At 41.7% G+C, this 72089-nt stretch overlaps 3 protein-coding genes across 3 annotated transcripts; 2 read left to right on the top strand and 1 right to left on the bottom strand.

Moving 5' to 3' along the window:
- Window positions 1-35793: 35793 nt before the first annotated feature.
- On the bottom strand, window positions 35794-40765 carry LOC131311254 (uncharacterized). Its single transcript, XM_058338615.1, has 3 exons — window positions 39781-40765; window positions 37433-37536; window positions 35794-36708 (listed from the first exon to the last, which is right to left on the bottom strand). The coding sequence occupies exons 1-3, from the start codon at window positions 40705-40707 to the stop codon at window positions 36129-36131; spliced, it is 1611 nt and encodes a 536-aa protein (XP_058194598.1). The 5' UTR covers window positions 40708-40765; the 3' UTR covers window positions 35794-36128.
- A 5517-nt stretch (window positions 40766-46282) lies between these two features.
- On the top strand, window positions 46283-50946 carry LOC131309464 (uncharacterized). Its single transcript, XM_058336094.1, has 6 exons — window positions 46283-46559; window positions 46679-46939; window positions 47095-47704; window positions 49416-49476; window positions 49989-50104; window positions 50709-50946. Exons 1-6 carry the CDS (start codon window positions 46283-46285, stop codon window positions 50944-50946), a joined length of 1563 nt encoding a protein of 520 aa, XP_058192077.1.
- An 18488-nt stretch (window positions 50947-69434) lies between these two features.
- On the top strand, window positions 69435-70139 carry LOC131309463 (uncharacterized). Its single transcript, XM_058336093.1, has one exon. It carries the CDS (start codon window positions 69435-69437, stop codon window positions 70137-70139), a length of 705 nt encoding a protein of 234 aa, XP_058192076.1.
- The last annotated feature ends 1950 nt before the right edge of the window (window positions 70140-72089 follow it).

The raw sequence follows: 72089 nt of genomic DNA, 5'->3' as shown, positions 1-72089 counted from the left end.
AAACGGTTATTGACGGTTAAACAGCATTCTGCACATGTTGCTGGGAGCATGGGACAGGTGTCCACGGCAGAAACAGGCTGCATGTGTTGCTGGCAGCATGGGACAGGTGTCCAAGGCAGAAATGGGCAGTTATCGGCAGTTATCTCCAGGCAGTTTCATGTTTCAGTGTGCTGGTAGATTCTGGCAGTGCCAGCATAGCCCTAAGGCAGTTGGGGGTGTCAACTGCAAGATCATGGGTTGGCCCCATGATCTCATGTACTTAGTGGCCACGTTTTTATGATTGTAAGCCTATTTAGGCAAGCATTTTCGTAGCCTAAGGTAGAGGGATGCTCTGTCTAGGTTCTTGAGTGTATTCCTTTGTAAGTTGGTGCTTAATAAAGGTTGGGACGGTTCCCGTAACTCTTGAGTGTGTTTCTAGACGTTCAAACATATTGGGTGTGTGAGTAAACACTAGTTGGTTGAGAACAAGTTGTTGGCAAACTTGGTGCCATCACGGGCAGATTTCTAGGCAAAAAATAGCCCCGTGACAGTTGGTATCAGAGCCAGGTTGTGAGCAAAAGTTGTAGAACTTCGGGTTGAAGGTATGGCTGCAAATGCTGCACTCAAGGCGGTACGGGTCAGAGTTACACAGTTGGAAAAGCTTTTTGGTGATGATGATTCTGATGAGGGCGTTACCTTGGTTGAACGCTTGGACATCGTGTTGGCTTCGGTCGAGTCACAGAAAAAGGCTCACGAAACACACGTCGGTCAGACCGAAACCAAGTTTACAGAGATGCTGGCGGACTTGAACAAACTCTCAAATGTCATGAAGGAGCGGGTTTCTAACTTGTAGTCAGAATTGCTTGTTGTGAAGAGGGCCTTCTTGGGTCGCTCAGATGGATTCGAGACTCGTGTAAAGGTCCCTAAACCGAAGGCTTTCGGTGGTGCCCGAAATGCCAAGGAGTTGGAAAACTTTCTTGGGATATGGAGCAGTACTTCTCTGTTGCTTGTGTTCCAGAGGCAGATCGTGTTACAATCACCACGATGTTTCTCATGGGCGATGCGAAACTCTGGTGGAGAACTCGATGTGAGGACAGCGGGCGTCCAAAGATCGAGCAGTGGGAAACGCTGAAGAAGGAATTGAAGGATCAATTCCTTGCCTTGCAATTCTTCGTGGCTTACAAGGGAGTCTCTGAAACAATTGAAGCACACGGGTTCAGTGCGAGATTATGTGAAGGAATTAAGTTCTTTGATGCTGGATATCAAGAACATGTCAGAGGAGGACAAGGTTTTCAATTTTATGTCGGGTTGGAACTACGAAGGCTGGGAATCAAGACTTGCCATCGACTATTGCTGCTGCTGACGGGTTGGCAGATTTCAAATTGACGGGTGAATCTAATTCTTTTGAATCCAGCACGTCAAAATCTGGTTCAAAGAAATGGGATAAGAGTCAGAAAGACAAGGGTCAGAAATCAGAATCTGTTGCGGAGGACAAACGGCAAGGCAAAGGGAATTTCAGCAAGGGTTGTTTCATTTGCGATGGGCCTCATCGGGCAAAAGATTGCCCAAAGTGTGAAAAGTTGAATGCTATTTGCGTGGATGAAGGGAAAGATGGTGATTTAGACTCGGAAGTGCATGTCCGGGTCAACCCTATGCAATTGCTCAATGTGATTCATGCAGACAAGGCAGTAACCTCGCAGAGATCAGGTTTGATGTATGTCAAAGTGTTGCTTTGTGGAATGGAAGTGTTGGCCATGGTGGACACAGGAGCCACACACAACTTTGTTTCAGAACGGGTGGTGCAGTCACTTGGATTGAAAGTCGTTGAAAGTTTCAGTCGGATCAAGACCGTAAATTCCAATGCACAGGTGGGGCATTGACGGGCAATGTCACTTTGGGAATCGGGGACTGGAACGGGCAAGTGGATTTGATGGTGTATCCGCTTGATGACTTCGAACTTATACTGGGTAATGAGTTCTTTATGGCTGCAAAAGTGGCTGTGATGCCACATCTCTGTGGGATTTTGATTGCTGATGAGAAACGGCCCTACTTTGTACCGCGTTGTTCCAAGGCAGAGAAGGGAAAGAGGGGAAGGGAAGGAACGGGTGGCTGGCTATCGGCAATTCAAGTGCAGAATTTTCCAGACTTGGTAGTTGCTGGAAGAAAACAAGCTCAACGGGCTTCTCTCGCAGTTTACATGCACGGGATTCTGGATGATAAGGCGAAAGGACAGAGCGTGGCAAATGGGAGAACCTCTTGTTTGGTGAAGTGTGAAAATAGGCAAGACTCGGAGGCTACATGGGAAACGGATGGGACTTTGTGGCAGTCTGAGAAACAAGGGCTGGAGTACTTACGGGCCTTGCCGATGAGGACGTCGGCTTCCTCTGGTGGGGGTGGTTTGTTAGCACCTTGATTTCCAAGGCTTGCTAAGCTTGGCTAGCGGTGGCACCTTGCACCCTAGCCAACCGGTGGAAACGAAGGCATGAGGCAGACATGTCTTTACAAGGTGACCCGATAGTGTCGGTTGGGGTCGGCACTGGTCCCAAAGGCAAGTGGCAGTCGTGATGCACGTGATGGTCTGATGATATTGAGGCAGGGATGTTAAACGAGAAGCAGGCTTGTGGGACAAGGCAATCGAGAAAAACGGTTAAGTATTGGGAGCTGGGGTTGGATCACAAAATTGGCTAGGCAGCCTTGAGTTGGCTCGGGCAAAACGGAGGCAGACTTGAGTTGGCTCAGGAAAAATGGTTATTGACGGTTAAACAGCATTCTGCACATGTTGCTGGGAGCATGGGACAGGTGTCCGAGGCAGAAACGGGCTGCATGTGTTACTGGCAGCATGGGACAGGTGTCCAAGGCAGAAATGGGCAGTTATCGGCAGTTATCTCCAAGCAGTTTCATGTTTCAGTGTGCTGGCAGATTCTGGCAGTGCCAGCACAGCCCTAAGGCAGTTGGGGGTGTCAACTGCAAGATCATGGGTTGGCCCCATGATCTCATGTACTTAGTGGCCACGTTTTTATGATTGTAAGCCTATTTAGGCAAGCATTTTCGTAGCCTAAGGCAGAGGGATGCTCTGTCTAGGTTCTTGAGTGTATTCCTTTGTAAGTTGGTGCTTAATAAAGGTTGGGACAGTTCCCGTAACTCTTAAGTGTGTTTCTAGACGTTCAAACATATCGGGTGTGTGAGTAAACATTAGTTGGCTGAGACCAAGTTGTTGGCAAACTTGGTGCCATCACGGGCAGATTTCTAGGCGAAAAACAGCCCCGTGACACTTGCCTTGGTAGAGGCTGAATTCTAGCCTCCTTAAGAGTTCTTTCCAAGAGAGGTTGTTTCCTGGGCACAACAGCTTACTTTGGAAATGGTTAGGTAACAGCCTCCTTGTATGTCTTCCCCGAAGGGACTTGCTTCTTAGGTAAAGTCCTTGGAGGAGGCTCAACGATAGCCTCCTCCACAGTCCTTTCCAAGGGCTTGTATACTCTTTGAGCCATGGATTTTTTGACCATAGGCTCTTCAATTGGGACTTCCATCTTCATCTTCCCCTTGGGATCATCTTTAATCATTGGGTCGTCCAGTAGATCTGCCTCTTCCTCAGCCCTTCTAGCTGCCTGCCTGATTCGTTGGCGGCGCCTCTTCTGAGATTTGGATAAAGGTGGAGGTCCAGAAGGAAAGTTGGGATGCTCAACCCTGTGCACTCGTCAGGAGGAGAGACTGGAGGTCTCACAGCCCTTGGCTTGCCCTTAGAAGTAGCAGAAATCCTCAAATTGTCCAGCTCTTCTTCAATTTCAACCAACCCTGGTTGAATTCGGTTGAACACAGATTCACGCACAACCCTTCTTTTTTTAGACCTGTGTGACTCATCAGACCTTGGTTCAGTCCTTCCCACGATAATGCTCTTCAAGGCTGGCTTGCTAGGCCTGCTAGGACTGGCATGATGGCCACACTCTGAGCATATCATGGAACAAGTTGGCCTTTCTGGTTTTCTTCATCCTTGTAGGTCTGGACCAGCATGAATTTTGTTTTTAAACCTCTTGACCCATTCAATCCTGAAATCCCCTTCATCATAATAAGAATCCCAATACCTGCCTGGGTTGGACTTGTAAGCTACTCTGGAAGGGGCTTCCAAACTTATCTTCTACCTAGAAACATTCCTAGGCATGCCTTTTATGTCAACAGAGACCATATTTGTACTGAACCTTGAGGGAAAAGGATTGCCATCGACCCCCATGGGCTGCTTGTCCTTCTCGGGAAATTTGAACTCCCCCTGGTCAATTTTGTCCTGGATATCATTTCTAAATACTATGCAGTTATTAGTTGTATGACTCCAAGAGTTGTGGTACTTACAATACTCTTTGCCCTTCAGTTCTTCCAGAGCTGGAATCTTGTGGCCAAAGGGCAGTTTGAGCAGCTTGTCGGCCAGGAGTTGATCAAAGATAGCTTCAGCCCTACCAACGTCAAAAGTATAGGCCCTGGTTGGCCTATTAAAAGTGTTCTGGACTGGCTGCTTTGTGGGCTCCAACTTAACAAAGGCCTTGCAAACGTATGGCTTTTTGTTGATGATTTCAGCCACTGCCACGTCTAGGTTTACCTCTAATTCCACTGCAGCAATCTCGTAATTAGGGTCACGGTAATACGTTCCTTTGGATGCTGTCTTCCTGTCCTGTTCCTCTGCCAAGAACTTTTCATAATGAGAAGCCTTAGAGGATAATTCAAACAAGTCTCTGAATTCTGTCCCAAAGAACTTCTTCTTCATTTCAAAGCCTAAGCCGTTTAATGCTATACGCATGTATTCAGCCTTTGGGAGGACTATCTTGCGCTTGAATCAAGCAGTCTTGAAACGTAAGAGTTAGGACTCCATAGATTCTAGATGGGTTTGACGATAGCATGACATGTCTACCAACGTTACTTCTGGTTCTACCCTGTAGAACTGCTAGTGGAACATCTCTTCCAACTGTGCCCAGGTCTGCACTGAGTTACGTGGCAAGTTGATGTACCAAGTGAAGGCTATCCCAATAAGAGAATTGGGAAAGAGCCTCAACTTTAGAGCATCAATGGTTCTAGCCTCTCCACATTGAACTTGAAACCTGGAAATGTGCTCCACTCTTGACTGTGCGTTTTCACCATTGAAGGTCTGGAACTCTGGAACTCTATAGCCCTTTGGAAAAGGTGTATTGTCTACTTCTTCGGTTTGAGGCTTCCTATATATTGGTCTTCCCAAAGGTCTGAAACCAGGTCCTAACTGCTCCTAGAGCAAGTTCAGGACTTAATCCATTCCCATAACTAGGTTTGGCACAGGAGGCAGCTGTGGGTGTTCTTCTTGTGCTTGTTGGTTCCGGGATGGACTTGCCCCCCGAGTATTAGAGCTTTGAGGAGTATGAGCAACTCCTTTATCCTTTCCAAAGCCCTGGCCTCCTTGCAAAGGCCTTTTGTCCATCTTGTCGGATTTGTCAGGTTTGCTTAGGTTTTCAACCAAAACAAACCTTTGATCGTTATTTGCGGGAGGCGTCTGGGCTCCTCCAATCACAGCTCCCTTCTCTACTTGCCCCTCGAGTACAAGGCTGCTAAATGAAATAGCGTGGTAAAATGTTTAAGGAGGGGGAGGAACCCCCAATAGGCCAGCTTGGTCTTGACCGTTGCCATAAACACCAAACTGTGGAAAGCCCTGCTGCTGAGGAGCAAGCAGTAGCCTCTCTGTGAGCGTAGCAACCATTTGTTGACTGCTATGGTCAGAGGTTCCAAGGACTGAGAGAACAATTGTGAAATTGAAAGTGTCATGTCGCGGGAGATCTCACGTCCTGCCAAAAATATATAATTTTTGACGCTGTCGATAGTGTCGCTAAGATCTCGAGCGCTGATCTGAGGACCAACTTTCTCGAGTAATGGCACGTCGACTGCCACTCCCTCAGGACTCTGTGGTGGATCGAGGATGGGTGAATTCGATTGCTGCTGCCACTATTGCTTCCTTGCCATAATAAAACCCTTAGACAATCAGGGTCCCACCGGGCGTGCCAAAAATTGTTTCGACTCCGAAATGGCTCAAGGACTGAGTAGGCGTGCCAGAACTTGTCGCGTCCAACGTAAAGGATTGAATGCCCCTTTTCTGACTTCTTAACCGTGAGGGCGAAAGTGCTGCAAACCTAAGGGCCGGATTGCAATGTTGGTTCGTGGTTTTGCCTCTATGAGCGAGGACTTAATAATTTCCTAACCATGTAGGAAAAGAAGTAACAACGTAGAATAACTTTATTATGTTATAGACACCCCATTCTGGACTATCCAGAGAACGCTATTTTCTGATGTTTTATTTCCCCAATGATGATTGTGGTCGAGAACAGTCTGAGGACGATGGTGTGTTTGAGCTTTGAGCGTCCCGAACCTCTTTCAAACCCCCTTCAAACCTTTCAAACCAGAGCCAAACAGCCCCAGCAAAACCTAAACTGGCATACGCCAGTACCTTGATGACGTACGCCAGTTAACTGCCACGTGTCGGTCATCGACCGTTGACTCAGTTATCACTGGCGCACGCTTGTCCGTATGTGGCGCCAGTCAAGCCCAGTCAAATCAACTTTATTCAGCCACATGGACGAGACTTTTGTGCCACCCTGACGTCGGCCACAGTCTCCCTGATGATTACATTCGGCAGGGACGTCCCCCTTTTCTCCTACACCCCCCATCAAGGCAAGTCCCATGCATTTAATGCATGGGAGGCTCCCTCTCAAGGCCAAACAGCCCTTAGCCTGAATTGATCTCAATCCCTCTCTCCTCTATAAATACCCCCCCTTGCATTCATTTGGAAGGGGTTAGCCACATTAAAGGGTGCTATCTTTCTTCTTCTCTTCTCTCACTCTCTATCTCTCCTCTCCCACTGAAAGAGAAAGGAGGGCAGCTCACTTCCATACACCCCACTGATGTCCAGTCACCATCCAACTTCCATCTTCAACCTTTAAGCTCAATACCACCTTCAAATCTCTATACAAAAAGGTATACCACCTTTGTGTTCCTTTCTGTTTTCATCTCCTGAGGGGAACCTGTAGGGCCCAGGCTAGTAGTCAATACTAGTCCTGTCCTTAAACTGGCAAAAATACAGCAATCGTATGAGATGATACATGGCGCACGCCAGTACAATAGAGTCGTACGCCAGTCATGGTGATACGTGCACTACTGGCATGGGGATCATCGATCATCATTCCTGCTAATTTACATTTCTGTCAATCACCTTAGCATGCTAATAACCAGTTCACTGCTTTCTGTACATTTAGAGCTGCTTAGTTGTAGTAGTTACTGGCTATTCCTTATCTGTTTTGAGGGCCTCTGGGATCCTTCTGGTCATATTCCAGAGCCCAGATGATGCAAAAGCCAAGCACTGGACCAAGGTTAAACTGGCGTACGGCCTTTGATGACTGGCGTACGGCAGTTTGTCCCAAGATCCAGTGGCTGGCCCTTGCATCTTAGCTTAGCTTTGACCTCTTTTCTGTCTCCACACTATTTTTGGGGCATTCTGTTATCTTTCATGGCCCTAAGCCGTCTCATCTGTCTGTAACTATATATATCCTGCTTTGATTAAACTGCGTGGTTTGTCCTGGGTGTGCGCTGGTCCTTTTCCAGAGCCCAGAGCGTTGCAAACAAGGACTGTGAGACTAGACAAGTGGAGTACGCCAGTTTGGTTGTGGCGTGCGCAGGTTGTATCAGCATGCAGTGGTTCGGCCAGTGCATGCTGGTGTGGAGCCTGCTCATGTCTCTTCAGGGCAGCGTACTTCAATTCATTCGGGTTGTTCAGTGCTTGTTCTCAATCTATATTTATCATTGCAAGCAAGTTATCCATAAACATTTTATCACATAACTGCAACTTCTTACAGTTTTAAACCCCCATTAATTGTTCCCCCGCCCTAACTGGCCAAAAAAATGATCAAAAGAGAGAAAAATGCAAATGTTTTTACCAAATGCCTGAGTAGAGACCGATCTTCGGATTGGGCGAGAGCGATGCCATAAAACCCTTCCCCTCTCGTAACCTGGCTCCCGAACCTCAGATATCGAAGGTGACGACGGATCGGTCTACGCCTTTTCAAAAATCAAACAAACGTGGCAAACGTTTTCGAGTTCGGTTCCTTGGGTGCTTTCACCTCTAAAACCCGAGTGGCGACTCTGAATCGAGGCGTTTCGCCGCGCTTTTCCGAAAAAGAGCCGCACCCAATTTCATAAATAAAATTTTCCGAGGGCGCGTGCCCACATATGTCGTAATAATAAAATTGGGGATACAAGAGAGACGGAATAACTTTACTATATCGTAATAATAAAGTTGGGGGTACAAGAGAGATAGAGATGAGAGAGAAGTGAGATAATTGCTTCGCTAGGAAGGCTTTGGTTTTTAAGAGTTGAACTTGATTGGTGTGTGGACCCTTTTTCCTTCTTGTGAACTAGTATTTATAGGCCAAGGGACTTCGATTTTTCTGCATGCAAGGGGTTTGCTGTCCTCTTCTCATGGCGCCATGTATCACTTGTAACTTCCACTTCATGGGATCATGGGTAGCGACCCGAAATTCCATTTATTACCCATGTGTTTTATTCTTGATCATGGGCAGTTAGAAAGATAATGGACCTCCTCCATTTCCTATTTCCATGGGCAGTTGACGAGTAATGGGCCACCTCATTCCCTTTTTTCGTGGGTTAAAAAACTACCAGCCATTTGACCTAGTCAAATGGCTCTTTGCACAACAACAGACACTTGCCCACCTTCCACTTTTCATGGGATTTACGGGCAATGGGCCATTTAATTAAATTAAATGGCCTACTTATATGTTTAACCCACAAAAATGCTTCCAAAGACATTATCAACTTCCATGGGCTATGGGCCTTTCTATTTCCATCAAAATACTTGGGCCCATAAAGCTTTTATCCCATGACCCAATTGAACTAAAATTAATCAGGCCCATATGATATTATGTTGGCCCATTAATTTTAGACCCACACATCTTTATTCATGGCCCAATTTAATTAAAAAATAATTAAATGGCCCTCCAATGCTTGCCCAGGACTGGGTGCCAAAAATGGGTGTAAACACAAACCAGATGTGGGAGTTGACAGAATTGCAAACTGGTAGGAAAGCTCTTCATAATAAGTGGGTTTACAGATTGAAGGAGGAACATGAAAGTAGCAAGCGCTACAAGGCTCGATTGGTGGTCAAAGGCTTTCAGCAAAAGGAAGGAATTGACTATACTGATATTTTCTCTTTGGTTGTGAAGTTGACGACAATACGGTTGGTATTGGGGATTGTGGCTGCTGAGGACTTGCATTTGGAGTAGTTGGATGTGAAGATTGCATTTCTTCATGGGGATTTGGAGGAGGACATCTACATGCATCAGCCATAATGCTTCGTAGTTAAAGGGAAAGAGAAGATGGTTTGCAAATTGAGCAAGAGCTTGTATGGGTTGAAGCAAGCTCCGAGGCAATGGTATAAGAAATTTGACAACTTCATGTGCAGCAATGGGTTCAAACGGTTGGAGGCTGATCATTGCTATTATATTAAGAGCTTTGACAAATCCTATATCATCTTGTTGCTGTATGTGGATGACATGCAAGTTGCAGGGTCTTGCATCAAAGAGATAAACAATTTGAAGAGGATGTTGTCAAAATAGTTTGCAATGAAGGATTTGGGAGTGGCTAAGCAAATCCATGGGATGAGGATAGTTAGAGATAGAGCAAATGGGACTTTAAAGCTATCGCAATCCGAGTATATCAAAAAGGTGCTCAAAAGGTTTAGCATGGGTGATGCGAAACCTGCTGGAACACCTTTGGCTAGTCATTTTAGACTAAACAAGGACTAGTCACCGAAGACAAACGAGGAGCGGGACTGCATGGGTAAAGTTCCGTATGCATCAGCGATTGGGAGTCTTATGTACGCTTTGGTTTACACACATCCTGAATTGCGCATGCAATGGGAGTAGTGAGTAAGTACATGAGTAATCCAGGGAAGCAGCATTGGGAAGCAATGAAATGGGTTATGAGGTATTTGTGGGGTTCTACCAATGTCTCATTGTGTTTCAAGAGGGCTGACCTGAAGTTGCAAGGTTATGTTAATGCAAACTTGGCGGGTGACATGGACAGTCAGAAGAGTACTACCAAGTTTGTGTATACTTTGGGAGGTGCAACTGTGTGTTGGGGCTCTAAGTTGTAGAAAATTATTGCTCTCTCAACTACAGAAGCCGAGTATGTGGTAGTCACGGAAGCTGGAAAGGAGATGGTGTGGTTGCAAGGACTTCTGGATGAGTTGGGGAAGACGGTTAAGAAAGGAGTGTTGCACAGTAACAGTCAGAGTGCCATCTTTCTCGCCAAGAATCTGGCCTTTCATTCTAGAACGAAGCACATACAATTGAGGTACCATTTTATCCGTTCATTAATTGATAGTGGACAATTGATACTTGAGAAGATCCTTGGTGCGGAGAATCCAGCGGATATGTTGACAAAGGCTGTGACTGTTGATAAGCTGAAGCTTTGCGAAGCTTCAGTCAGTCTCTAAGCTTGAGGTACTTGTGGAGATGGGTGTTATGGGTGTTGATGATAGATGGTGTCTGCTGATGACCATTGAAGTTTGGGAAGCGCCGTTGATCAATCTTCAAGTGGGAGAATTATTAGAATGTGAAGACGGTCAGTTTTTGTGACCTTGGTCTAGACCACCGTGGGACTGGTCTGGACCACCGCAAACAGGATTCAGTTTTGAAGCTGCTGGAATTTTGGTCCGGACCAAAGGTAAAGCTAGTTCGGACCAGCGGGACGCGAGAAACGCCTTTTTTAGGGTTTTTTTTTGGTGTGCTGCTTGGACTATAAAAGCAAAGTTAGGGTTGCCTCCCATTGTAACGTTGTTCATCTTCTCATCATAGTTAAACCCCCCAACACCCCGTGGAGTACGATTAGGCAAATTGCTTAAGTCAGAACCACGCGATATACCACGCATATCGTGTGTCTTGTTCTTTTGATTGCTTATTTATTTTTCACTTGCGTGTGTTCTCTTCCCTTAACAAGGAGAATATGGTTCAATCGAAAGAGACACAACCAACCCTCAACTCTTTCTACGATAGCTTGACTGGCACATTCTACGAAGTCAGGCAATGTCCAAGGTGACAAGTATATAAAGTGTTTAAGATGCAACAAGTAAGTCGACATCTATTTCGATTCAATCCATTGTATGTCACAATCTCAAGTAAGCATATAGTTCAAGAAACAACATGTACTACCGATGTCAACCACACCACACTCTATCTCACGTCACATTCGACTGTATTACTACCCCTTGCGTTATAGCATAAACACTCCTACTGTTACTGTATTTCCACCCCTTGCGTTACAGTGAACTCCATCCACTTGGGTCACCGTATTACCACCCCTTGCGTTACGGGACACCCCTATTCCAATTCCCCAACTCACACACACTATCAATTAATAAGCAAACAACATTCCTACATTCACATTCTTACAGTTATCATCATACAATACGATACCAACGTTGTAAACATGCCACATTTATCCACCATATACGATCAAGCACACAAGAGACATTTCACTATGGTTTAATCAAGTAACCTTCTATTTTTTCTTTAATAACGAGAGTCCAACGGAACGAGAATGACTTAGGTTAACCAACGGAAATCAAATAACCATGCTTGAAATAGGTTAGGAGGTGTCCAAAAGGGGTTAGAAGCAATCGGGGCTCAAAATAGTCAAGATATCACAAAAAGGCTCAAAACTATCCAAAGAGTGTGGGGATTGATCCCCCACCACATGGGGATCGATCCCCAAACAACAATAGAAAAAGTCCAGATAGCAAGGGGATCGATCCCCCTGCGCAAAGGGATTGATCCCCAAGCACTTCCAGCCGCGATTTTTGCAGATTTTGACAAATTTTTGAGATACAAAAGGTGATGATCCAAGCTCGAATACTACACCAAATCAACATATTCACACATAGAGAAGGAGAAGAAGTCCCTACCTCAAAGCAAGGACCAAAACCCACCCGATTCAAGCAAGCCCTAGCTCCATGAACTCCGAAATCGACCAAGATCTTTCCTCCGAGCTCAAACCAACGAAACCCAAGCTCAAGAACATGATTGCAATGTGGAATGGAGGTTGATCTTGTGAGTTTTTGAGTGATTGAGTGGGGTTTTTGGGTGAGAGATATAGAGAGACGTTAGAGAGAGAGAGAGGGAGAGGGAGAGAGAACCATGTGTGGAGAGAGGGAGAGATAAGATATTATAATCTCCTACACATACACACACACTTATATACTAGTACAACTTTAAACCACACAAACACCCTTCTACTTTCAATCCCATCATAACCCCAAATCATATAACCTCAACACTTTTCACAGTTTTTCCCAATTTTCGGCATTAATATAACCTTTCAATAATTAAAAATTTTACGAGTCTCTACAAGCCAACTTGCATTAAGGTCGAGTCAAGCATCGAACTCTTAGGTTCGGATAGACAGGCTCGGCGGCAGCAACATTCAGATATGAAGTGTCCAACCGCCAACTCATATTAAGGTCGATGCTCCTAAGGTTTGGCCAACTCATATTGAGGTCGACGCTTTTCGCTATGGTTCAGACATTGTGGTTCGGCCAATGCTCCTTTCAATGGTTCGAACATTAAGGTTCCTCTCTATGGTTTGGACATTATGGTTCGGCAATGATAATGCTCGGGTAGGCAACTGAGTATTGTTAGTCCTTCAGCAATAGACATAGAGCCGCTACGATCGGTCTAGTGCTCGGACATTAGGCACAGTGATGAACATTACTACGATCAATCTAGTGTTCGGACACTAGGTACGGCGGTGAACATTATGCCAGCTCATTCACGTACATATAACCATCTTATCTGGTATAGGGATGGCAACTGGGCAGATCGGGGCGGATATTGAGATATCCATACCCGATACCCGAAAATCCCCACTTACCCGGATCCGCCCTGACAACCGAACGGGTAGAGACCGGTTACCCCATAACCGAACCAAATGGGTTTTGGGTATTCCCCGAATCGAATGGATAACCGCATTAGAGATTGCAAAACCAAAAATCAATCAAAAAAATCAACCAAAAAATACTGATTCTTTCACCATCAAAATGAACAACAAAAAACACCAAATCGCATTTTTTCTTCACTTTAATGGTTTTTGAAACAAGATGTGAATCAAAATCAACCATACAGCTGAATCTCAAAGGAACAATCCATACATCTCAAATCCAAATCATTTGAAATCAATTTAATGAAACAAGATTTCATAAATCGAAACCATGGAAACCAGACGATGAGATAGAAGAGGAGAGAAAGAGAGGGTAGGTTACCACGTTTTCTGGTAGCAGCCCAAAGCTTCACGTCTTCCACCACAGATCTGATTACCCAAGGGCAACTGAATGGTGTTCCTTACACTAGCTGAAAGAATTTGGTTCCCAACCTCAATTCGTCGATGAAAGAGCAAAAAAATCGCCGATGATGATGATAATGATGATGTTCTCGCCGATGACGATGATGATGAGTTCCCGTCCGAAGGAGTTGGCTAAGAGAGAGAGAGAGAGAGAGAGAGGGGTGCGGCTGTGAAGGGGAGTGAATGACTCAAATGAAATTTGAAACCCTAAACATTGATGCTGCTACACGTGTGTGTCTATATATATATAAAGGGTATTTATGTAATTTTAGTATTTCGGTTCGGTTCAGGTATAGATTCGGTTTGGGTATTGGTTCGGGTAACAGTTAAACCATAACCGAACCGATACCCGTTCGGTTATCAAAGGGCTCAACCATACTCATATCCACGGGGAAAATATCGGTTATGGTTCGGGAAAAAACTTCAATTACAGTTCGGGTACCCATCGGTTTGGTTCACATTGCCATCCCTAATTTGGAATGATGAAGGTGACGTCATCCGATCGGTTGCCAGCTCATTTGTAAGGTTGTTGGCAACCTTATCTGTTACGTCAGGAGACGTGAGCCAAAGTGTGCGCGGCACATGCTAGTACTTGGGGAGCAAGTAAAGATGCTCTATATAAAGGAAGCTAAGCAACCCTAAAGAGGTACATCGTCTCCTACCCTTAAAACCCTAGTGCTTTACCTTCTTGCTCTACACTATGTCACTCTCACGCCGGAGGACCATTCTGGGGTCCCTCCCGTGTGGTTTGTTAGTCGTGCTTGCTTGTGCAGGTCAGGCTAAGGGCTAGGCGAACGTAGTCGGTGACCAGGAGGCTCAGACGAAGGGCTAGGCTAACCCATTCGCTGAACTAGGAGGCTTAGGCGAGGTCAACCAATCTTGATCGATCACCCCACACTTTTCATATAATTATCGGTGTCAAAACAAGCTTTTTTTTGTTTTTTTTTTTTTTTCTGAGGGAGGATTTCAATCAAAGTTGGGGGCCCAACTGGAAGGGATGAATACTCCTCGTTTAACGACCAAATCAAGGATGTATACTCTTTGATAATAGTTGATCAATTGAATAGAAACGAAGTAAAAGATTGCAATCTGTAGATACCAGACATGACGAATTCGGTATGGGCATTCTCGTCTTGGAGGAAAGAGAGCATCTGAGCATTAGAACGAGAATCGTCACGGAGCCAGTAGTAGTTGTCGACCCTCAAGTCTCCGAACATCTCCATTTCATACTTTTCCTTCTTCGCAATAGGCGGATCCTTGTTCAATGAAGAAAAAGAAGAAAAAGTCATTGTTGTCATTACTGCCGCTGATGATGATGAGGAAGATAACAGCACGAGTGGAAACCTTCTCGACGACGTGAGTGAGAGTGAAGGCGGCGGCGTCGTCGAGGAGAGTGATAGCCCTAGGAAATGGCTGTGGTAGTGTCTCCGAGTTCGAATGTGAATTGCGCCAGCCCCAACTCTGCCGCAGCGTCCAATATGTACAATCATTTTTCTTTCATTTTTTCAATTTTTCATAGAGGAAGTTAAATAGAGGTCCGGCCTTATATAGATACTTAAGTCTCTATCTTAGTGGGTTTGAAAACTTATCTTTTCATCCTCAAATCCAAATAAATCACAGATTACCCTTTCTCTTTCCTAATCTTTTAAATCTTTCTCTCTCCGGGTGAGTGATTCTAAACTTTAAAAAAAATTAAGTTGTTTAGTCCTTATTTAACTTTTTTTTGCATTTGTTAGTTTCGGCGCCAAATTTTTGTGGATTATTGATTCGTCTCGACGAGAGGAATCGAAAAATTAAATTTTTTTTTACTTTTATCCAAGTATTTTGAAAAATAACCAATTTATAGCAAAATAAGTGAAATAAGTTGACTTATTTTGCTAAAAAATGATTATTTTTCAAAATACTTGGGTAAAAATAAAATTTGGGATGGACACTCCACTCCCTTGTGGTATGATAATTGGCACCCATTGTGCCTCCTTCATGAGAAGTTTGGTTCCCGAATCATCTCTGATTCTGGTCTCCCCAATGATTCCATTGTGTCTGCCATAATTCATAATAACTTCTAGTGGTTGTTTCGAGTCTCTCAAACTCTCGAATTGAATGAAGTCAGGAACGTACTTCCTCCTCTTTTAAACCAAAACTCTTAACATTCAGATATGTGTGGACCCTCACTACTAATGGACAATTCACCATCTCTTCAGTCTGGGACAATTTGAGAGTTCACCTACCCACGGTTGGTTCGAGTCGCATTGTGTGGTTCCCTTCCCATATGTTGAGATGTAGCTTGATTGCTTGGTTTGCTATGCGAAGCAGGCTATCCACAGAGGACAGGCTACTACTTTTTGAAATCAAACCTACTTCATGTTGTAGCTTTTGCAATGGCTGTGAAAACCATGATCTATATTACATGGAGTGCAAGTTCAAGCGTCGGACCTTCCAAAACTTAAATCTTAAGATACTGGGATATGTGTTCCCAAATTGGATATGGGTTTGGGGACACGTCTTGAACACTTGTTTGTAGTATAGATTGCATAATTTTTCAGATTACGTACTATAAATTATATTTAGAAATGTATTTAAACAAGAAGGGGTTAAGAAAAATATGTTTTCTCTATTTTCTGTCCATGCGAAGTACTAGAAATATTGCATTTCTAGCTAAGTGGAGGAAGTTGTGCAGCCTAAGTCTATTGCATTTAAAGGAAAGTAAGGAGGTGTGAGTCTTTTGAGGGTGTTATAGTTAAGCATATACCTGCAATAGGCTTTCTCATTTTCCTTCTTTCATCATTTACCTTCTAGTCAAATGGCATCTTCTTTTGTGAATACTGGTGTCATGGCTTCTTTTATTGTTATGCTTATTTGCTACTGATGAGGCAAAAGGGGACTACTTCGGTCGTGTTTTGATCACTGCTTTGTGAGCTTTGGAAATCCTAACCATATGGGGAAATCCTAATGGGGTTTGAAAAGTACGCAATTCAAATTTTGTTGACTGCTGTGGAATCTTATCTGTGGCATTATTTTAATGTATGCCTATCCAAAGGGAATGTCCGTGGAATGTTACTCTTTTGGCTATAGTTTTCATTTACATTTTCAGCGTCTGCTGTGGAATCTTAACCGTAGTGTGTTTGCTGGTGTCCTATTGTTGGGGGTTGTCCCATGGAACTAATTTTGTACCTAGCCAAGCGGGGTTGTCCTTGGCAATTAATTTAGCTGTTCTTTTGCATCTCATAGCACCATGACTGAATATCTTCAATCTAGTCTTCATGGGTTCGCGGCTCTGACGGGGCTGATTCGTTTTTGGAACAATCAACCTGGCACCACATGGGCTAATCTGTTACGTTAGGGCTGCTGAACCTCAAGGATTGGGCTCTGACTTCCACTACTCCAACTTCTTGGCATCGTCGTAGTTAGAGCAAGTCCAATGGGGGATAGATAGTCATTTTCCATCCCCAAATGCAAAAATCAGGGCTCCAATGGGGGATGGAAAATAGCTTTGATGAATATGGAGATAGATACCAAATGACTATAGCTATACTTGCCACATCATCACACATCATCAAAACCAACTGCAACTACCAAGGCCGGAGTTACCTTAATTCACCAGAAAGTTGGCCGAAATCTGCAATCTGTTGCCGAAATCTGCAAAGGTTGTCGTTTTCTGCAAATATGTCACCGGAGAGAGAGATAGAGCTGAGAGAGGGAGAGAGATCTCGCTGGTGAGAGCGAGACATCTCGCCGTTTTCAACCGTGGGTCTTGGCTTGATAGGGTTTTAGTTAAAGTTGATCGGTGACAGGGAGGGGTAATCTAGTGAGAGTGAGAGAGAGAGAGATCACTGGTGAAGAACAGGAGGGGAGAGAGATAAGGGGTTAGGGTTTCGTCCTCCCACAGACGTTTCTCTTCCCAAACTTCGAAGAGAGAGAGAGAGAGAGAGAGAGAGAGAGAGAGAGAGAGAGAGAGAGAGAGAGAGAGAGAGAGAGAGAGAGAGAGAGAGAGAGAGATGAGATGAGATGAAAGAGGCCTGCTTTATATCAAAAAAAAAAGAAAAGAAAGAGGCCGGCCTTTTTCTACCCGTTGGGGTGTTTTTTTTTTTAATCTTAAATTTTAAAAAATTATCATTTTTTAATTAATTATTTTTTAATTCAGTTGAATTAATTTGGGAAAAAATAAAATGGAGAAGAAGTTAGTTAATTAATTTTTCATCTTAAAATAATTATCCATCCCATCATCTTCCATCCCCCATTGGAGAAGAGGGAGTCCTATTATCCATCTAACTAACTCTTAACCACTTTTTAACACTAAAATAACTATTCATCCCCTTATTTTTCATCCCCCATTGGACTTGCTCTTGCATAGCTAGTTATCTCCTACCAGTGGAAAATTTTGTCCATCTGTTTCCCTCTCCTTTGTCTAGATAGGTTGGAAACATTTGGTAGTTGTTTAAAATTTGAGCATTGTAGCCTCTGGACCTAGTTTAATTATCCTGTTTTATTTTATTTTCTTTTTTCGTTTTCCTCCTAGGGTATGCTAGGCTATATATTCGGTTAGTATCTTTTTATTTCAAGCTAATTTATCCAAAAAAAGAAAAAAGCTCGGGGTACGAGAGTGCTTTGCTTATGAAGAAACAAAGAGAGGGGTCTTGGGTCAGGAGAGGCGAGTCCCTTCCTACTCCCAATAAGATATAACACTTTATTTGGAATGGTATTCATGGTATAGTGCAGATTAAGGAAAATTTGTTTCACTGGAAAATCACTGAAGAGTTGTTGTGTCCTTTGTGTCGGGAGGATTGTGAGACGTTTCCACATCTTTTCTTTGACTGTCGGTTTGCACAAATGATGTGGAGACTATCTCTGATCGGGTATGTTCCTGGTATCAACAGGAACTCTTTGATTTTAGCGTGGTTCGATTGTATATTTGATAGGTGGAAAGGCTCTGATGTTTGGGATCAAATGGAATCATTAGTGACACAAATTTTAGGGCGGATTTGGAAGTCACTATGGAATGGTTTTCAATGGGTTATCAACGGATCCACAGCGAGCTGTATACCAAGCTGTTACGGATGCGCTGGAATTTGATGAGGCCACCTCGAAGAGGAATTTGGATGGGGCGTTGATTGCTGGGCAAAGGGGGGGGGGGGGGGGGGGGGGGGGGGTTTGTGTTGCAGGGGCGGGTATGGTGATTAGAAGGGCTAACTGTACTTTTGTGGCCGTTAGAGCAGTTCATCTGGGAGTGGCAAGTTCAGCTTTATGCGCGGAAGCTTTGGCTTGGAGAGCTGCCTTGGAGTTTATTCATTTATGGGGTTAACTAGAATTTTGGTGGAAGGGGATTCAAATCAAGTTGGTAAAAATTCTGAGCGGCAAGGCGATGTGCCCAGTGGAAGTGGATGTGATCATCAAGGATATACCAGAAGGGCAGTGAACATATTTGTGAGTTGCAAGTATACATGTGAGCTACCAGAGCTCGAGGCCTTTTGGAGGACTCCCATGCTCGTTTTTGGATTTATTGAAAATCAAAAAGTCGCCACTTGGGTTTTTGTAAAATGATTTGTCATCCAAGAAATCTGGAACTTGAAAATGATATTAGAGTTTGAAAATGAACCAGAGATTTTGGATTCGGAAGCCAAGTTACGGGAAGGAAAGGCTTTTGTTCGACACCCTTCTCGCCCGATACGAGGACCGGTCTCTACTAAATACTTGTGCGGTTTTGAAAAATTCTTATATCTTAACTTTTTAAACACAGCAATTTTGAATGCGTGGTGTAGGCATGAGCTGGAGTGTACAGTATATACAAGAGTGAAACAGAACAGAAAGTTACACGTTATAAGTGACATGAATGCAAACTGTCGAAAATCTGCAGAAGATGGGGAAAACTCCTTTGCACTGGGGAGTTAGTGCCCGACGCAAAACACCTTTAGGGACAACTCCTTTGTGCTGGGGTCTCAATGCCAAGCGCAGAGCAGTTGTCCAGATCAGTTTCTGAAAATGTTTTACTTTTTTATCCAAACAATGGATTAATTGGTAGAATGCATGAATAAAAGCCTTTTGAGAGTGTTTTGTGGTATTTCCATATGAAACAGTAAAAGACAATATTGAAAATGAATAATAAAGTCCAAAAATAGACGTAAAAGTCTCTGGACTCTACTGATATTGCAAAAATCAGCAAGCCCTGGGAGGAGATGTCCAGCGCTAGAGAGTGACTCCTCAACACAAAGCACACACAATCACATTTTTTTCATAAGAAAAACCCACGATCGCGTTAGCCTGCTCGTAGCCCTGCTTTGGGTTCCTGATTTCCTTAGATGAACAAAAACCGAAAATGCAGGTAGTTTACTACCTTTTGAATGCTTGGACGAGACTTTGAGCTTCGGCTTGGATGATTTGAGGATCGTTTGGAATTGATGAATGACAAAGAAGATTTATTATAGTGGAGTATTGAAGAAATAGAGATTTTTAGGATGGAAATGGGATTTTTCTCTTCAAATATTATAAGATATTTCAGATTTTTCTTCAAAGAAAATCCAAAATGTGTATATATTCTAGAGAGGGAAAGGAGTTTCAAGGACGAGAAGAGGTGTATTGTATATTGTATTATGGAGTGCAGTGGAGTCCATGAATATGGCTTTAGATTAATAGGAAAAAACGGAGGGGAACATCTGTGTAGGCTTAAAGTCGGCTAGATGCTTTTGCTTTGTAGGGTCATGATGAGATTCCTACAGCAGTCAGAGCTGTCAATAACAGAAATTGATTCCCAGCACTGGGGAGTGAGTATCTAGCGCTGGAAAGTTTATTGGACTCTTTTGCGCTGGATAGTTGGTGCTTTATGCTAAGCACTTGATACCTTGTGCTGGGCAGTTGATGGGTTCAGGTTCGGGGATGCTCAAAAGTCATTGACGAAGCCTTCAAATTTATGATTTTGTCCTGTATCATCATTGGAAATCTAAGGTAGTTCAAAGAGTCTCAATTTGAGTTGTCTACAGTTGCCCCTCTTCGGCGACTACTCGGGTGCCACGGCGGGATACGAGTATGCATCAAAGATCAGGACACCCCAATAGAGCATCCTAGAAACCCTTATACCAAATAACAAATAAATAAACATGAGGTCACGCTCGAGGAGCTGCCTACGTACCCCGTTGTAGGGATTAGACCTGCGTAGTTCATTGTGGCAAATGCAAATAAACAAAACTACATTCATGATAGTGTTGCAATGCAAGAAAATAGATGGGACGGACCCTCGTAGTAGAGATTGAGTTTGAATAATTCACAGTAAATGTTGAAAGTGGGACGAACCCTCATAGTAAAAATTGAGTTTGAACAATTCGCAGTAAATGTTAAAAGTGGGACGAACCCTCACAGTGAAAATTGAGTTTGAACAATTCGCAATTAAGATTGAAAGTGGGGCAAACCCTCACAGCAGAATACTCTATGCTAAGGAATTCTTGGAATAAAAGACGGGACGAGCCCTTTGAAATTTTGATTAGAAATGGGACGGACCCTTGAAGTTAGTTGAGAATGGGATGGACCCTTGTAGCAATATTGAGTTTGAAGTTGATTGAAATTTTCTCTGTTGAAAAAGGGGCAAACTGTTGAATTTTTTTTTTTTTTTTTCGAAATGGGATGGATCCTCTCAATAAAAGAATCGAGCTTGCATTTTGAAATTGGTCCAAAAATTGATTGAAAACATGGCGCCCCTTTAGAGCCGGCCTCTAGACCATGGCAGCCCAAAAGGCATAAAGTAGGCCGAGGCCCAAATAAAGGCCCATTGTCTTCTGGAAAATGTTCCTAGCACTGAAGACTTGGTCTTTTGCGCTGGGGAGTCGTTCCAGTTTTCAGATTTTAAAGTCCCAACTGCCCACTTTTCAGGCCTGCCTTTTCGTTTCCTGTGCATAGTTATGACATTTTAGACGTCTGAAAATGCCTTTGAAGGCTAAGGAGAGCCTTCCCTTTTTTCAATATTCACCAACAATTTTCCAAAGAAAGGATTGTAGACACCCCAATCTGGGTCTCCTAATTGATTTACTTCGTTTTTTGGTTTCTTGTTTCACCGATGATGAATCGGATCAAAAAGCAGTTTTGAGAATGGAAATGATTGAACTTGGAGTGCTTGGAACCCCTTTAAAACCCCAAAACCCTGAGTCAAAACCTAAACCCATGGTTTGACAAGCGTGCATGGATCTGGTACACACGCGCGTCAGTCAGCTTGCCAGGTGTTGGTCAAAGGTCAAACTTTGACTATTGACCAGCGCAGTGGTAGGTGGCACGCGCGCGTGCTTGTTTGGGTCATGCACGCGCCGGTCTAACCCTGTCCCTTTCACTTTTTTGCCAGTCGGATTTTGTGATGATCAATGGTCTATTACACCCATAGTGCTCGAATTTCGTCATCTGAACAGTGTATTGGTAGGTTTGGGGTGCAACCCCCTCACAACCACTCCCATCAACTTTTCTTGCCACCTTCTCCACCAAGCAACCACAACCAACCAACGAGGCTGGTTGTATGACCTTGTACACCACCTTCCCGCCTTCTCTATATATACCCCCATTGGTCTTCCATGTTAAAGGTGACAAAAAAAATCTCAATGGTTAACAATTTTCAAGCAAAAACTCTTCAAGCACAAGCTCTAATTCTCTTAAGCACACACCTCCCATTACTATACTTCCCACTTCCATACACACATTTTACAACATCTATCTCCTTGTTCAAACCATTTTCAAACACTCATGCAAAGGTATAACCCTTTTTCTGCTTACTGTTTTAATCCCTAAGGGGGGCTGGCAGGGCCAAGGCTGGTAATCAATTTCAATCCTAGTCCAAAAGCTAGCAGGGTTACAAGAACCATGTGACCATCTCACTTGCGCGCGTTGGTCAGCCTCTAGCATGCGCCTATCATGGGTAGCGCGCGTTGATCCTCATGGGGACAAGGGTTTTGGTCATTTTATGTTTTTATTATGTTATAAATCACCTTGATGCATGATAAAATCTATTTACTATTTTATGTGTAAAATTTATTAAAACTAGCTCAATATGCTTTTCTATTGCCTTGGAATACCCCTGGGTGGCTTTTGAACATGTCTTAGAGCCCAGGCATGCAACACCAAATGTTGGAAGTTGATGTAGAGTGGGTCGCATCCACGTTCCTCGAGCGACTGGACCGAGCACAGCCCAAACCAAACTGGAGGCGGGGTGACAATGGTAGAATGATCCGTGGGCCATAGGGTTGAAGCAAAACGGCCCACTAATCAATACTCATCTTTCGAAGGAAGATGACCAATGATGCTTTTCGGCCGTTTGATGCTGTCTAGCCTTCCGAAAGGCCTATTTTGCCATTTATAGTAATATTTAGATTGCTAATAACTTTTGATAGAAAATTCTGTTTTAGTTGCGTCTTGTTTTGGCAACCTTGGATTTCTTCCTAGTATTTGATTTTCCAGTCAACATAGGATTTTCCGTTTTTGATAAATTTCGTATTTTCTACGATTAGGGACTGATTCTCAGCCTTAATTGGTTCCTAAGTTGTTAGGGTTTCTATCGCCCTATTTATATTCATTGCAAGCATTGAAGTACCTCTGGCTCAAACATTGTTCGTGTATTTTTTTGCAAACAGTTTCGTAAAAGGAGGCTGCGTTGCATCAGTTGGTATCAGAGCCCAAGTTTCAATCCTGACTATGGCCGGAAGACGTACCGGAGGTCAAGGAGGACGAGGGGGTCGAACAACTAATGTTGAAGAAGTCTATGAACGAGATGAGGTTGCTCGAGATGCTCGAATGGAGGAAGGATTTGCTGACATCAAAGCCATGCTTGGAGGTGTTGTCCAATGCCTAGAGGCTTTAGAAGTTACAAACCAACCTCGCCATCGTCAAGTGAGATCTAACCCTCCTATAGAGGAAGGTTTTACAGATGATGAAAATTCCAACCCTTTTAATGGCTACCGCCATCTGCGGGGGTAGGATAGGGAGGTCGTGGCTCACACCCGCGACTCGCGTCACTGGGAAAACAGTTTAAAGATTGAACTGCCAGAGTTCCAAGGAAATCTGTCACCAGAGGAGTTTCTGGACTGGCTCAATGCTATCGACGAAATCTTGGATTTCAAAGAGGTTCCTGAGGAAAGGAAGGTCCCTCTTGTAGCGACCAGGTTCAGAGGGAGGGCTTCTGCATGGTGGCAACAACTCAAACTCAGTAGGCATCGGCAGGGAAAAACCAAGATTTCTGCTTGGGAAAAATTGAAGTAGAAGATGCGCGTTGAGTTTCTACCCCATAACTATACCCGTATGATGTACTAGTGCTTACAAAGTCTTCAACAGAACACACGATCAGTCGACGATTATACCCACGAGTATTACCAACTCGTGGCCAGGAATGATCTCGCAGAGTCTCAGGAGCAACAGATTTCAAGGTATGTTGGTGATTTACGTCAAAAGTTTCAAGATGAGTTAAATATGTATGATTTGAGCTCTGTATCAGATGCCCATCAGTGGGCATTAGTATTAGAAAGATAGTTCAACAGGAGACCAACAGGTGCCAACTAGGGCAATGTTGGTCGAGCGCCTGCGGGGGCTGCGCCACCTGTTCGCGTAGTAGTCCCTTAACTCGCAGTGCAGGCAGCGAACAAAGTTACGACTTCTGGCTTTAAATGCTATAAGTGTGGAGAGCCAGGACATCGTGCTTCTGAATGCAGAAAATCGGACCGTCAAGGTAAGGCCTTGTTCATAGAGACCGATGAGTTTCAGGAGGAGACATTTGGCAAGTATGAGCAGGAGGTTGCATATGATGACAATGATGAGCCATTAGGGGAGGAAGAGGTAATGGGAGACGTAGGCCCTTTGTTAGCGCTTCGACGGGTGTGCTATGCTCCACAAGAGGCTGAGGGCGAGTCATGGTTGCGCAATAACATCTTTCAGTCCACTTGCACGGTTGGAGGAAAGCTTTGTCGCTTTGTGATCGATTCGAGCAGTTGTGAGAACGTGGTGTCTGAAGAAGTCATGCAGAAACTGAATTTACAGACAGAGGCGCATCCAAATCCTTACAGATTGAGTTGGCTGAAGAAGGGTAATGAGGTAAAAGTTTCAAAGCGTTGTTTAGTATCATTTTCAGTTGGTACTAAATATAAAGATCAAGTATGGTGTGATGTTATGGCCATGGATGCCTGCCACCTCTTATTGGGCTGACCTTGGAAGTATGATCGAAAAGTATCACACGACGGTGGAGCAAACACGTACAGCCTGAAGTTTGGAGGTACAAAGATTGTTCTGTTACAGTCAAAGGAATCGGCTCCTAAACCACCAGCTGGGGAGAGTACCAATTTGTTAGCGAGGGCGCAGTTGGAGGAGGAGTTTGCTGATTCAGGGTTTATGTTTGTGCTAATTGGGAAGGATGTCGGGCAGGACTAGTCTGAGGAAAAAGTGCCTGCGGTTATGAAACCTTTGTTAACAGAGTTTGGGAAGTTGTTTCCTGAAGAGCTACCTGAAGGGCTGCCACCACTACGGGATATCCAGCACCAGATTGATTTGGTGCCCAGTTCGAGTTTGCCCAACCGAGCTCACTACCGTATGAGCCCGAAGGAACATGAGGAGTTGCGCAGACAAGTCGAGGAGTTGTTGTCCAAGGGGTTCATCCGAGAAAGTCTTAGCCCTTGCGCAGTTCTTTGCTTGCTAATTCCAAAGAAGGATGGGTCATGGAGAATGTGTGTGGATAGCAAGGCCATCAACAAGATCACCATGAAATACCGCTTTCCAATCCCACGACTGGATGATTTGTTGGATCAATTATCGGGGGCCAAGATTTTCACCAAGCTGGATTTGAAGAGTGGATACCATCAGATTCGGATTAGGCCAAGGGATGAGTGGAAGACTGCTTTCAAAACTCGAGAGGGCTTCTTCGAGTGGCTTGTTATGCCCTTTGGTTTATCAGACGCACCCAGCACCTTCATGCGTGTGATGAACCAAGCGCTACGACCATTTATTGGTAAGTCTGTTGTGGTTTATTTTGATGATATACATATTTATAGTGCCACCCCAGACTTGCATGTGCAGCACCTACGAGAGGTTCTCAAAGTCCTTCGAAAAGAGCAGCTGTTTGGAGCTTTAAAAAAATGTGTGTTCATGTCTGATTTGGTCTTATTTCTGGGGTATGTGGTTTCGAAGGATGGTATTGCTGTTGACGAGTCTAAGGTCGAGGCAGTTAGACAATGGCCTCAACCAAAGACTTTGTTTGACATACGGAGTTTTCAATTGGCATCATTCTACCGCCGTTTCATCCCACACTTTAGCATAATCATGGCACCAATCACCGAGTGTATAAAAGGTGGACACTTTAGTTGGTCAGAGGAGGCGATAGAAGCATTTCGGGTGATCAAGCAGAAGTTAACCAATGCTCCTGTGTTAGTCCTTCCAGATTTTACGCAGCCTTTCAAGCTGCATTGTGATGCTTCAAAAGTTGGGATTGGGGCTGTTCTTAGCCAGAGTTCAAAGTCTATTGCGTACTTTAGCAAGAAGCTTAACAGGGGAAAAATGAATTATAGCACATATGATGTAGAGTTCTATGCGGTTGTGCAGGCGCTGAAACATTGGTATCACTACCTTGTTCACAGCGACTTCATCTTGTATTATGATCATGAAGCTTTGAAGCATCTCAACAACCAAGACAAGTTGTCCAATCGACATGCCAAGTGGGCTGCTTATGTGCAGCAGTTCTCTTTTGTGCTCAAGCACAAGTCTGGAGCTTTGAATAGGGTGGCTGACGCCCTTAGCCATCGTAATTCCTTACTTACTCTCCTGCGCACTGAGGTACTTGGTTTCGATTCTTACGTGAATTATTGGCAGCTGATCCATATTTTTCTAGTGTCTTGGCTGATATAGCAGGAGGGTAACCAACTTCTTTTCATATCCATGATGGTTTCCTATTCAAAGGGAATCAGTTATGCATTCCTAAATCAAGCTTACGCCTTAAAATTATATCAAAATTGCACAATGAAGGGCATGTGGGGCGAGATAAGACTCTTGCGCTGGTGGGCAGTTCTTATTTCTGGCCTACTCTTAGGCGCAACGTTTATCGATTTGTGGCAGCCTGCCATGTCTGTTGCATATCAAAGGGTGGTGCTACAAATGCAGGATTGTATATGCCCCTTCCTATTCCAACACAGCCTTGGTCAGAAGTGAGTATGGATTTTGTTCTTGGGCTGCCACGTACTCAGCGTGGCCATGATTCTATTTATGTGGTAGTGGACAGGTTCTCTAAAATGACGCATTTTATTCCATGCAAGAAAACCACCGATGCTGTTAAAGTGGCACAGTTGTACTTCACCGAGGTGTATCGATTGCACGGGCTGCCTACATCTATTGTTTCTGACAAGGATACATGCTTCTTGAGCTTCTTTTGGCGATGTTTGTGGCGGTTGGCCAATGCAAAGCTCTACTTTAGGACTGCGTATCATCCCCAAACTGATGGACAAACGGAGGTGGTGAATCATTCTTTGGGCAATCTTTTGCGCTGCCTGGTTGAGGATAACCTGAGGACTTGGGATTTAAAGCTCAGTCAAGCTGAGTTTGCATACAACCACTCTATGAATCGCAGCACGGGAAGATCTCCATTTCATGTTGTTTATGGGATTGTTCCACGAGGCCCCATCGATTTAGCCCCGGTTCCTACTTTGAAGTGTCCACATGGAAAGGCCCAAGATTTTATTGAGCAGTTGAAGACAGTGCATGAGGCAACGAGGCAGCAGTTAGAGGCCTCAACTGATAAATACAAGAAGGCTGCAGACAAGAAGCGCAGATTGGTGGAGTTTGAGGTAGGCGATTTTGTGTATGCTGTCCTTACCAAGGATCGCTATCCAGAGCGGGAATACAACAAGCTTAAGGCCAGGAAGATTGGGCCTTTGGAGATTCTCGAGAAGGTTAACCCGAATGCGTATCGTTTGAATTTGCCTAGTCATGTGCGCACATCGGATGTGTTCAATGTCAAGCATTTGATTCCGTTTTTGGGTGATAATTCGTCTTCTGATGATTGTAATTCGAGGGCGAATTCTTTTCAAGAGGGGGAGGATGATGTAGAATGGGTCGCATCCATGTTCCTTGAGCGACTGGACCGAGCACGGCCCAAACCAAACTGGAGGCGGGGTGACAATGGCAGAATGACTTGTGGGCCATAGGGTTGAAGCAAAACGGCCCACTAATCAATACTCATCTTCCCTTGGAAGATGACCAGTGATGCTTTTTGGCCGTTCGATGCTGTTTAGCCTTCCGAAAGGCCTATTTTGCCATTTATAATAATATTTAGATTGCTAATAACTTTGATAGAAAATTCTGTTTTAGTAGCCTCTTGTTTTGGCAACCTTGGATTTCTTCCTAGTATTTGATTTTCCAATCAACGTAGGATTTTCCGTTTTTGGTAAATTTCGTATTTTCTACGATTATGGACTGATTCTCAGCCTTAATTGGTTCCTAATTTAGGGTTTCTATTGCCCTATTTATATTCATTGTAAGCCTTAGGGCACGACAGCTTTTGATATTGAATTAATAAAAATTGAGATTTATCTCAACTTTGTTTGTTCAAAGAGGGAGTACCTCTAGCTCAAACATTGTTCGTGTATTTTTTTGCAAACAGTTTCATAAAAGGAGGCTGTGCTGCATCAGAAGTCTAGTCAGAATAGGCGCGAGCCTATCCGTGATCTGCACGCGCTGGTTGATAACTGACCCCAGTGATTGGTTTTATTTGGGTAACTTGGTCTTTGGTCACTGTTTTGTTTCCCCACACTGTTTATGGGGCGTATTCTTTTTAATACCTATTCTGTTTGTAAATATGGCTCTTTTGTACATATAAACTGTTTGGCTTGTCTTGGGTGAGTACTAATCCTTTCAGAGCCTAGAGGGGGGTAAAACTCAAACCTGTTGAGAAATTGATACACGCGCGTGTATTGGAGATTGGCGCGAACAGGTCTACTTGCATGCACATAGATCATTGCATGCAAGTTGGTCACTGTTCAAAGCCAATTTCTAATTAATGCGCTATTTCAAATTCCTGACAGTATTTTGACTTTCATCCCGTTTATTTGCTTATTGTTTCATCCATTCAAGCTATGTGATCACATCTTGCAAATTGTTACAGCTTTAATCCCTATTAAATTGTTCCCCCGCCCTAATTGGCTATTAAATTGATTAATAAAAGAAGAATCGCAATGTTTTCACAAAATGCCTAAGTAGAGATCTTCGGATTGGGCGAGAGGGGTGTCTTAAAATCCTTCCCCTCTCGTAACCTGGCTTCCGAACCTAGATATGGTTATGATGGTCTGGTGCTTTCATTTTTCAAATAAAAAACAACGTATAAGGCGTTTCGAATTCAGTTCATTGGGTGTCGGACCTTCCAACCCAAGTGGCGACTCTCTGAATTACGAGTGCTCGTCCCGTTTAGCGCTCCCTCGATCCGGCTTTAAAAAGAACGGAATCTTTTTAAGGGCACGTTGCCCACAAGGATTTCTTGATTTCTTCTGGCTTTTCGATGGTGGATGTCAGGGCTCGGCTGGCGATTTTGGAGACGGAGGTACGAACCCTCCGAGAGGAGATTGCTCACATCAATGCCCATATCGCCTCGCTCCTCACATCACTCCAAACCCTTCAGAGGGCGGTCTCCAACCTTCAAGACATGACTTTTGACACGGTGGACGACGGTCTTGACCCAGAGTTCAGGGATGCCACTGCGGCTAAACAGAATGCCGAAGACAGTGACGGAAATCCGAATGCTTCGGATGACCGTTCGGACGCAGCCAATGATTCTAATGACAAGGCTGACTCTGGAGAGGGGGTGAGGATGGCGGACGCAATGAGGTTGATGACTCTGCCTTTGACGTCTTCAATCATACCGATAGTGATTAGGAGAAGAGGGAAATAGGGACAGTCCCCCCTCTCTTATTTTCGTTTGCTGCTTTTTCTCTTTTTCTTTTTCGTTTTTTTTGCTTTGTTGTACCTAGCCTTTGTGCCTCGGGACGTAGGAGGGCCATAGTGCCCAGTTTTTGTAAAATCGGAATGGTTCAATGAAATTCCTCTATTATTATATCACAATTGTTGTTTTTGCTTTAATCGACTCTCGGATGATTGATTTTAAACAAAAATTGAACAATCTTGATAACTTGGATGCTTTTTGTAGTTTAGAAAACTTCTGGTCATCAGAAAAACGCTTTGCGCTGACTCAAAACACCCTTGTGCTGAGGTGTTAGGAGAAAAATCCGTGGCCCTTATCAGAAAGTGTCCAACGCTGGACATAAAGTCCTTTGCGCTGGAGACTTCTGCATTGCGCCCGATCCAGACGAACGGTTTTCTTTTCTTTTCTTCCCTTTTCCTTTCACCCTCGCGCTAGGGCTCTTTTCATTTGTGCAAAACACTGGAATTTCACAAGGCATTCTCCCTCTCTCATTCTCTCATCTCTCCCGATCTCTATGTTCTTTCTCAGCCTCTTTCATCTGCCAATTTCTCGACTATGGAGTAATCGAACGAGTCTCATGGTCCGAGCACGGATCTCAGTGCTGTTATAGGAGTGTCGAAGCCAATGGGGGCTCTGACTGGTGTAGCGGCAGGGGAGGAGATGGCAGGGCAGGAGCCCGTCGCTCCGACAATAGTGGGAGTGGAACTGTGGGTCCCAATGGCAACAGTAGGCGCAGGTGTGGCATCCCCTTCGGTTTCAGAGGTGTTGGAGCCCGGAGGGACCCCGCAATTGCAACAACAGTGACATGGGAGGAGGCGACAGGGCAGGAGCCCGTCGCTTCGACGATAACGAGAGTGGAACCGTGGGTCCCAATGGCGACGACAGCAACGGAGGGTTGCGGGGCCCAACCAAGCACAGTTGTTAGGTCCAGTTCCGTTGGCAGTAAGTTGCCCTCCGTGGCCTCTCGTGATTAATTCTCCTGGAATCCCGGTTGAGGATATTCTGGATGAAATTGCAGCGTGAGTGAGTGATAGCGGTGTTGGTGTTGGTGGTGGTAGTGATACAAAAGAGATAATTATCGACGAAGGTGGCGATGAGGTGGTGGCTGAGATGGAGGTTGATGCCGTTGAGGCAACGGGGATGTTGGGGCGGACCCGAGAGGAGACAAGGAAAGCCCCGATGGTTATGGAGGATGCCGAGACACCGGTCCCCATTTTTGACAGGCCAACCGGGGATTCGGGAGCGGAGTCGACTCGGTGGGTCACTCTTTTGGATTACGAGGAGTTTGTAGATGACGAGGACATTTTTTAGGCTGAGCTTGAGGAGCCGGGGATTGCGGCGATGGTGTTTGAGGCTCGTGCGCGGGAGGTAGAGTAGGAAGAGTTGGTACGACGTTCGGAGCCTGAGGGAAACGAGGTGTTAAGGGAGTTTGAGCAGGAGGCCGTGGGGGCCGAGAGTGTTGGCGATGCAAGAAGCATAGAAGGCCGCAAGGATGGCTTTTAATCCAGCAACGTATGCACCGAGGGCACACTTTTTGTTCCCCAATTGCTGGATCCTTACAAGCCAACTCGAAAGATTTTTGACGAAAATCTGGTCTTACGAGACCAGACCTTTCACTTGAGGGAGGGCTGTTTGGAGGTACTTCCTTTGTTCTTACTTTGTCAATTTTAATTTATCAAGTTATTGTATATTAATCGAAGCACACAATAAGCTTGTTAAAAAGAAATAATCAAATTAATGAAGAGCGATAAGCGTCATCATCCTGAAAAGGTCATTCGAAAGGGTTGCCTTCGTATGATCTTTCCAAGTTTAATAACACTTATCGTGCCTCCTATAAGACCAATAGTTTCACATGCTCAAAAATAGTTGAGATTGACAACTTATTCGTTTTAATACAGAGGAGGGCGACGTTGTCTGGCTTTGGAAGGTTGGTTCAGCCCGTGGAGTTCTACAATGAGCTCCCTACCGTGGTTCGAGGGTTGGTGGATGCTGCAGGATTCGGCACATTCATTCATATTTTGACAACGCTTGTTCGGAATGACCACGGGTTACTGACAACCTCAGTGGAGAGGTGGTAGGATACCACCAATACCTTCCACCTTCCGCCTGGGGAGATGACGGTCACGCCGCTTGACTTTGCGGCTATTACAAACTTGAGGGTAGGCGGTGACCCGATCCCTTTTAACACGAGCCTTGCTGATGACGACGTGGCGCTGCAATGGTTCTTGGGTTTCTTGTCCAAAGTGGAGAATGGCTCGATCATCTATACAAGTTTGAGATGGCAGTGGAACCATGACCCAACCAGTGATGAGGAAGCCGAGCAGATGGCCAGGGCTTACTTGTTGTACCTTTTCGGCGCGTCCTTGTTTCCGAACAGACATAGCCGGATCCATGTGTCCTTTTTGCCGGCCTTGCGACATTTGCAGACGGCTAGCTGTCTTGACTGGGGCGGTAGCGCACTTTCGGCTTGCTTTAGCTTTATGAGAGATGTCTCCCGAGGCGCCTACACCACGATTGGCGGGTATTGAAGAGTTTGGGAGGTAATTGACTTAGCATTCTTATTTGGTTTCGCCATTTGATTGATTTTATATTGACATTCTTTATTGAAAATTTGTAGCTTTGGGCATACGATGTACTGGGAATGTACCCTCCGGAGGTTAGGGGACCCAACCAAAGTCTGATGCCTCGAGCTTTGCGTTATTGTCTTCCGAAAAAATTGAAGAAGCACAAGGATGCTAAGCTGAATGACTACCAAGCTTTTTTGGATGGGATGACGGGCGCGTTGGTAAGTCAAAAAATGCTTTATTGAATTTGATTGAAATTGATGTTAAAAAGGGACTTGAAACTTATCACCAACATGTAATTGGTTTCCTTGTTACAGGTGCACTGGGACCTCTGGGACGGGCTTGATGAGCCCTACCTAGCCGAAGCAAGGAGGTCACTCGAGGACGAGTGCTGTTGGAGTCACCCTATGGGTGGCAATGGTATTTTGGAGAGAGGGTGACTCGGCAGTCACTTCGCTCACCAGCATTCCAGGTGCCTGCTCCGCCTCCGACCTACTTGCCATGGCCTTCGGGTACACCGTTGCGGAGTTGGATAGGTTTATAGTGCTGGAGACTGATCTCTCCCCGTACTTATGTCCTACTGAGGATTATGCCACTTGGAGAGAGATGAATCTAGCCGGTCCTCTTAGGCTTGGAGAGTTTCGGCAAGTCACATTTAGTGTTACCGTAGCAGACAGAAAGAAGAAGGGTCAGGGCGGTGCCACAAAGAGAGCTCGAGGTGGCAGAAGTGATGCCAATGTGATTGGAGGTCTTCCCGAGCTGTTGTGGGAGATTGAGGTGATGGCACCTTCGGGGGGCTCAGAGAGTGATTGACTTGCCACAGCCGGAGAAGCCATTTGAGCCGATTACTTGTCAAGTATGACTTAGATCGCAGCTGAATTATTTAGGTCCACGTACTTCTTTTTCCTAAACTTGCAATTTTCAGGTGCCGATGGAGTGGGTGGATATGGCGCATCGTCGAATGCTCGCTATGGAGAACAAGTTGCGATGGACTACTGCAGGTCACCCTCTGCCTGTCACGCCCTCGATTTTCAACATAAATTAACAATACCATTTGAAATACAAAGTCCTCACAATCGTACGTACAATACCCCAAAATACAATACAGTTTCCGATTCCATAAATTGGTCTACAAATACAATCTTTCAAAGTAGGAATTTCATAACAAAGTCGTTTGTTAAACAAGAAAAATAAAGTGCTCTCCAAAATAGCTTTAATCGATAATGTCAGCATGCACTCCAAGTACTCCATGACCATGACCATGACCTGCAATGAACCTGAAATGGTAGGTTGAGCAAACACGTGCCCAGTAGAGAAATCTACACAACTATTATATACGAATGGGATGACAGGTGGAATGAATAACAAAAGCAAGGTACGGTATCTCAAATGATGAAACGAAACACAACTAGTAATTTTCCCAAGGTCGAAGACATAAATGAAGTACCGTGACTACACACCAAAACTCTAATTCAACCACGAGGACTTACTATCTATATGATTTTCTCATGACTGCCACCGTCCCTCATATCACTTCGAATCACCAATCCGATATCTTGACTTATGAAACTATCGTAATCAAAGAACCGCAACACCAATGTCTTTCGTATCACTTACTTACACTTTCACAATGATAGCCCATTTCCATTCACATCGTGTCACAATTTCCTCATCATTCTGTATCATGAGCAAAAGCTCCTGCCAGGCCAATTAAGAAATCCCGATACTCCCCACTAGTTTCGTCCTCACTGATGGAACTAATTCAAGTCACACATCAAAGGTCACCATACCACAATTCCTTCGATACACTTTACAATTTAGCCATTCATTCCAGTCACATATAATGAATTCACAACGAAAACTTATTCACATAAAAGTAGTACAGATAATTTCATCTCAATCAACTCGCAATCGTTACGTTAGTAATTTCTCATCACCATACAAGCACTCACACATCAAAAGATAAACTCTCATAGCGAGTTCATGGACTTCCACCTTGCAACTCGCAAAATCGTATAAGTTACGCAAGAGGTGTACCACATATCAAACACAAGGAAATGTCTCGGGTATCCATGCTTAGCATTGTTTAACTCAAGAAGAATTCTATGTGTTCGTTTTTCACTTCGCATGTCAACACATACAACATTTGGCCACCTATACTCCTTATATTCTCTAAACCCTCGTTTCGGTGTCAAACGACTCATACGGAACCCAACGACCACTACCAAGCATTTAGTATACTACTAGCCTCGTCAAACCATTCAACTAGTACTCAGGGGAACCTAAGAACACCCATGTTTCACCCAAACGATTCTAAGGAAAAAGGATTTCCCAACGTATACGAATATATCTATCTTATTTTGGCTGCCAAATCTTATCGGTTAAGAATTGGGAGATGAGACCACCACCATTGGAAAGTACATTTTCGGTACATGAATTTTGATATAAAATTTGCCCAAAACAGAGTTCGGATGAAAAAGTTATGCCCGTTCGAAGTTTTGCCAAAATGCTGAATTTTTCATTTCCTACCGGTAGGACACATTTTCCTACCGGTAGGAGACCACAATTTCACGAAAATGACATTACTGGACAGCTTTTGTACCGGTAGGGCCAAAACTCCTACCGGTAGGACATGGGTTTTCACTGCATGATTTTCAGACTCCACCAGAACATTTTTAACAACGAAAACAACGATCTAGGGCACGATTCAAACACCAAATCAACACATACACACATAATAGAAGTGAGAAATCCCTACCTCATGGGTTTTGAGCAAAATCCGAGCCTTTGACCGAGTCAACCAAGCTCTAACGAGGTCCGATCATGAATTTTCTTGGATATTTGGAAAGCTCGTGCTCCGTATAACAACTTTAATTCTCTGGCCTTGTCCGGAATCACACCCTAAGTAGATGAAATCGAAGAGAGAAGAGAAGAGGGAGTTTTTCGGAGGAGAGGAGGAGAGAGAGATAGCCGAGAGAGAAAAAGAGAGAAAAAAAAATGGGAGAAATGATTCTCCTGGGGAAATTATTGGCATGGGGATTAATCCCATGCTCCCACCCCCCACACACACATGTGCACCTCTCGCACAATTACCGTTATATCCTCCCACGAAGATGTCACACCGAATATCCGCACCGTCTATCTCAACGAGCCGTACGATTGCAAAAGAAAAAATATAGTCTCAAAAATACGGGTCTCTACACTGCCCATGAGACAGCCGAACGAGTCCCCTTCGACTCAAGTATTATTTATTATTAGCTTTGCTTTCTTTCTTTCTCTTTTTTTTTTTTTTTTGATTTTCTGAATTATGATTTCTGAATCTATTGTTATCCATTCATGCAGGGCCCTCCTCCGGAGGCCAGCCGGCTTGCCGGTCGCGAGAGGTAGAGCAAGAAGGCTTGCCGGTCGCGAGAGGTAGAGCAAGAAGGCAGAAGACACTCCGGCGGCATCTTCGAGGAGCTCTCAGAGAGCGGTCACCTCATCGAGGAGTCAGAGGGTTGCAAGGCCCTCGGCCGAGGAGACAAGGGGTAACGAGAAGGATGAAGAGAGTGAAGAGGATGATTGCGAGAGCGTCGATGCTTCAAGCTCTTTGGTGGTCATGCCAAATCCATCACGCCCGAGGTCTCTACGGAGAGGATGGAGACAACGATGATGACAATGATGACGACGAGCCTCTAGCAAGGAAGAAGCCTCGCACTTAAGTTTCTTTTGCTTTACTGTCTTTTCTTTTTAAATATCTACGTTAGTGGGCCCAACGGAACACATGTTTGGTGTGAAAAAACATTAAAAAAAACAATGTCATTTCCTCGTACAGTTTCTCCCTCTTTCTTCCATCGGAGGCTTCCACCGTAACCACACTCATTTGTTGTCCCCCATTCTCCCCCGTCGTACTTAAGGAACCTTCCGCTCCACCGTAACCAACACCAGTACACCCAAAAGAACTGTCCCAATCTCCATCACTTTTAAGTTTTAACTCATTCATTCTACATAAAAGTGCACTACATGGTACAAAAACAGAACTATGATGTGAAGTTGTCCCACACTGCAAAGTGGAAGCCAGAAACATAAAATAAAATAATCATAAAGCCAACACTTGAGGTTGAAAAGGAGGACTTTACATGAAAAGAAACTAACTCTGAAAGGTTATAACGTTAAGAACTAATATCAACTGGGCCTTGTTAAGAGGAACTTGCTCTGCCATTGGCTTCCAACATGATGGGGAAGTTGATTATCAGTGTGTTTGTGTTCAGAGAGAGAACCTTTATATAAAATCTCTCCTAGAATGGTAACATGAAATTCGAAGACAGAGATTTAATTGCATCAACCACTTTCTCCATCTGCATTGCGCGACTGCCCTTCACCAAGACAACATCATTATGGTTCAACCTTTTGACTATTTCAGGCACAATGGTTTCTGAATTGTCGGCATGTAAGACGTGCCTCCCTTTGACTAGATCCAAATTCTCAGCTGCTGCAAGAAATCTCTTCCCAACAAGGGCAACTATATCAAAACCAGCACTGCAACAATACCTTAATGTCATCTCATGCGACTCTATTTCTGTCTGACCAAGTTCTAACATGTCCCCGAGTATTGCAACTCTTTTACCTTTGCAGCTAATTCCTTTCAGCGTGTCAAAAGCAGCTTTGGTGCTAACAGGATTGGCATTGTAAACATCATTGATTACTTGGATACCACTTGCAGCAACTTCAAGCTCTAATCTCATGTGAACAGAACGAAATCTTGACAAGCGTTTCCCGACTTGAGGAAGAGGAACTCCCAACACAGTTGCAACAGCTGCTGCTGCACACGCACTCATAGCCAAATGCAGACCAGGACTGGAGAGCACAAACTCCACCCTAAATCCAACAAGTTGCAAATATATTATGTGAAGAGTAATTCAAATAGTTCTTGAGACAAAATTAAGAAAGTGGGATAAACAAACTGGGGAAAACTCCCAATAGCTCAAACATAAGATGCTTCGGGATATTACAAAGTTTCAAAAGGGATTTATGGTCGAGATCCTTGAGAAGAGAAATGAAGTTTGGAAGGCAATTGAACAATGAGTAATCACTGAGAATTTCAGTAAATCTAGCAAGGTAAGAAGTTTGGAGAGGTGTTTCTTTTGGGGGTTTTTTTTTTGTGTCAATGTGTCATGGCAGGCTCGCCGGCGTGTTCGGGTGCCTCCTACGAGGGCTCCTCATGCTTTGTTGTTGTGATGCCTCGTGCTTTGGATCCCTTTAATCTTTGTAATTTGTTTCCAAAGATTAATAAAATCCATTTTTGCCATTCAAAAAAAAAGAAACAAGGTAACTAATGGGAAGACAAGTGGAAAGGTGCTAGTATTTATAATTATTGATGCAGGTAAGGTTCCAAAGAGTAGGGTATTGGTGCCCGATGCGGGTATGTGCATACACCTCAAATCCTCAGTCTCAAAGGAGTCTAGACACTTCTTTACCAATTCTCTCAGTCACAATTCGACAAAGATGGAGAAACTTAAGGGAAATGTGCATTCAATTTCCTTTGCGCATTCAGTTTTTACAGCAACATATTCAGATGATAATTTTGTTCAAGGGTACTTACGTCTCATTATTTCTCTCTAAAACGACTCGAACGCCAAGACCTCCATTTGTACTTTCAGCCAAAACCAACCGAACATTGCTATCCGTACTCTGACCAAAGAGCACCTGAAGCCACCTAAAACTTCATGAGCAATTGAACACTTGGGGTTTTGGTAGAGTTGGGGAAGGGAAAAAATAAGAACAGGAAAAAATTAAGCCTTCTTTCAGATTAGTAAGAGGGAGGTAATTTTCACATAATTAAAAGTACTCCAAATAAAAAAGTACGCCCTGTTCTAGGAGGGGGAACTGGTATTGATTTCAAAAAGTGGCTACCCTCAAGTTAGAACCCGCAACCTCAAAGTCAGAAGGTCGGGTTTCAACCGTTGGACCAGCAGCCTATATATAGTTCAAACTTCAAAGTAGTCCAAGATTAAATAATTACCCCAATGCACGATTCCCTACACCAAGAGGCAAAAAGAAGCTACGTGCCCAAAACCAGGAGACCATCAGTTTCCAGCATGGGTAATGTTACAACTGTTGTGCGGAAGCCGAATAAACAGATAGTGATAACGAATATCAAATCGAATAACAAAAACAGATGTGCGAAGCAAACCAAAATAATCAAACCAAACGTGAGAGAAATCAAACAAAAGAGAGAGGACACACAGATTTATGTTGTTCGGCTTACTTTGGGATGTAAACCTACTCCATGGGCAATCAATCAATGGCTTCCACTAGAACAATGGCAAACAGATGCTCAACGAGCTACAAAGAAAAAATTCTGCAGAAACCCTTCTACCCAAATCTCACCAAAGGCAAAGGCAAAAGTCTCTCAAACCCTAAACCAAAACCCCAATATTTGCTCTCACACCAATAAAGAGGCTACATAACAAGTATTTATGGCCAAAGACAAGTTGCCTACCAAAAGGAAACCTAATTGGGTTAGGAAACTCCCCAAAACCCCTAAAAACGGATCTGTCCCACGTAATCTCACCCGGGCGGGATTGATTTCCGCCCGGACAGAAAATTCAGAGAACAGGCTGATTTCAGGATGTCCGGGCTGCCCGGGCAGAATTTTCAGAGAACCAAAATTTGAGCCAAATACTTCAACAACCTAACAAAATTACACAAGATTATGCATCCTCTGATGGACTCTTCCTTATGTTAGGGAAAAGTTGTTATCCTACTTCTGCTCTGTACCAAAACAACCACTACCTTCTCCAGTTTCCAAAGATTCGTTTTTTTCTCTTATCTGGTTCGATAGCAATATCTAACTTAGAGCTTTATATTTTAGTTTTTAAGACATTTCGTGCAATTATCTCATGAAAATGGTCATTTAACGAAACAAGATCCCCTCGTCAATCATAATAACCACTGAGTAAGGAACTAGTGTAAAACTTTGAAAGCTGAAATTGGCAGCTTCTATGGACATACATATGATATGACATAGACACCTATGTCATGTCAACTGTCTTTAAGAACGAGAGAGACACTTGAGGCATCAAACACTTTTCTCAAATTGGACAGGATACCAGTAGAATATATCCTCAGACAGCTGCCTTCATTCCACAACCAATATCAATGACTATCATTAAGCTAAGTTCTAGATTAAACAATTTCATTCGTCCAACTGCGAGATATAAAGAGCTATAACCTTAGTAGCAAGATCCTTCTAAAATGGGTGCGCTTCCTAAACGGGAGCTCGAATCGGCGCTCCCAAGATGGGAGCTTAACGGGAGCTCGCTCCTAACTAAGGTGGGAGCTTATCTGGCCATTAAGACAGTTATTCTCTTACTTTTAAAGGAGTTATGTCATTGTGGAAATAAGAATATGAGAATTGTATTAGTCAAGAAGTTTTGCAAATTGAGAATATATAACTTCCAATAATTACATTTTAAGATCGAGAAAACTTTCAGTAAGTATCACTTTTCCTTTATTGGTTAAGTATTTAAAGATATTATATATATATATATATCCGGGCGGTTCCGAGGACACCCAAAAAAACACATCATAGTTCCTGATCAAATTTTGATGATCCAAGCCGTTCAATGTGATCAGAACGTGATTTTATATTTTCATTCATATATATATATATATATATATATATATATATATATATATATAACGTGATTTTATATTTTCATTCATATATATATATATATATATATATATATATATATATATATATATATATATATATATATATATATATATATTGGCACTCCCAACCTTAGGAGCTTCTAGGTGCTTCAGCTCCTTCACAACCACTCCTGCTTCATGCTACTACTAAGCCTATAAATCATGAGGATTCATTCAAATTCATGATGAATTAAAATCAAGGACCAGAAACAACAACTAATATAGACTCACCCTTTGAACTCCAGCTGGGATAGGGAGGCTCATAACAAGAGGATCATCGGCATTCAGAACACACACATCCCCAGGCTTTGCTTCCCTTAGGATCTCCCCTTTCGCCATCGAAACCTCTTCTAAACTCCCGAAATTCTCCAAATGTGAAGCACCCACATTCAGAATCACCCTTACGGACGGCCTGCACGTCCTCGCGAGCTCCAAAATCTCTCCTTTCCCACTCATCCCCAGCTCCAAAACCACCATCTCCGTATTCCTAGGAATCCCTATCAAAGACAAAGCAACCCCGATTCGATTATTCCAATTCCCACAACTCTGGTGAACGGACCCAAGTCGTTCAAGTGCCAATGCCATCATTGTTCTTGTAGTGGTCTTGCCAACACTACCCGTTACCCCAATCAAACAACCATGAAACCTATTCCTAGCATAACTACCCATCTTCTCCAACCAAATTACGGTATTACCTTCAACTTGAACAAAACCCTTGTCCCAATTGTTACAAACCCAGTTACCAATGACTCCAACACAGCCCTTGGAGGACAAATCTGGGGTAATAAAATCGTGGGCATCGAATCTTTCGCCGGTTATGGCGAAGAACCATTGGCCGGGTTGGAGGGTTCTGGTGTCTGTAGAAATGGTTCCTGGAGGACCCCATTTGATGATTCTGCCATTGACGGCGTCTGATATCTCGGAGACGGTCCAAGGTGGAGGAGGAGGATTTGAAGGAGGGATTTGGGTTTTGAGTTTGGTGGATACAAGAAGAACTTGAGGAGGAGGAGGAGGAGGAGGAGGGTGGAAGAGGATAGAGAGTAATTTGGTGGATGTGGAAGGACGAGAGTTTCTTCCAAAGAGGTGTAATTGGGCGGTGGTGGGGAGTAGTAGTGGGTGAGGAAAGGAGTGGATTGTTGTTGCTACTGATGCATTCATGTTGGTTCTTTTATGGATTCATTCATGCAAAGAATAGATGGCAATGTGTCCGTCAAGTTCGACTAGATGGATGTATCAACAGAAAAGCCTCTTTCTTATGCTCTGTTTGGAACATACAAGAAAAGAAAAGAAAAGAAAATCGGCAGAAAATGAGAGAAAAATATAACGAAAAATTTACTATTCACTCAACTAGAAATTTTTTGTATTTTCTTCTCCCTTTTTCTTCCAACCAAACAATAGAAGAGAAATTTCTTTATTTTCCTTTCATTTCCTTAAGTTTCAAACAGAGCCTTAATTTATTGTTCAACACTTTAGTCTCTATTTGAGTTCAGGAAAGAAAGAGAAAAAAGACAGACGAAATGACCACTGCTATTTGCAACCACTAATTTATTAAATACAACCTTCTTAAAACTCAAAAAAATTCATATGAAAATACCATCATCTTAATTGACCATTATACCCCTAAAATTACTACATACAATCACCAAAATACAACCGCTAGTTCACTATCCACTCTTCCTGTAACAACCTAGACTTCTAATTATCTTAATTAGTTAAAATGGTATTTTATGAGCGTATTAGTGTTGGAATTAATCTAATTAAATTATTTTGATCCGTATTGTTATTGCAATTGATTAGCTACACATGGTAATAAGGGTGATTTTATATGATTGGGCAAAGCTTAATATGTGGAGATATAAGGTAGGAGTGTCTATTTATGTATTCTAGTATATAGACTAAGTCACATGAGATAATTTTCCAAGAGAAGTTTCTACATTTTTCATACGACGAGTTACCTCCATCGCTTCCCTATTGTCGATACAAAGAGAGAGGTTATCTCCACCGTTTGCCTTTTGTCGAGAGAGAGAGAGAGACGACTGGAGAAGCCGAGAGGAGGAAAAAGAATTTGGGGATTGAAAACTTGTTCCATGTCAAATTGAAGCTTCACGAGGTAATTTGTCAACCCTCCATCTTAGATTTCATATTTTGCAAGTTTAAATCCTTGATTTAGTGGGTTAAATTCAGGGTTTAGACCTTTGGGGGCTACCCCTTCTTGGAAGAGTGTAGTGGTTAGTGATAAAAATGTCTCTGGTGTGGTTGATAAGGAGTCTTCTACTCCTAATGCTGGTAGAATGAAGCTTGAGTTCTTTCCCCCTACTGTTGAAAATAATAGGATTGTTGTGTCTCCCTCTGAACACATTGAACACCTTGGGCAGTCTAAATGGGAAAAGTGCATTGTTGGGCACTTCCTGGATAAGAAGTTGGGTTTCACAGCTGTGAGAAATATTGCTATGAACATATGGGATAAGTTTGGTATTCGTGAAGTGTTTTCTAATGAAAAGGGTTTTTTCTTTTTCCTGTTTGAGGGGGATAAATTTAGGCAAATTTGGAGATAGGGCTTGGCATTTTGGAGGGAAGCTTCTGATCCTAAAGATGTGGCATTCCCACCTCAAGATGGAAAAGGAGCAACTGTCAAGGATCCCTATTTGGGTCCATTTCTATAATGTACCCTTGGAATTCTGGACTGGGCCTAGCCTTAGTCATATTGCTAGCTCAGTGGGGTGTCCTTTATATGCCGATCAGTTGACTGAAGCTAGGAAGCGACTAAGTTTTGCAAAAGTTTGTGTGGAGGTAGATTGTTTCTCCACCCTTCCCGATTCTTTTGATTTGAAGTATGCTAATGGGGATGTGGTGGTTGAAAAATCCTAGCTTGTCTAGGTTTATAAATTTGCTATTTTTAAATCTCAATCAACGATTCACAAATCAATAACAAAAGGACATGTGGACACAAACAAGAGGATATATATGGAGGTGCTTTCATCTCTACAGGAGATGTGAAAAGAACGAAAAAATTAGAAAAGGAGGCAGCCATATTGTGTTACAAGGAAGAGGGTTCTTTGTTCATTTTGAATCTTGGAGTATAATGAGATCGATGGATCATTGAGTTTACAAGACATCTCCAAGAGGTTTTAGTATCTTCTTCAACTTAATTGAGAAAAGCCCTAAGGTGGATTCCTAGGCAAGTTAAAGTCCTTCAGTGGATTTCCGGGAGGCAAACGGAAGGCTTCTGGATTCAAGGCAGTGGCGGTCAAGCACTGGGTATGGTGAACGTGGATTCGGCAAGTAGGTCTTAGACTCGATTGTGAGGATTCAAATCGTAGGGTAAGATTACTTGTAACTACACAATGTTTATAGTGTTTGATTCCTTCCCATGGTTTTTTCCCGTTTAGGGTTTTCCACGTATATCGTTGCGTTCGTTGTTTGGTTGCTTTTGTTTGTGTGATTTGTTTAGTTATTGATTGGTGAATCTTTGGTTGAGATTTAAAAATAGCAAATCTATAAACCTAGACAAGCTAGGAAACAAAAGCAACCAAACAACGAACGCAACGATATACGTGGAAAACTCTAAACGGGAAAAAACCACGGGAAGGAATCAAACACTATAAACATTGTGTAGTTACAAATAATCTTACCCTACGATTTGAATCCTCACAATCGAGTCTAAGACCTACTTGCCGAATCCACGTTCACCACACCCAGTGCTTGACCGCCGCTACCTTGAATCCACAAGCCTTCTGTTTGCCTCCCGAAAATCCACCGAAGGACTTTAACTTGCCTAGGAATCCACCTTATGGCTTTTCTCAATTAAGTTGAAGAAGATACTAAAACCTCTTGGAGATGTCTTGTAAACTCAATGATCCATCGATCTCATTATACTCCAAGATTCAAAATGAACAAAGAACCCTCCTCCATGTAACACAATATGGCTACCTCCTTTTCTAATTTTTTCGTTCTTTTCACATCTCCTGTAGAGATGAAAGCACCTCCATATATATCCTCTTGTTTGTGTCCACATGTCCTTTTGTAAATAAAATCTTCTAAGGCATCCCTTGAGTTATGCCTAATTTCCGATCTCTCAATATGGAAATACATATATTTTCTTGATTTCCTTCCACGTCCTAAAATAGACACTCTAGAAATAAATAGAAAAATAGATTACAACTCGATAGATGGAGATAAACGCCAATGTGTGTTTTGTCGTGAAATTGCCAAATAAGAGAGACCACTGAATATGGACCTTACAGTGGTGATTAAGATTCAGTACCCTTGGTGGCCTCAAGTTTGTACTGATTGTAAAGTGTTTGGGCATGGGACTATAAATTGCCCAAAGAGTGTTGGGGTGAGCAAATTGGGGACTGGTGAAGCTAACAGTCGTAATGGCAAAGCTGTGCTGACTAAAAATCAATCTTGGCAGGTGCTGGGCTGTCTTCGGCAAAACCCTGGGATTGGGACTGGGGTTCTTAGCTCTCTAGGGCACCTTCCAAGTGCTCTTGCTTCAACTAGTGAACCTTGTGGGTTAATGGCTCGTGACCCTATTGCAGTTGGAGAGTTGGGACAGCAAGGAAGTGGTGTTAAGGTTGTAATCCTTGGAGGTGGTGTGCTTGGCCTTTCTCCTAGGAAGGTTTCTTCTGATGTTAACCATACCTCTCCTAAATCTGGGCCAAATAGATTTGAGATTCTTACTGGTGATGATACTGAATTGCAGGGTTCAGTAAGAAGGTTTGAGCTTGTGGGCAAGATTTCACCAGATGAATTACCTGCTGCCTTGTTTGATGAACATCTTGTAGGCGATGCTAGTGTGAGTGTTGATATTGATTCTGAGGTTGTTATTGTTCCTCAGCCGGTGTCCACCTCTCCTCCTAATGATAAAGCAGGGGTCGGAAAAGGTGGTGGGAAAGGTCCCGCTTCTAAGAGGGGGAGGAACAAATCCAAGCGTTAAAATTCAGGATTGAATGTTGGAATATTATGGGACTTAATAATCCCCTTAAACAAAAAGAAGTTAGGTCACCTATTTGCTCTCAGAGGCTGAGTTTGTGTGGGGTTTTGGAGGATAAGGTTAGGTAGGAGAATCTTGATGCTATTCGAGTAAGGTGTTTTCCTAACTCTTGGTTGATGCTTGAGAACTCTGGAGTTCAAGGAATTGCAAGAATTGTTTTAGGATGGGATCCCAACTCCTTGGATGTTTCTTTGATATATAGTTTTGCTCAACTCCTTTGTGTACAAGTAAGGTGTTTAACTACTCATAAAGTGTTTCATGTCTCTGCTATATATGGAGCTAATGCTATGGTTGATCGAAGATCTCCTTGGGATTCTATGAGGTTGTTACATTCTTCTTTCGGAGATTTTCCCTGGATCTAGATGGGGGACTTTAATGTTGTTGCTAGAAGCTCTGGGCGAGTGGGGTTGTTTGATGCTTCTGCAACTGATGAATTTAGTAAATGCATGTTTGATATTAATATGGAGGATTTGATCACTAGGGGAGCTTGGTTTACCTGGTCCAACAAACGGGGGGGGTGGAGGTGCAAATATGAGTAGGATTGATAGAGTTGTGGTTAATGGTGCTTGGATGGATGCTTTCCCTGACGCTGAAGCTTTGGCTCATTATCCAGGTATCTCTGACCACTGTTCCCTCTTAGTGATTACCACTGTTCCCTCTTAGTGATTATTTGTCCAGTAGTTAGTTGCAAAAAAGCCATTTCATTTTTTTAACTCTTGGATGAAGCATCACAAGTTTAAGAGTTTGGTGTCTGATTCTTGGGTTCAGCCTGTTTCTGGGTTTGCTATGTTACGATTGTCTTTGAAACTCAACCGGTTGAAACCTATTCTCCGGGACCTAAGTGCAAACTGTTTTTCCAACATTTCTGGGAGAGTGGGGGAAGCTAGGCAGACTATGGAAACCCTTCAAAAACTGTGTAACCAGAATATTGGCGATGATAATCTTAGGGTTCAAGAGAAAAAGGCTGTTAGTGTGTTTATGGAGTTGAGTGTTGCTGAAGTGTCTTTTAAAACACAAAAATCAAGGGTTAATTGGTTAGCCCTTGGAGATCAAAATACAAAAAAAATTCATCATAAAGTTAGTAGTAATAGGATGAGAAACAAGATCTTGAGTTTGGTGAATGCTGATGGAGTGAGGCTGGAAAAGCCAGAAGAGGTCCAAGCTGAGATTTTGCAATTCTATAAAGGTTTGTTGGGCACTAGATTTATGCATAAACAAGATGCTAAAGCTTATCTTCAACAAGTCATAAAGAAGAAGGTGCATGTTTCCCTGCATGAGGAGTTAATCAAATCTGTTACTGTTGAAGAGATTCAGAATGCTCTTTGCTCTATAAAGGGGGACAAAGCTCCTAGCCCTGATGGTTATTGCTCTAGTTTTTTTCAGTAGAACTGGGAGATTATGGGTCAAGATTTGGTGGATGCTGTTTTGATGTTCTTTGAAAAAGGCTTCTTGCTTCAAGAGTGGAATTCTATTGCTCTCACTTTGGTTCCAAAGACCCCTAGCCCTTCATCTATCAAAGATTATAGGCCCATTGCTTGTTGCAATGTTGCCTATAAAGTGATTTCTAAAATCTTGGCTAAGCGGATGCAAGGTACTCTAAATCATGTTATTAGTTCTGCTCAGTCCACTTTTGTAAAAGGAAGGAGTATTGTAGACAATGTGCTGCTCATGCATGAGCTAATAAGGAATTATCATAAGGATGAAGGCCCTCCGTGAGGTGCTATTAAGGTTGATCTCATGAAAGCGTACTACTCAATTGACTGGGATTTTTTACTTGATATCATGGCTGCTATGGAGTTCCCTGCAACTTTCATTGGTTGGGTCAGAGCATGTATTACATCTCCCATGTTTTCTATCATGATAAATGGAGGGTTGGTTGGTTATTTTCTAGGTGCTAGAGGGCTTAGGCAGGGAGATCCCATTTCTCCCTACCTATTTTTACTAGTTATGGAGGCTTTTTCCTCTCTACTGACTTGGAATATTGGTCAAGGGGAGTTCACTTTTCACCCTAAATGTCAGGCTTTGGTGATCTCTCATGTTATTTTTGTAGATGACCTTTTCTTCTTAGTGGTGCTCAGGAGGGATCTTTGCAGATTATATTGAGAACCTTAAAGGAATTCCATGGTTTTTCAGGTATGAAACCTAATCTACTCAAGAGTTCTATGTTTTTTGCTGGTGTGTCAAGCACTGCCAAGCTATCTTTTTCTGTTCTGATGGGTATTCCTGAGGGCAAACTCCCTGTTAAATATCTAGAAGTTCCTCTTATTAGTACAAGGCTCACTTCAACTGATTGTTCTGCACTTAAGGAGAAGATTTTGGCCAGAATTCATAGTTGGACCCAAAAGTTTTTATCTTACGGGGGTAGGGCTCAGCTTATTCAATCAGTCCTCTTTAGTATTCAATCTTATTAGAGTTCAATTTTTACATTACCTCAAAGCATTCTCAAAGAAATTGAGGGGGTTCTGAGTGCTTTCCTATTGTCCGGTGCTGAACTGAAACATTCTAGAGCTAAGGTAAGTGGGTAAATCTTTGTGTTCTGAAAAATGAAGGAGGTCTTGGTTTTAGATCCTTGAAGGAATGGAATAAAGTTGTTAATATGAAGCATTTATGGGCCCTTAGCCAAAATGCAGACAATCTATGGGTTAAATGGGTTCATGTTTATATCCTCAAAGGACAAAGTTTATGGGGAATTCAATGTCCTAGTGAGGCTTCTTGGGTAATGCAAAAGTTGTTGAAGCTGAGAGCTACATGCCAAAGTTGGATCCGATACATCATTGGCAATGGTAATGATACTTTCCTTTGGACTGATAATTGGCACCCTTTAGGAGTGTTATACCAGGAATTTGGGGAGGCTGTGGTGACTAATCGGGGTCTTGCTTTGCATGCTAAAGTTGCTTCTATTATTGATCAAGGACAATGGAAGTGGCCAAGGATAAGGAACAGAGCTGTATTGAGCATTATACGGAATACTCCTGAAAATTTTTTGCCTTCCACCTCTGATTGTGATAAGATTGTGTGGACTCTAACTGCTGATGGCTCCTTCTCGATGAAATCTGCTTGGGAGGCGTGTCAAAAGCGCAATCCCATCCATCCTTGGTATAGCTTGGTCTGGTTTAGTCAAGGAGTGCGTTCATTCATGATATCATTGCGCAAGGACAGGTGGTCCTGAAGCATGTCTCTATGAGCGACATGATTGTTGATCCTTTAACCAAACCCATTACTAGAGACATATTTCATAGACATGTTAGGGGTTTGGGGTTACGTATGATTTGATATGCTCGAGTTTGATGGACATTTTTGGAATTTTATGCATTAATAATGAATTTTGTTTTCAATTATTTATATGCAAATTGGAATATTGTATAATCAGTGCACATATCTTGTAATTAAAATTTGTCACCATTTTTTTGATTGTCCCTCTCACACGGGAGATCACCTCGGTGCTTAGGTAGCGCGCGGAATGAGACATAAAATGATCACAATGTGTGATCTCCTAGGCTCTTGGTGAGTGGGCTAGGGTTTATAGTTAAAACTATTTGTCGCCTTAGCGAGGGCTAAGATAAGACTGAAACAAGTCGAACATGGAGTGTATCCACACCTCCATGCAGCCTGTATAAAGCCGGATGTGAGAGACTTGAGAAAGGACTTTAGTAGAACTTGTCTCGGAAACTCAAGTTGGTGCCTGAGTAGTGTTTGAACCAAGGTCTGTATGCTGTAAGAGTGTGACATAACCTAAGTGGGAGCTCCACCATAGCATACAAATCATACTGTATGTGCTTTGAGTCGACCGTGAAAGGGTGTGACAGAATAGATCCCTTCTTCGTCACTGCGTGAGCCCTTGGACTATGTAGTCCCTATACACTTACACCCTTTGGGACTTAGAACTATGTCATGAAGTTGAAGTTTGATGTTGCTACTTTAGCATGTCATCCAAGGATCACGAGCTATACGGTCCAGCGGAGCGTGTCTAGGAAAGCAGTCAAGATTAGATGGATTGCCATGAGTGTCTAAGGAAAGATCATTTGTTATCACACTAATGATTTGTGGCTCATAGCCCGGGCGATTGTGTCGACGATGGTTTGATACAATCATTGAGCACAAATGCATTAAGAGGTCTTGCATGGCTCTGTTATATTATGTGAGGGATCAGAGGTGCATTATTTGATGTGGTTAGATGATTTAGGGTATAGACGAGATGTTGAGTGTTATGTTAGTTAGATGGTGGCTTAATATGACACTTCATTTTAGTACTTTTCTCGCTTGGTCGCACGTTTCACTTTCCCGTATGAAGAGGAGAATAGGATTGAGGAATTCATTGAACGAGAGATTCAATATATATACCCACTGTGTATGAGTGGGAGATGTTGCATGGGGCCCATGGGTGCGTCCACATGGGATAATACTTGGTTGTATTTATCATGTATTTTGAATATGTGATAAGTCCTAAGTGGACTCTACAACTTTAGATGATAAATATTAAGTGGATTCAACCACTTAAGGTGATGAATCCTACAGGGACTCAAACTACCTAAGTGATAGAGATAAGTAAGTCTTATATCTCTACTTTTCTCATCTATAAATTCCCATAGCCTACAATAGAAAATATATCAGTTGTATTTTCTCTCACATATCAATTAGTAGTCTCTCTCTCCCCTAGTTCTCTCTAAGGCGCCATCTAGCCCCTGGGGATTTGAAACGTGTGAAGTTTGTGGAGGACTCTAGTAGCCTCTCCACCTGCGAGAAAGGTTTCTAATATTTCTTTGTGCAGGGTGTGCGTATTGGTAGGGCTCGTAAGACAAGTCTTCGATCCATTATATTTGTGTAATCCGCAGTAGGTATTTTTTGTATTACCCGCATTATTTGCTAACAGTGGTATCAAAGCATTCGATGCTTGTTTTCACTCTTTATACGTATTAGCAACTGGTAGTCGTGTATGTTCACATTCAAAGTCAATATTTGTTAATTGATTAATAGTTTTGTTTTTCGTAAACATACTTCTGTGGACTAAAAAAATATTTTTCAGATGTTTTCAATCGAACTATAGATCGCATGATTTCGATTCTATATTGTAGAGATGTGTTGACACTTTAACGATTGGATTTGTTCATTCCGAAAGTTGCCCTCAGATTTATGAGTAAAACAGTAGGCATGTGTGGCATAATAAACTATGTGTTATTATTATTGATGGGCCAGTAAACTACTTCATGTGTTGGCTAAGGAAAGAATATGTTTGTAGCATCTTTATGCCTTAGGGGTATGCAACAGATTGCTTTGTGCTAATTCTGTGACATAACGTCTTGCCCACTCTGACGTCCGATTTTATCTCTTGACGAAATCTAACTAAGTGTTGGGTTTGTGTTTTATTGTTTTAACAGTTTATATTAAAAGAGTAAACTATAATATGTGATTGTTGACGTCAAATAGAGTTATGGCTTGATTCCAGTTGGAGTCTCAGTGGCATAGCACAGCCTTTTGTGGGCGTGTACAAGACACCGCTGCACTGATAATTGATTTTATGAAATTTGTTTTTCCAAAATATTATGGTTTTTGGCTAGATCTGTTTTTCCATATATGCTTGTCTATATTTAAAAAAAAAAAAAAAAACTAACAAGATGAACACGTCGACACCTACTATGTGTTTGGGTGTACTGGATTATTATTATAGATCCATTTACTATTTTTGAAATAAAAGGAGATGAATATCACATGTGGTCAGTAAAAGAAAAAGGAAGAGATATGTTCTGTTTTTTTCCTTCTTCTACTAGCATATGTCATATCAAATTTTGTGGCTATCCTCTTTTTATTATTGATAAGTTCAACATGTTATAACAATTCTATTTAGTAATTGATTTGTTCAATGATTTACTGCGAGCCTGTTATTTTGATTCGTTCAAATAAATTATGCAATAATTGTTTCAGTGAATTATTATTATTGCATATTGTTACACGTTTAGCTAATGTGGAAAATGGGAATTGTTCCCCATATTTTATTTTCAAATTAGCTAGATATTTAATTCTATCTCACATTATGGGAGACGATTATTAGCACCTAAAAATGTAAAATTTTCGATTTTATAATGTGGGAGAGAATTTTATAGTCTAAAAATTTGCAAATAAAATATAATGATATGTGCCTAATTAATCCCTTGTGCAATGAATGTAGTCAAATGGCATCCAAGAATATTATTGCTAATCTTAATAAGAGAGAGAAACTCAATGGAACCAGCTATGATATATGGCATAGGAAGGTTCAGTACCTTCTCAACAACCAAGAGTTGCTTGATCACTTGACCAATGTCATGACCCCACCTGAGGAGGGACCACTGCACAGCATCGTCGTGACCAGCAGGCCTATGACATTTGGCGTAAGAAGGACAAAAGTACGTCCTTTACCTTGCTGAGTTGCATGCACGATGACCTTCTTAGTGAATTTGAGAATTTCCAAACTGCTAAAGCAATGTGGGATCAATTGCGAGTAAAATATGGTGGCACATCAGAAACAAGGCTTCGTGCCTTAACATTGAGGTTCAATCAATACGTGATGGACCCAAAGCATACCATGGCTTAGCATCTTAGGGTGATGTCAGCCATGATCCGTGAAATGCAGTCTGCTGGTAATGATCTCACTGATGAGCAACAGATTTTGGCTGTCATCAGATCCCTTCCTGATCCTTTGTGGAAAGACATAAAAGTTGTGCTAACACATAATGAAGAGATAAAGAATTTTGATGACATCTCTCGGCACCTTGAGCTAGAGGCAGAGCGCGTAGATGCAAACCGCAGTGCTGCACTTGTTGCTAAAGCTGGACAGTGCAATGGACGTTGGTCCCAGTGCAAAGGACAGCAAAAGGGAGCTAGACAAGGAAGGGCTGAAAAGTTGGGGCCAAAAGAAGGCAAGGTAACCAAGTGTCAAAAAGGCAAGCGTGCTAAGAAGGATAAGTCCAAACTGAAATGCTATAACTGTGGGCATAAGGGTCACTTCACTCTGGAGTGTTCTGAGCCAAAGAAGGTAAACCCTAAAACTAGCTCTCTAAAAGTTTTTGTTTGCTCACATGTGTTTGTCGCTCATTCTCTAGTTGGTTGGATTGTAGATTCGGGAGCAACAAAACATTTAGCTAGAGATCGAGCTGGGTTTGTAGATTATCATCGGATACCAGTAGGTAGACATTACGTAATAATGGGCAATGAAGCGTAAGAAGAGGTTTTGGGAGTTGGAACCTATCAGCTCAAAATGCGTTATGGGCGTTCTTTACTTCTTCATGATGTGCTTCATGCACCCATTATCCGATGTAATTTGGTTTCAGTTTTAGCATTATTGCAGTTAGGATTTTCTTTTCAATCTGAGAATAATAGCTTGTCTATTTATCTTGGTAAAACATTTTATGGACATGGTATGTGAGACTTGGCCACATAGGCCAAGAAAGATTGGCTAGACTGGCTAGAGAAGGGCTATTGGGTCCTCTTGCCAAAGTAAGCCTGCCTACCTGTGAGCCTTGTTTGGTTGGTAAAGCATGCAAGAAGCCTTTTGGTAAGGCTTCTAGGGCTTCTCATCCGTTAGAGCTAGTCCATTCTGACATATGTGGACCAATGAATGTCAAGGCACGTCATGTTGCATCGTACTTTATAACATTCATGGATGATTTCTCACGCTTTGGCTCAGTATTTCTGTTGTCTCACCATTCTGAGGCTTTGAATTGTTTCAAGCGCTTTGTGGCAGAGGTTAAGAATCAGAAAAAGAGGAACTTGAAAGTTTTTCGTACTGATCGGGGCCGAGAATACTTATCTAATCAGTTCAAAGTGTTCTGTGAGGAAAAAGGGATATGCAGGCAATTAATGATTCCTAGTACTCCGCAACAAATGGAGTTACAGAGAGAAGGAATCGAACTCTTCTGGATATGGTTAGGTCGATGATACTTGGAGTTTAGTGATGTTCTTACTTCACCATTAGAATGGGACCTTAATCTTTACCTTAGGCCGTTTGTTAAGCTACTGGGGAGATCTAATGGAAGTATTTAGGGGTTTAAATGTGCTTCATTGAATCTTAATTATAATTACCTTATATGTTTATGTAGGGAATGTGATTTAGAAGCTCGGATTTGAGGTGAGTGACTTAATATCAAAATTACATGGTTTTATACAAGTTTTCTACTTCAATGTTTTATCAGACATGTTTTGTACAATGATATGATCTTTATGGAAACCAATGAAAGGTGGAAATATTTTCTTATCTAGCAAAGACATTCTTACAATGTGACACATAAAACGCTATGGGTAATGCTAAGACATCGAAGCTTATCCACTATCAGGGACGCCTGATAGATCCACAACTAGGGGGAATGTGCTTTATATATCAGGCTATGTTTCTATGACTCGAATCTATATGAAATGTTTTATCAATGTCTATGGAGAGCATGTAAATTATGTATTGGTCACTCATACGAGAGTTAGCTTATGTGTTTTCTCCACCTTTCAGAAATTAAAGAGTTAGATGGCGTGACACTTGTGATGAGGATCATATGATTATTTCATGGATAGGAGTTGTATTCTGATTACTTGTTAAATTATGTAATCGTTGTAAGTAGCTTGCTAAACCTTATTATTAAGCACAGCTCTGAGGTGTATTTTGGGGATCTTATCTCTTTTGAAAGTGTAAGTTGTCGTTTATTAGATTGTACAGGATAAGCTTCCATTGGATACACACTCTTGTCCCTTCTTATTATATGATTATGAGAAGTTGTATATTAGGTACAGCCTTGGTGATGGTTTCACCGGCGTTTTGGGATGGCTAAGACTTATAAGGACGGGTCAGGGACGTTACACTTCCTACCGTCATCTTCATCTTCCTCCTCCATTTCCCTCCTTCATCTTCCTCCTGCCCAAACCCTGCTACTGTCTTCCACCATATATTCCGAACAACAAAAGATATGAACTAAATGAGGAAATTAAGAAATTAAGCCAAACAAAAAAGCTTAGTAGATTTCCTCCATTCTACATAAAAGTCCAAACAACAAATATATCTTGATTTCGTTCAGTTAATTCCTTCCATGTGTTGTAGAGACCTGTATTTAATTTCTTTAATTTTCATATTTTATAAAGAATAAATGATGGCATAATCTGGAAATTACGTTTGTGGGTTAATGTGCAAGGATTTGGAAAGCTTGGGTGTTAGGGCAAGAAGTGGGGTGCATATATGTGTGTATGATTAGGTGTAGGAGAGAAAAATCTCAATCTTCTCATCTCTCACTATCGACACTCTCTCCCTCTCTCGGCTCTCTCACTCCCCCCACCCCCCCTCCCCCATCTCTCAAATTCTCACCTCTAAACTCAAAACTCATGAAGATTGACCTTCATTCCACCTTTTATTCGTGATTTGAGGCTTGTAGTTCGTTGGGTTTAGCTCAGAGAGGAGTATTCGATCAAGTTCAAGGGTTTCAGAGTCTAGGGCTTGTGCTATCTCATGGGTTTCGCCTTCTGGACTTAAGGTAGGGAATTCTACCTTTCTTTACATGTTTTATGAGTGATTTGTGACTTGAAATCGTGCTTGTAATGTTGTATTTGAGTTTGGATTGAAATCTGTCAAACTGTGAAAATCGTCAGAACTTTCCAAGTTTCTACCGGTAGAACTTCATCCCTACCGGTAGAACTGGCCTCCTACCAATAGAAAACATATATGCCCAAAATGTGTCCCTTCTGATCTCATTTTGTACCAGTAGAACCTCTTTCCTACCAATAGAACTTCTGAAACTTATCAACATCAACATTGATGGTTTTTCTGGACCGAGTTTGTATCAGTAGGACTTCTCCCCTACCAGTCTTTAAAATTTTCTGAAAAATTCTCTAATGCATGTTTCAAGGTTATGATTCATGTCATGGGGTTTTGATGTCCTTGTTTACAAGTCTAAGAGTAACTTCGCATGCTATGACACTTGGTATCTAGTTTGTTGGACTTATGAGATTTAACCGAGCTTTGAGATGAAAGTTATGGAATGAGCATTGTGTATGAACGGACATTTGACACTTAAACAAAATGTGAATACTCAGGACCCATCGATGGGTGGGTGCCTGGCAGGGGGTATCGGGATCCCTTAACTGGCCCGGCAGGAGCAAATGCTCATTATCTATTCAGGATCCACGATATCGGGATCCCTTAATTGGCCATGCAGGAGCTTTAAGCTCATAACACAAAGTGACAAGAGTTTGATGATACGAAAATGGTTAAAGGATTTCTAGTGTGTGAATGGGAGTCAAAAGAATGACTTGGGATTGGAATTTATCTAGATGTGATCACTCCTTATAGCTTGATTGTTATCCTTGTCTTTGTATTCATGCATCTAATCATTTCATGAGCATATAATATTAGTGTAGACTTTCCTACTGGGCTAGTGTAGCTCAAACCTTACATCATTTTCAGGTGCTAACCCAGGACAGTAGCTTGCATACTTGGAGTGCTTAGATGTGGAAATTCTTTTGAAAGCTAAAAGAAGGAGTTACTTTTCATCTTTGTAAATCTCTTTTGGAAGATGTATTAGTAACTTAATTTTATAATCCTTTTGTCTTGAAATATTGTAACCCTTAACTCTCTTTCGATACCTAGTACCTATGTTGATTTTGGGGCCGTTGAGCCAATGATGTAATATTTTGAAAACTATTGGACGTTGAGATGCAATTATGAAAATGAGAATGTTGAACTCTTTTGGGTATCGTACAGATTACTGTCAGGATTTTATTAAGAAAATCATTTATATTTATGTTGAAAATCGAGGGTGCAACATGTGTTTTCTTTAGAGTATCCTCATCACTATTGCTAATTCCCATTCAAAGTTTAATAAAGAGCAACATGACAAAAACTCTCCTGCATCATACTCTTTTCCTCCCTCGCTACTTTTCATTTTCTTTAACTTTGCTATAGTGCCTCATGAGAACAAATGAGGCACTATTCATCAAATTATCTATTATTTTACTATTTAATTTGCAACCCACCAATGAGTCTTTTTTTATTCTATTAGTTTTTTCTGATAACCGAATGTTTGAGCCAGCTTGCACGCACTTTGATTAATTTCGGAGCCCTGAAGGTAATCCCCGAGCATAACCCACAGTGCTTCAATTTTCAATCCATTTAAACCGGTGTGAAGATCTTCTTTTTTTCTTTTCATTTTAGTCTAAAAGGTCATAATTAATTTTTGTCTCTAGGGCTACCATAATCAAGTTTCTGTTTTAAAAGGTCAATACTTAATTTTGAGAGCACTAGAGACAAAAATTAACTATGACATTTTAGAATAATATGACTAGAAAAATAAAATCTTTACACTGGTTTAAACAAATTAAAAATTGGTGCACTTAATTTAAACTGGTGTAAAGATTTTATTTTTCTAATCATTTTATCGTAAAGGGTCATAATTAATTTTTGTCTCTAGGGCCCTTAAAATTAATTTTATCCTAAAAGTTGGAAATATTATCGGGGATTTATATATCCGAAGAATTTGAACTATGTGTGGCACAATATTCAGATTTAAAAATATTAAAATTACACATATTTTTGGATTTTAAAATATGAAAGGTGGGCATACTTTCAGATTTAAAAATCCAAACATTGTACATACTTTCCGTGCATAGTTCAAAAATTCTTCAGATATATAAATCCGAAAATATATCCAACTTTCAGATATGTAAATTCGAAAATATATGTAACTTTCAGATATGTAAATCCGAAAATCTATCCAACTTTCAGATATATAAATCTGAAAATCTATCCATCTTTCAGATATATAAATCTGAAAATATGTGTACTTTTCAGACATATGAATCCGAAAATTCATCCAACTTTCAAAAATATGAATCCAACAATGTCGGGACAGATTATGCGAACAGGGCCAATGGTGAGTGATGGGAGAAGAAGACTGAGAAGAAGGGAGAACATAGAGAGAGAAAAGAGGGAGAACGAACTGGTGGTGTCGTGGTGGAGAAGAACATAGAGGGAGAATAGAGAAGGTGGAGAATAAGAGAGTGGTGATGGGGTGGTGCGATGATTATGAAGGCGGTGGAGGTGGGCTGCTGTTGTGAAGAAGGGCGAAATTGGAAGTTTAGGAATATTTGTTGGGTTGTATGTAGCAAATTGTTATAAAATTTGTGGGTTTTATTTAGCAAAGGTTATATGCATCAAATTTTCAATTGTATTTAGAAACTCCTGTGATTAATTTCTATTTGCTAATTATCCATACATAATCACTTATCCATCCAAGATGCACATTATCTTACCACTGCTCTGCCACCGTTCACCAGTCCCTGCCATCGTCTTAAATGGCACCTCGAAGAACCTTTAGAAATTCCAGAAAAACCTAAATCAAACCTCTAGAATGCATCGTCAAAACCTCACTAATGTTTGAAACCAACCATCGTGACCCCAACCCAAATTTGAAACCCACAAACTCATATTCGCAACCCCCAAATCCTTTTTTTGGAAAAACCCTAACCCATAATCGCAAACCCCCAAATCCATTCTCGAAACCCAAACACTTGAGTTACAAAACCCTCCGACTCGATTTAACTCATGATCTGTTCTCACCATACGTGGCGACCTCTCGTTGTCCATCTGCTCTTGCTCACTGTTGATCTCACTCGGGTTCTAGTAATTGGTTTGTTTTGTATGTTTCTGCTCGAAGGATACCATCTTCTTCTCCAATATTTTACAACTCTACTCTCTCTCTTCCTCTGTGTGTGTGTGTGTGTGTGTTTTTTTTTTTTTTCTTGTGGGTAACTGTGTGTGTGGTATGCACATCATCAATCGAGGAAAATCCAATTTTGCAGCTTTATTGAGAATGCAATCAGAAACTACAAATCGCCAAACTTGTTCAGCCATATTGCGACACCGATTGGAGATCATTCCTGATTGTTGGATGATCCTTGGTAGAGTTTTTTGGGATTGTATTTGATTTTTTGTTTATATCCCTCAAACTATACACCATTTTTCTACTTAGTCCTCAATTTAAAAATTATGACCGAAATTCAATTTTTTTTGAATAAAAACAAAAATAAGCCAATAAGTCAATTTTTTCCGTCTTTATTAAAAAGATTAAATTTTGATCATAATTTTTTACTTTTTAGATTCCTTTCGATATGATGAACCAATAATCCTAAAAAAAAATTGACGAAAAACTAACAAATGCAAAAAAAAATAAAAAATAAAAAATAAAAAAAATAATAATAATAAGAACAAAAAATAATCCAAGATTGATTATTTAGCCGAACAAGGCTCCAACTATCGCATTGCAACCTATGAAGTCCTCCAATGTAACTACCATTAACTTTTCAAATGGAAATCGCCATTTTGATTTTCCCTAATTTTGGGAGCCTCTAGAGCAAAAATTAGATTATGAAAGTCCTAGATACAAAAATTAATTATGACCATTTAGAATAATATGATCAAAAAAATAAGATCTTCGCATTGATTCAAACAGATTGAAAATTGGAGTACTTAATTATTTTGACTTCATTTTCTGATTTTGATTTGAGGCGATTTTTGGTTGCTATTGTCAAAAAAATTAAGGGCGAACTGATGCGAAGATCTTATTTTTTTGATCATATTATTCTAAATGGTCATAATTAATTTTTGTCTCCAAAGATGTAACAACTCCGATTTTTCGTTCAATAAAAATCTCGTTGTTATTTGAAATTTCTTAATTTCTCTTAATTGCTCGTTGATTTTCTATTTGATTCCTTGTGGTTTGTATTTAAGCAATCGATCGCCTTATCGTCGTATTTCTCGACTAGAAACCCTAATCGCACTTTGGACCCTCAAGGATCGTTTCTTGACTTTTAAACCCTACTTAGCAAGCCTAGTTAGCTTCTAACCGGCTTGATGGAGTAACCAAACTAGGAAGTCACCTAGTTACTTATCCCTAACCGTAGATGGACCGTTTTGCCCATCTTGAACCTTTTGAACCCTAGACTAGAAATGGTTTAATTGTTTTCTTTTATTGTTTTAGTTTTATTCTTTATCCATTGGACGATAAATGTTAGAAGAATTATTATCCATTGGATAAAAGAAACACATTTCTTTATATTAAAAGGATTTTGAAAGATTTAAGCAAAGTACTATGATTGACATTTTTTTATTGTTTTGAAAAGTACTTTTAATTATTTTTTCTAATAAAAGTACCCAAGTAACTATGGACCATTGGACAATAACCGTTAGGGTAATCTTTACCCATTGGACAAAAGCCTTTCCTTTATTTTATTTGGTAAGTACATATATATATATATCACATGTGTAATAACAAAAGGACATGTAGTCTTTTCCAAAAACTTAGTTTAGTATTTAAAGTACCCGTACCTTATTATCCTTTGGATAATAACCGTTAGGGATTTTATTATCCATTGGGTAATAGGCTCATCTTTCAAACAAAGTACTTAACCCATTAAACTAATGTTTTGTTAAGATTCCCGAGAGTACAAAAGTACATTATTATATTAATTAAAGTACTCGTACCTTTTAATTGTTTATTGGGAAAATCTTGACCCTTTAAAGACTAAATTGCCTTTTTGTACAAAAGTACCTATTGTTTATTTGTATTCTTGCATTGTAGTACATATATATACATATGCATATAGCTAGTACATGGGAGGGAGAGAGAGAGGGGAGAGGAGAGAGAGAGCCGTGAGGGAGAGAGAGCCGTGAGGGAGAGGCCGAGAGAGAGAAAGAGGGAGAGGGAGAGAGAGAGAGAGGGAAAGAGGAAGGAAGAAGAAGATGGATTTGATGTGTACTAGACCTTGGTCTTCCAAAGTACTTCAAAATCCTTGGTGATTTCTTTTCCTAGCCAAATCTTAACTCCATTGTCCTCCATTGTACAAACTTCAATTGTTTAAGCCATGAATCTTGTACCCATGTCTCCTTCTTTCCAACATATCTTCCAAAGATCAAATCCAAGGACCAAAGTAGCCATGCAAGCCCACCAAATTAGCTTCCAACCTTTCAATCAAACCTTGACATGTGAAAGAAAGGTGAGACTTAGAGAGAGAGAGAGAGGGGCCGGCCAAGGAGTGAGAGAGGGAGAGCTTGGCCTATAAATAGAAGCCATTCCATGCTTTGAACTCACACCTTCAAACATTGCTCCAACTTCTCTCTAGAAATTCCAAAAGTTCTTGCTTTCAAAGTTCTAGTTTTCTTGCGTTCTTGAGTGTTCTTGAGAGAAACCACCAAACCACCTTCCAAAACCACCGTTAGATCTTTTAAAGTAGCTTAGTCAAGTTAGAAAGTTGTTTCTAGGAAAAGAAAGTACAACTCTTTTCCTTTCGAAGCAAACCGACGCCTTTACGCTGCCGAAATCCAAAACCGACGACCGAATTTTCATAACCGATTACTACCGCCAAGAAGCACGGTAGGATTCCTTGTCCCCTAACTCTACATATATGTAGTAGAATATTCTTATCGTCCACCCTAAGTATAAAGTAGTTATCTTTACCTACCATCCAAAATATAAAGTAATTTTGATCATTATGTTTAAAGTAGATAAGGTTATCTTTGGTTGAGAATGTATGAGATGCATGATGTTGTTATTGTGATTCAAGCATGTTATGTGGTCAAGAGTTGGATAATATTGTTGTATTTATTTTGAAAATTTATAAATGCTCGTTTATGTGGAAAGTCCTACACCACGGAGTCTATGCATGTAACGTGACACGAAAACCAAGAGAATAGAGACATGGCACCTAGGGTGTGTTAAAGAAGATGAAAATGTGTGTATCCGAGGGAGGAAATATTTTTGAAACTACATAATGACCGGTTTTGGGTGCATTATGTGAGTTGTGTGTGTGTATGCCAATGGGAACCCGGCGCGGCGGAACCATTGTGAGGATACTCGGGAACCCGGCGCTGCGGAACCGAGGTTGGGTGTGTGCTTGGTTATCCGCGGTACGGAGCCAATGCGGTTGTGTGCCAATGGGAACCCGGCGCGGCGGAACCATTGTGAGGATACTCGGGAACCCGGCGCGGCGGAACCGAGGTTGGGTGAGTTAAAAAAGGAGTTTTTGGGTAAAAAGGAAAGTGAAGTAAAAACATGGTCTACGATGAGTCTAAGTAATGAACACAACGTTAGTTGAGTAAGGAATGTGGATTAGAATACTTGTTGGACTAAATGCATGATCTAAATGAAATTGTTGTTATTATGTTCTTACGTTCATAAGTTAAGGGTTAGAGGGTTTGGATAGTTCTATTGAGCTTTATGGCTCACGGTGTTGCCTTTTTGGTGACCCTGGCCTATTATATTGGTGGCGACACCGGTATAATATGTCAGACTTCATAGACGAACAGGGTGAACTTTACACCTTGGAAGCCGAGGAGCCGAGGAGCTAGCTGTGATGGAAGAACAAGCGGAGCTGTAGTTAGGAGCCTTAGTTTCCTTCCGTTTGTAATAAAAGTACTCCTTTTATGTTTTTGTTGTAATAAAAGAGCCGGACTCAGCTTTTATTTCAAAAAAATGTTTTATTTAACGTACCCAAAATTCGGGGCATTACAAAAGATCTCATAAAGTATCTGCTTTTTATTTAGGACCATATAGATCATAAACTTAATTATGTGAGCCATAGAGATAAAAATTAATTATGACCCTTTAGAATAATACGAATAGATAAATAAGATTTTCGCACTAGTTCAAACGGATTGAAAATTGAAGTACTTAATTTTTTCCACAATCGCAACCAGAAATCGCTACAAATCGAAACCATAAAATGAAGCCACAAAAGAAATTAATACATTTTGATTTATTTAATAAAATAAGTTTTTATAGCTTCATTGTCTACATTTTGACATTTCTGCCCTTAGATTTGTGGTAGACTTGGTTTTTCCGTTTGAAATGTTTGAAAAGTAAACTTAATAGGTTGCAATGCAATAATTGGAGGACGAAGTAAACGAGTTTAATAGTTTGAGGACTAAATAGAAAATGGTGTAAACTTTGAGGGATATAACCAAAAAAAAAAAACTAAAAAATAAAAATCAATTCGGCACTGACACTAAGGCCCTGTTCCAAAATGATAAATAAGTACTTATTTTTTAATAAGTCAATTTCAAGCTCAAAAATTATGTGCTTATGCAAATAATTTTGTAACGCCCCTGAATTTTGGTCAATAAAAATTTCGATAAATATTTGAATTTTATTTTTACTTTTTATATTCCTTCTATATTTCCGATATTTCGTGATAATTAGTTTTTCGTCCCTAAATTTTAACCATTGGCTAAGTAGTTTCCCAAGCACATAGAACTAGATTATAAACCGATTAGTTAGAAACCAACTACCTAGTTCCTTGGATCCTTTACCCATTGGGTAATAACCGTTAGGGAAGTTAGTGACCCTTGGGTAATAGAGTCTTTTGACCAATAAAGTACCGATGTGACTAGGGAATCTTGTACCTTGTTTCCTAGAAGCCAACCTTGTCACTTCAAACTTTCTCATCAAACTTACTTTATTCTTTATCTATTGGTCCATAATGTTAGGGTAACTTTTGTCCATTGGATAATAACCTTTTCATTATTATATTTTATTTAAAGTACATATAGGACATGTAGTCTTTTAAGAAATCTTATTTTAAGTATAAAAGTATTTGTACTTCTTTTATCCATTGGTCTTTACCCGCTAGGGGAATTATTACCCATTGGGTAATAGCCTTTATCTTCCAACAAAGTACAAAGCTTTGTTTTAATAATCAAGATTTGGATTCACATGTACTTTTATGCATTAAAATATTGGGGTATATCTAAACCCTAGATTTGTTTAGTACATAATCCATTAGTTTATTATAACATGTGCCTAATTGGATTTCTTTAATGGGATTTTGGATTTGGAAAATCTAGTACCTTGGTACTTTCTTATTCTTTCTTGTTTTAACAACGCTTTATATATATATATATATATATGAGTTAGATTCCGGTGAGGGATCCCTCATTTTATTAAAATGCGGGACTCCCCTTCCCGATTGAATTTCGATGATCCGAGCCGCTCAAAGTGATCAGAACATGATTTTAAGGGTCCCTATGTGAAATCAGCAAAAAAAATGACCGGGAAGAGCTTCATCTGAGCAGTTTTCATTGAACGGTTCAAAAAAAACTGCTCGGATGACGCCTTTCCCGGTCATTTTTTTTGCTGATTTCTCACGGGGACCTTTAAAATTACGTTCTGCACACATTGAACGGTTCGGATTTTCAAAATTTGATCGGGAAATGAAAGTCCCTCATTTTGTTAAAATGAGAGATCCCTCACTTGAAAATTCCTCTATATATATATATATAGTGTACTTGAGAGAGAGAGAGAGAGAGAGAGAGAGAGAGAAAGAGATGCCGAGAGGAGAGAAAGAGAGTGAGCCGAGAGAGAGAGGGAGAGAGAGAGAGAGGAGGAAAGAGAGAAGGAGATTTGGTTGTACCACACCATGATCTTCTTACATCTTTCAAATCCATGGGTGTATTTTTCTTCCTAGCCAAGAATCTAACCTCCATTGTCCTACTTGTACAATTATCAATTGTTTAACACCAAATCTTGTACAAACTCTCCTTTCCATCCACCAAATCTTCCAAAATCCCATCCAAGGTACACAATCTAGCCATGCAAGCCTAGGTAGCCCCTTGACCTAACCCATCAAGCTTTCAATCAAGCTTGACATTTGAAAGATTGAGATAGGAAGAGAGAGAGAGGGGGCCGGCCTTTAGAGAGAGAGAGGGAGCTCAAGTTTTGGCTATAAATAGAGCCACCCCCATGCCATTCAACTCACACCTTTCCATTCTTCAACTTCTCTCTCTAGAAAATCCTAGTGTTCTTGTTTGTTCTTACTTTGTTCTTGAGTGTTCTTGAGTTCTTCAAGAAACTCATCCAAAGCCGCCACTTAACCGCCACCCGACCACCCTTCTATCCATAAAGTAGAGTAGTGTTAGTCAAGAAGAAGTTTAGAGAGAAACCATTCTCTTTCGAAGCTCCTGAAGGCATGCCGTAGGAAGTTACTCCATCCGACCGCCGATCACCGTCCGTAAGCCGTTACTACCGCCTAGAAGAACGGTAAGGAAATCATTACTTACTTACTTACTCAAGTATAACGTTGTAGTTTTGAATTTCTAAGAAAGAACAGTTTTCGAAAGTTAAAACGTTACCATGTGAATCGAAGTATTCGTATTGTAACGCCCCGAATTTTGGGTACATTAAAAGGACATTTTACTGATAACATCAAATGGAATCTGGCTCTTATTACAACAAAAACTCTCACAAGAGTTCAATATTTACACAAATGAAGGGGGTTCTAAGGTTCCTAACTACAGCTCCTCCTTCTTCTCCATCCTAGCTAGCTCCTCAGCTCCAAAAGCCTCCACGGTGAACTGCTTATCTTGATTATCTACAAAATCTGACACATTATACCAGCGTCACCACCGATATAATATGTCAGGGTCACCAAAAAGGCAACACCGTGAGCTACAAAGCTCAGCAGAGTAATCCCATACCCGCTAACCCATAACTTATAAACAACGCTATAATACAACATCAATTTCCACATTCATTAATCATCTATCGTTGGTGTCCAAGATTTCCGGGTTTCTCCTACGCGACTCATCGTAGACTGTGTCAACAATTTTCATTTACAAAACAACCTTTCAAAAGCCATTTGTTTAACACAAAACATTTGCATTGGCTTCGTACCGCGGATAACCAAGCTACACACCCAACCTCGGTTCCGCCGTTCCGGACTCCCGAGTATCCTCACAATGGTTCCGCCGTCCCGGGTTCCCATTGGCACACAAAACTTGCATTGGCTCCTCTCCGCGGATAACCAAGCCATATTACCAATGAGGCTACCACGTCCGGCCGCATTGGCAATCTTCACAATGGGCTACCAAGTCCGGCCACATTGTGGTTTTCACAGTCCACGCAATGGGCTACCAAGTTCGGCCACATTACGAGTTTTCATACACACAACGGGCTACCAAGTCCGGCCACGTTGCGGTTTTCACAATCTACGCAATGGGCTACCAAGTCCGGCCACATTACGAGTTTTCATACACACAACGGGCTACCAAGTCCGGCCACGTTGCGGTTTTCACAATCCACACGATGGGCTACCACGTCCGGCCACATCGTGGGTTTCCATACACACAATGGGCTACCAAGTCCGGCCACATTGCGGTTTCAAAACACATCACCCTTTTCAAATGTTTCTTTTACACACGCACACAACTCACATAATGCCACCCAAAAATCGGTCATTATGTGCTTTCAAAATATTTTCTTCCTCAAAAAATATTTCCTTTCATTAACCACACCCTAGGTGTCATGTTTCTACTTTCTCGGTTCTCATGTCTCGTTACATGTATAGACTCCGCGGTAAGCATGAAACATACTAACAAGATCATCCAATTCTATACTACTTATCATGCTAAATCATCACTTATAGCATAACGCCACATGTACGGACACCCTTGGAGTGTATCACTTATGCTTTATTCAAAGCACAACGCCACATGTACGGACGTCTTTGGAGTGAAATCACTTATGCTTTATCACATACCACAAGTAATACAAGCAACTCATATACGCATACTCATAACTATATTAAAGATCAAAATATGAATATTTTTAAACAAACGATAAGTACGTAAATAAAGATAACCTACTTTATACTTGGGTTGGAAGACAAAGAGATCCTATTTATACTTAGGGAAGTGAGTAGAGGTATTCTACCTTACTTCTTGGCGGTAGTCGGCTACGGAAGGTTAGTCGGCTACGGAAAGTACGTCGGTGGTCGGGCGGAGTAACTTCCTACGGTATGCTCCCGGTAGCTTCGAAAGAGAAAGGTTTCTCTCGAAACTTCTACTTGACTATTACTACTACTACTTTTGGATCGAGAGGGTGGTCGAGTGGCGGTCTAGTGGCGGCTTAGGTTGAGTTTCTTGAAGAACTCAAGAACACTCAAGAACAAAGTAAGAACAAAAGAAAGAACAAAGAAAGAACACTAATTTCTAGAGAGAAGTTGGAGCAATGAGAAGGTGTGTGTTTGAATGGCAAACATGGGGTGCTATTTATAGAAAAACCTTGGCTCTCTCTCCTCTCTTCATGGCCGGCCCCCCTCTCTCTCTCTCTACCTCAAATTTTGACACATGGCATGCAATCTTTGAAAGATCAAAGTCTGACCCTAGGCTTGCATGGCTAGGTTAGGCTAAATGGTAGGCTTGCATGGCTATTCTTAGTACTTTGGATGGGATTTGTGGAAGATATGTTGGAAAGGAGGAGACATAGGTACAAGATTTGGTTTTAAACAAGCATAGAAGTACAATGGAGGAAGTTTATTAGCTAGGAAGAAAGCTATCACCAAGGATTTGAAAGGATGAGGAAGGTCAAGTCAAGGTACAACCCATCTTCCTCCTTTCTTCCTTCTCTCTCTCTCTCTCTCCCTCTCTCTCTCTCTCGGCTCCCCTCTCCCTCTCTCTCTCGGCAATCTCTCTCTCTCTCTCTCTCTCTCTCTCCCTCTCTAGTACACACACACACACACACACACACACATATATATATATATATATATATATATATATATATATATATATAAATGCAAGAAAGAATAAGAAAGGTACAAGTACAAGATTTTCCCAAATCTAATAACCAAATAAGAATCTTAATTAAACACATGTCTCCAATAAACTAATGGGTATTCTACTCTAGGAAGATCAACTCCCCAATAAATTAATCCAATTGGGTACAAAACCCCAATACAAAATAATATTAAGGGTACTTTGGAAAATTTAGGCTTTAAAGGCTACTAAGGCTAATAAGTACTTTAATAACAAAATATGGGTACTTCATCACATGGGCAATAAGGAAAAAAAAATGACTAGTTTAATAAGCCCATGTACTTGGTGAAAGAATAACTCTATTACCCAATGGATAATAAATACCCTAACTTTTATTATCCAATGGACAATAATAACTAGGGAACTTTTTATAATAAAATAATCAAAAAGTACTTTAAAGCAATTATAAAAGTCTATTCAAGTACTTTTGCTCAAAACCCTTTTAATATAAAGAATTGGGTTTCTATTATCCAATGGATAATAGTTTCCCTAACTTTTATTGTCCAAAGGACAAAGAATAAAAGGAAACTTTTATATTAAAATAATCAAGGTTGTCCTTTTAAAGCATGTGACAAAAGCCCTATATTAAATATAGGTGTGGTACCAAGTATCCCAATTAAATAAAAAGACTAGGATTCTTCCCATTAAAATAATAAAAAAGTACAAGTCAAATCAACTTTATTGGAAGGTTTCCTTGTCACATCGGTACTTTATTTGGTCAAAAGACTCTATTATCCAAGGGTCACTAACTTTCCTAACGGTTATTACCCAATGGGTAATAATTTCCCTTGCGGTTAATAACCATTGGACAAAAGAGTACAAATACCTTTTATTTTAAAATAAGATTTTGAAAGACTACATGTACTTTTATAATAAAAAGTTTATTATCCAATGGACAAAAATTACCCTAACCATTAAGGTCCAATGGGTAAAGGCAAAGGTTCAAAAGGTCCAAAAGGTTCAAAAGGTTCAAAAGGTTCAACTAGTAACTAGGTAAGTTAGTTGCTTGGTTCCTCCAAGTAGTCGGTTGGAAACTAACTAAATTGGTCCACGTAGGGTTTCTAGTCAAGACCAAAATCTAACTACAACGAAATTTACAAGAAAACATATAGCCACTCAAAAGAAAATAAGTAAATTAAATAAAATTCAAATTTTTAACGAAATTTTTATAGACCAAAATTCAGGGTCGTTACACGTATTTTGATATTTCAAAGAGTATGAGTTTGTATACATGAATCGATTGTGTTACTTGTGGTATATTATAGAATTGGATGATCTTGTTAGAATGTTTCATGCTTACTTTTGTCCTACCGCGGAGTCTTTGCATGGAATCGAGACACGAGAACCGAGAAAGTAGAAACATGGCACCTAGGGTGTGGTTAATGAAAGGAAATGTATTCCGAGGAAGGAAATATTTTTGAAACTACATTATGACCGGTTTTGGTGCATAATGTGAGTTGTGTGTGTGTGTCAATGGGAACCCGGCGCGGCGAAACCATTGTGAGGATACTCGGGAAACCGGTGCGGCGGAACCGAGGTTGGGTGTGTGGCTTGGTTATCCGCGGTATGGAGCCAATGCAATTGTGTGCCAATGGGAACCCAGTGCGGCGGAACCATTGTGAGGATACTCGGGAACCCAGAACGGCGGAACCGAGGTTGGGTGTGTTCAAAAATGATTTTTGGAAAGGTTGAACGGTATGTGAAAATGTTTACACGATCTATGATGAGTCGCGTAGGAGAAACTCAGAAAATCTTGGACACCAACGATAGCTGATTAATGAATATGGATGTGTCATTGTTAGCTGTGTATACGTGTATCATGTGGAAATCGATGATTGTATAACCTGTTGTTTGTAAGTTATGGGTTAGCGGGTATGGGATTGTTCTGCTGAGCTTTTGTAGCTCATGGTGTTACCTTTGGTGACCCTGACATATAATATCGGTGGTGATACTGGTATAATGTGTCAGACCTTGTAGATGTTTAAGACGAACAGTTCACCGTGGAAGCTTTTAGAGCAGAGGAGCTTGCCAAAATGGAGGAGCAAGTGGAGCAGTAGTTAGGAACCCTAGCTATCTCCCTTGTTGAGTAAATGCACCATTTACTTATGATGTATTTATGATGTAATAATGAGCCAGACTCTCTTTATTATGTAATAAATGCCTCATTAACATACCCAAAATTCGGGGCATTACAACTTGTGTCAGAGCTTTAGGTTTAAAACCTCGGCCATGGGTAGAATGGGTAGAACCATGAGATAAGTTTGACCGTTGCACAAACGTGAATTGATTTTAAGTTTACCGTCCCAAATTGGGTGGAATTCTGACAAAACAATCTTCGGATTGAAGCAAGGTGTGGAAATTGGCAGTACCACCAAGCTGGGAATTCCCGAACAAACAATTGGATGATGACTTAAATCAAGGATCGAATGTGGAGTCTTCTTTAGAGTTAATGAAACTCTGTTACTAATTGAGGTTGAAACCTTTCCTTGTAGATGAACCACCTAGTTAACCTATTGGTTGGAGCTCACCAACTCAAGGACGCCATAGAAGCTATGACAACTCAACTAGTGGAGAATCCCGACTTCATTGCTGCTGTACTCACAGAAAAATGAGATTTCGTGAAGGTGCAGCAGAATACCCCTATTCCCGTGGAGGAGGACCCTTGGTTTCCTGAAATGTTTCCAATCCTGTACGCCTTCTATGAGTTCTTTGGTGCCTTACCCCTGATGGAGAACTTTGAGGTTGGAGTTATGGAGGAAGAAGTCGAAGGTGATAAGGACGCCAATGAGGTGACCGAGGAGGAAAACCTGTTAGGTGAAGAGAATCTCGAAGAGGACGAGACCCCAAAAGCAGAGGACGCCAATTAGGCATATCTGAGGCCGACCTAGGAGCAATTGTAATCCTTTGAGATGTAGGATGTTATGGATTAGGATCGTTTTCAACTTGTGTTAGGAAAAATCTCATGTCTCTACTTGCCTTGTAGTAGAATTCTATGCTTATGTTGTATGGTGTTCTTATCTATGAAAAACCTGCTTTATTTTTAAAAGAGTACCGTTGCATACTATTTGTTAAACTACTTTTGACCCTTAGAAAGAAGCGCCTTTTACTAAAGGGAAATCGATTCGGTAGACTCAACCTTCCCCTTTCGATTTTCCCTCGTAGATGGTGAACCGACGCAGTGGATTAGGATTCGAAAGCGGAGATTCCTCGAACGCGAACCCCGACCTAGCCCAAATCATGCAAGCGTTCACAGCTGCCTTGAACGCCAACCGCCAAAACCAAAACCACGACGACGGTCTTATGACTCGAACCCGGGCGATGAACGAGTTCTGCAAACGCCGACCTCTGACCTTTCACGGAGACACCAACCCTGTCGTGGCTGAGACATGGCTGAATGAGGTCAAAATGATCCTCAGAACCCTCGGAATTACCCAGGATGGAGATCGAGTGGCTCTGACCACTTACCAGCTGAAGGGAGAAGCCCGCTATTGGTGGGACCTGACGGAGGCCACCCATACCATAGCCAATTTGACCTTTGCCCAGTTCGAGGCCTTGTTTCTCGACAAATACTTCCCCACACCCCTTTGCCTGGCCAAGGAACAAGAGTTCCTGAATCTCAAGCAAGGAACATTAACCGTCACCCAGTACGCGGCCAAATTTGAGGAACTATCCCGCTACGCCCTAACCTCTATACCGACCAAAGACAAGAAAGCCAGAAGGTTTGAGTGGGGGCTGACGACTGCTCGAAAGGCTGTGGCAGCTCAAGCCTTCGCCACCTATGCTGAAGTGGTGAATTGTGCACTCCGGCTAGAGAGCGAGGAATTGGACTTCAAAACCCAATGGAGGAAAGCTACTGACGGCACTGTGGACCAATTCGCACCCAAACCCTCAGCGATAACTGTGGACCCTACTCCACCAAACCCTTTACCCCATCTCAGAACAATCGACCCTGGAGAACTGCTAACCCTAAAAGTGGTGAACCAAAGAGAGGTGGTAGAGACATAGCGACAGTTCAGTGTTTCAACTGCCAGGCTATGGGTCATTATAAGTGCGACTGCCCCCAACTTCAAAGAGGATGGAATGGAAGCTTTGGAAATCAGAAAGCTCAACAACCCGGACAGACCGATTTTGTGAAGCAAAACCCTAGAGGCCCATCGCAGCAGCAGAATGGGCAGAACAAGGGAAAACAGCCCATGGGTATCCAGCAAAGCACCGGAGGGCGTATCTTTGCGCTGCGGACTGAGGAACGAGAGCAGGATTCCCCTGTAATCCAAGGTACGCTATGATAGTACCTACGTACAAGCTTTAGCATCGTATTCCGTTGTATTTACTACCTGCATGACTGCTCTAGCACTGGAAACAGGACCCTTAAGTGCGTGTTTTAAGATAACATCGCCGTTGGGGGGGGGGGGGGGGAGTATAGCTGTTAGTCTAGTGTGTAGAGAGTGCTAACTCAAGTAGCTGACTTGCGTCTGATCTGCGATCTTAGAATGATCGGCATGGCGAATCTCGACGTAATTCTAGGATTGGATTGGCGATAAGCGCATCGAGCAGTCATAGACTGCCATCAAAGGATGGCGATAGCTTATACCCTAGAAGGGACTCAATTCCTTTTAAGGGGGATAGATGGACAGTGAGTTCGGCGACGAAAAGATCCAGGTGGTAGAATCAACTGTTTGGATGGCTAGATAGCCTCCAGTTGGGAGAAGCCGATAGGGTGGAAGTGGGATTACCACGCGTCGTGTGCAAAAACGCCGATGTTCTCCTTAAGGAACTTCCTGGCTTACCACCTCAAAGGAAATAGGCTTCTCTATAGGACTTTAACCGGGAATCGCACCAATCTCTATGGCGTTGTATCAAATGACCCTGCAAGCTAAAGGAGCTCAAGACCCAATCGAAGGAACTGATGTACAAAGGATTTACTAGGCCGAGTACGTCACCATAGGAAGCACCGGCATTGTTCGAGAAGAAGAAAGAAGGCACGCTTCGACTGTGAAAGGTTAGGAAGGTTTATCTTTCCGTGACTGCATAGGTTCTTTCACTGCCTTCGTTCATAATATCCGAGTTCAAAGAGTACCACAAGGATTGCCTGCTGAAATCCGTTTATTCCCGGAATGAGGATGGAATACTCATGCCTTACAATTATGGACCCATTGTTTCCTATTTTTGGAAATAGGTTTAATATCGAGAAGCATGAGGGTTCAACAAGGATGTACTAAGAACGCTTGTGGGATACTAGTCCGCATAATGATTTGGTAGAAGTTTTGCATTTGGCGTTGGATGGAAACTTCATCAAGAGCGTACTACATGGCGAGTCGTTCGACGGCTGAACCAACTCAACCTCCTTCTTGTAAAAGAAGGTGATTCGATGAAACAAACATGCAGAGGATTATGAGGGATTGCCTGAAACGCTGTACTTCTAGTACCTGTCGAAGCCTCTAAGCAGTAGCTGTGTAGTGCCAAAACCGTCCTAGGTGTTTCATTCGTTCCTTAACCTTACCCCTCACCTATTTGAAACCTAGCGCGCGCCAATTTCGGGGACGAAATTGTTTTAAGGGGGATAGATTGTAACGCCCCTGAATTTTGGTCAATAAAAATTTCGTTAAATATTTGAATTTTATTTTTACTTTTTATATTCCTTCTATATTTCAGATATTTCGTGATAATTAGTTTTTCGTCCCTAAATTTTAACCATTGGCTAAGTAGTTTCCCGAGCACATAGAACTACATTCTAAACCGATTAGTTAGAAACCAACTACCTAGTTCCTTGAATCCTTTACCCATTGGGTAATAACCGTTAGGGAAGTTAGTGACCCTTGGGTAATAGAGTCTTTTGACCAATAAAGTACCGATGTAACTAGGGAATCTTGTACCTTGTTTCCTAGAAGCCAACCTTGTCACTTCAAACTTTCTCATCAAACTTACTTTATTCTTTATCCATTGGTCCATAATGCT

This window comes from Rhododendron vialii, chromosome 12a (assembly GCF_030253575.1).
Source record: "Rhododendron vialii isolate Sample 1 chromosome 12a, ASM3025357v1".
In the NCBI taxonomy this organism is placed as follows: Eukaryota; Viridiplantae; Streptophyta; class Magnoliopsida; order Ericales; family Ericaceae; genus Rhododendron; species Rhododendron vialii.
The sequence above is the reverse complement of the archived record's forward strand: the minus strand, read 5'-3'. Positions and strand labels throughout refer to the sequence as shown.

Bases quoted from the DNA above. Each gene is read 5' to 3' on its own strand.
- LOC131311254 (XM_058338615.1), bottom strand. From the start codon at position 40,707: ATGAATGCATCAGTAGCAACAACAATCCACTCCTTTCCTCACCCACTA. The intron at 37,537-39,780 runs GTGAGTCTATAT...AGGTGGCTTCAG, and splicing joins TCCCAGCTGGAGTTCAAAGG to GTGCTCTTTGGTCAGAGTAC. The intron at 36,709-37,432 runs GTAAGTACCCTT...TGTTGGATTTAG, and splicing joins TTAGAGAGAAATAATGAGAC to GGTGGAGTTTGTGCTCTCCA.
- LOC131309464 (XM_058336094.1), top strand. From the start codon at position 46,283: ATGAAAGCGTACTACTCAATTGACTGGGATTTTTTACTTGATATCATG. The intron at 47,705-49,415 runs GTGGTCCTGAAG...ATTTGCTAACAG, and splicing joins ATATCATTGCGCAAGGACAG to TGGTATCAAAGCATTCGATG. The intron at 50,105-50,708 runs GTTTTTCCATAT...CAATGAATGTAG, and splicing joins TATGGTTTTTGGCTAGATCT to TCAAATGGCATCCAAGAATA.
- LOC131309463 (XM_058336093.1), top strand. From the start codon at position 69,435: ATGACTCGAACCCGGGCGATGAACGAGTTCTGCAAACGCCGACCTCTG.